The 58,430-nt window shown below is 38.8% G+C and overlaps 2 protein-coding genes across 3 annotated transcripts; both read left to right on the forward strand.

The window, feature by feature from the left end:
* Positions 1–3,052: 3,052 nt before the first annotated feature.
* arhgef5 (Rho guanine nucleotide exchange factor (GEF) 5) lies at positions 3,053–29,511 on the forward strand. Of its 2 annotated transcripts, none has more exons than XM_057833320.1 (15): positions 3,053–3,644; positions 4,091–7,495; positions 8,262–8,304; positions 8,418–8,467; positions 10,628–10,998; positions 14,036–14,196; positions 16,403–16,555; positions 16,636–16,765; positions 16,875–16,949; positions 18,826–18,915; positions 19,003–19,145; positions 20,844–20,987; positions 21,062–21,132; positions 28,792–28,896; positions 28,974–29,511. In XM_057833320.1, the coding sequence occupies exons 2-15, from the start codon at positions 4,111–4,113 to the stop codon at positions 29,114–29,116; spliced, it is 5,064 nt and encodes a 1,687-aa protein (XP_057689303.1). In that variant the 5' UTR covers positions 3,053–3,644; positions 4,091–4,110; the 3' UTR covers positions 29,117–29,511. The 2 variants fall into 2 exon arrangements, with proteins under 2 accessions (XP_057689303.1, XP_057689304.1); XM_057833321.1 differs by having other exon boundaries at positions 4,091–6,823.
* A 3,845-nt stretch (positions 29,512–33,356) lies between these two features.
* On the forward strand, positions 33,357–47,946 carry zgc:92606 (uncharacterized protein LOC100000242 homolog). Its single transcript, XM_057834829.1, has 5 exons — positions 33,357–33,556; positions 37,783–37,872; positions 37,955–38,033; positions 38,682–38,800; positions 47,521–47,946. Exons 2-5 carry the CDS (start codon positions 37,783–37,785, stop codon positions 47,584–47,586), a joined length of 354 nt encoding a protein of 117 aa, XP_057690812.1. The 5' UTR covers positions 33,357–33,556; the 3' UTR covers positions 47,587–47,946.
* Positions 47,947–58,430: the final 10,484 nt, after the last annotated feature.

Below are 58,430 nucleotides of genomic sequence, written 5' to 3' on the forward strand. Positions count from 1 at the left end.
TAATGTTAATGCCATCTTGTGGATTTATTGTTACAATAAACAAATACAGTACTTATGTACAGTATGTTGAACGTATATATCCGCCTTGTCTTATCTTTCCATTCCAACAATAATTTACAGAAAAATATGGCATATTTTAGAGATGGTTTGAATTGCGATTAATTACGATTAATTAATTTTTAACTCGATTAAAAATTTGAATAGTTTGACAGCCCTAGTTTTAACCAATGACATGTTTATATTGCTAGAGTCATATTCTGGAAGCCTGGCAGCGTAACCATGTGACGTCACCGCCCTGCGACGTCAACAACACTGGCGACCTGCTAGTTAAACTAATTTTACAAATTGTATAAAAACAAAAACATCAAGAGGGGTTTCAATATCAAATTTTTTAAACTCATAATAAGAACTACAAGCCTCACCATCCGTGGATCCCTATAAATTAAGTATAACTTTAAATCGTAATGTAACTTCCAGTTTTTATTTAAAAAAAAAAAAATAAAAGTACAATATTCTTAACAACAATACCTTAAAGAGCATACGACAGGAGAAAAAAAGTCTTAAATAGCATTATTATGTGAATTAGAATCATATTTTGAGACGATTTGACTATACTGTATACAACAATTTAGCAAAGCGCAGATGACGAGAAATTAGTCTTTTAATCTGCCGGTTAGCCATGCCTACCATTATAGGGCTCTAGCGTCCCCAACAGGTGGATGACGTTAGCGGGAGACTGGGCTCATCGGTTTTACTATTCAACCCATTGAGGGGGAATTATTCAGAACGAGATAAACGCGACGAAGAGAGCCGCAAAATGTCATTGTTTCAGTCTCTCTACTCCAATATTTTTACAGGATATTCTTTTTATCCAAGTATTTTTTTCCCCACTAACTAAATAAATGGCTTGAGAAGGACCAGTCAGACCGTCGAGGGGGAACTATTCACAACAAGGAAAATGCGACGAAGAGAGCTGCAAAATGTCATTGTTTCTGTCTCTTTACTTCATTATTTTTACAGGATATTCTTTTTATCCAAGTATTTTCCCCAATTGCTAAATAAATGGCATGGTCATGACAAATAACAGTCTTGTGCTAAATGGAATATGAAATAATAAAAATGCATTTATTCAGGACGACATGGCAAAATTACCCCATAATGGTCAAAACTGTCGACTTCACCTTTACTGTCGCACCTCCCGAACGATAATTTATGACACCTAACTCGGACATATGTCATTTCCCTTCCCCGGCTTCAGAGAATGTAAACAAACCAAGAGGCGTGACAGCTAGCCGACATGCTAACCCGAACCGAGTGATGTTTCAAAGTCTTCAAAGCGGAAAATCACACATAACTCGCCCCGATTATTTGACATAACGACTGGGTTGTCGATTGTCTTGGCGGATCGGCAAACCGCCCGGCGGAGAGAAATTTACAGCTCGTTCCCCAGAGGAGGGCGGCTGCAGTTGTTGTGCAGCTAACGTGCAGCTAATGTGCAGCTTTTTACATGCCTATCAATGTTCAAACGTAAGTAGTCCTTTATTTAAAGAAAGTTTGTAGTGTTTACTTTGTAATCGCTGTATTCATATTTGATATAATACAAAACAAGATGTTTACTCACTTCCTCGTAAGTCAAATGGTCCCACAGTAGTAGGGCTTGTTTTGGCCAATATCCACAGTGAATGGGAGCCTTTTGAAACTCCAAAAAGGCGCACACGCCTCTCCCTCATACAGCAAGATTTTTCTGCAGCCGTTTGGCTGCCGTGATGCGAAAAATAAACGTATTTATCCGAAAAATCAGCTGAATCCTTCGTCCTCATACACAACAGTACGGCTGCATAGTGAAGAGGACGCCTTCATCCGTACACGTCACAGCGCCCTCCTCCTCAATGCAAGACCGAAGCCGGAAGTCACTCATTTTCATGGCGCGGGATTAAAAAAACTAAATAAATATAGTGAATGCTTCCACACACATCCAAGCGGTCCATATCATTCAGGAGTATAAAATACCGCGTGTATTATGAAATGAACATGCTTTTTCGTGTCACATGCACTTTAACAACTGTCAACCAAAAAGGCACAACCACAAGCTCATTTAGCTCTTTCTGTGGGTTGAACTAATTTCTTTACTCAAACGAACACATTTACCTTTAATCAAGTCAGCATCCAACTGCAAAAATACCTTATATGACAAGCTTAAGATGATTATCAGATATCCAGTTTACCTTTTATCTGTCCTAGTGTAGACGTAGCCAAAGTGGTGGTGATTTGAGTCTGTCTTGAAGGTAATTTTATTCATGGCCATTGAATGTGAGTGAATAGGACAAATGACCTAATCGGGTGGTAGAACGTGGAACCACTCAAAAAGAAAAAGGTTAATTTGCATTAAATCACCATGTGACCCTATTCACTTCTACAGAAATGGAATGCATTTCGTTGGAGGAAAAAGACTTCTGAAAATGTCTGTTTCCTAATGCAAGGCCAAAGTTGTACAATTTATGATCATAAAGAAACAAGTAAATATAGCCTTGTACCCTCACTCTTGCTTTCTTGCTAATCAGTTTCAATCTATCACGATGGGATTCATTGCCAAGAATGTGCAACATTACCCAGGAATTTGCTTCCGCGGACAGTAAAATTGTGAAATTAGAAACAGACAAGGGTCAAAATGACAATAATGATTATAACAACAATAGGAAACCCAGTTTCCAGTAAAAGGTGCTTTATGATTTGTGTGTTTAGTATTTGTATCCAATTAAATTGTAACTGAAATGAGAGCCCAATGAAACTATAAGTCAATTTTAATCACAAACAACAGTTAAGGTTTTATTACTAACATGGACACCCATGTAGTGCTCCATCATCTGTGGTTTCCTAATCTTTTTCTTTCTTATTTTGTTTTAATAATGTCAAAATATGTGTTTTGCATTCTTATCCTCCTCCCTAATACCACTCACGGGAATGCGAGTTATTTTTCAAGGCCTCCTGAGTGAGACTTTGCTCTCTTTCTCCCCTCCCCCGCTCCATTATCAACTTACCTGGCTGTGAGTGTATGCGCGAGTTGTGCAGCCACACCCAGCTACTCTGAATCCACCAACCAGCTGCTCGAAGAGCCAGAAACACCAACGAGGTGTATTTCCTGTGTTTGGTGAAAGAAGAATGGGGCAGGACAGCACAGCTAGCGACTTGTGTACTTTTGTTCCTGGGAGTTTCATGCCGAGGCTGAGGGGAGGGAAGAGAAGCCAAAGTAGTGGACAAGACCTTACAGAAATTTTGTTTGATTTATGAGAGAGCAGATCAGTGAGAGCGACTTATTGAGGACAACAAGGCACAGGGGTGTTGAAGGAGGAGGGGAGAAGATAAGTGTCAATCTGTTGAGACTTGTTTGGGAATTTGAAGAAGGAAAGAGGTGGGGAGAGACAAGAGGAGGCAGCGAGAAAGTGGAGGAGAGTTCAGGCGTAAACATTAGGCTTTTAGACCAGTGTTGGATAGGTAGTTTCATTTTGTAACACATTTGAGATTTATTAAGTCATCCAGGACAATGTGAAAGTAGAGAATGCATATTTTTGTGTTGTGCAATCCCCATGCTTGATAGCTGAGCAGGACCGGGGGGAGACCAGCTCTCCCCAGAACTTCACATTCAGGTGAGTGGATTCTCTCTTCTCGTGATTTCCACATAAACACCACTGTGGCTGTTTTTTTGGTGCCTGTACAGTCCGGATTTTATTCTGTCAAGACGTACATGCTAAATGTCGTGCCTATGTGTAACAGGCCTTTGCTTTCTCAAAGGCCTCCTTCGGTATGCTGTGCTTTGCAGGTTTACACTGCATTCTTAGCTAACTGTAGGAGGGTGTCACCTTTTCTACCCTCGCTTCATTTTTGCTCTGTAAACTGGAGGCAGACTGCATTAATCTACATTGTGGCATTAAGCTTTGCAACAGTGAGGCATGAAACTGGTTGAAACCGGCAGACTGCTCTTAAGTTGTTGCTGTAAAACGTGTTGAAATGTCTTTGTTTTGACTTCATTATATAAGATGTTATGAAGATGTGACCCTTGATTTTGTAACCAAACTGTGTGAAATGTGTTTAGGTTCTCCAAATTATGGTACTATGGGGACCAAAAGGCCAACCTGCACCGTGTTGGAATCTTTCTCAAATACGAAAACACGTGACTGCAACCTTAAGCCAGGCGGACGACTCTCCAGGGATCCCAGCCCAATGCTGGCCATGACTGCCCAGTCAGAGCGGGAAAGCACCCGAGAGGAAGAGAGACGGCAGGATTGGGAAAGAGAAAAAATGAAAGACAAGTCCAGGTTCAGAGATACAGACCCCCGTGGGCGATACCATGAGCGAGATCGAGGCCCCGCTCCCAGGATGAGGGAGGCTGGCCGAGATAAGAGGCAAGACAATGAGAGGAGAAATGGAAGGCCGCTGTCGACTGTTGAGAGGGAGTTTGGGAAGGAGATGGAATGGGACTTGAAGAAGGGAGACACATTTCCTAGGATGAGGAGAAGCCGTGAACGGGACGAAGAACGCGAACAGAGGCGGCCAAGAGACAAGCCGAGAAGGACTGAGACTGATGCGTGGGACCGAGAGAGAGAATATGCCCGGCTGAGAGAGCGGGAAAGAGATGAAAAGAGAAACTATGAAAAATCCAGACAAAGACATCAGGAGTCCAACCCTGCTCTCCGAGACCTTGGAAGAGACCTGCAACCGGGGGGATCACGAGAAAGGAGAGAAAGGGACGTCGCGAGGAGGAGAGAAATCGGAAGTAGAGAGGCAAGGATGCCCTCACCGCACAGTCGAAGAGACAGAGGCTTGCATCCAGACAGTCAGGATTGGGAGAGGACCCACAGGAAAGCTGGAGCGAGGGGCACGAGGAGCGAGGGAGACAGTGACGACAGAGAAACAAGGCAGCAAAGGGCAAGGGAAAGAGAGCGGGATGAGTTGACATATCAACACAGCAGAAGTGAGGGGGACAGCAAGAGCGGCAGAGCAAGAGACCCAGACAGGGACCGACACAGACGCAGAGGCACAGACCAAGTGGGGAGGGAGGAGGAGCGGTACCGAGGGCGATACAAGGAGGTCGATGAGAGAGCGGCATGGGAGGGGGGAGGACAGTCCAGTGAACGGAGAGAGAAGGAGTACTACAGAGCGCATGGGCTGAGGAAGGAAAGGCAAAGACAGGAAAGAGAGGCTGACCCTAGGTGGGATGACACAACTCTCAAGGAGGCGGCTCCGAGGGCGCCACCGAAAGCTCAGAGTAGCGGTGAGTGGAGCAGCGACATGGACAATGACACGCGACGCAGGCAAGGCAGAAACGGCTATGAAGAGGGTCAGTCGGGCAGGGAAAGTGAGCGGGATGACAGAAAGAGTCCTCAGAGAGTAAAGAGAGCGGAGCAAAGAAGAAGTGAGCTAGACAGAAGAGAGATGGCAGCCACTTTGCCGGAGCAGAGACGGATGTGGTTAGAACCGCAGAGGGGTAGGAATAGCAAAGAGTCGTCTCAGGAGGACAACTTTGTAGACAGAGAGAGGCCCGCGAAGTGGAAAGAGGGGAAGGGAGGTGAAGAGGAGAGAGAATCACAAAGAGAGCATGCTGAAAGTTGGAGACACAAGTACAGTGAGCAGCGGGAAGGGATAAATGTAGACAGAGAAGAAGAGGACACGGAGGAGTTAGACCGCTTCTCTGGAAGCGATGGGGAGATTGGGGAAAACTGGCAGAGGGATGTCAAAGGAGAGAGTAATAGCGAAGAGAGCGAAGGGGGAAGTGAGACTGGGTGGAGGCCAGACAGAGACCGAATGCTCTCGGGAGAAGACGGATTTGTGACCGTGTCAAGCGGCGGTGACGACGAGGACGAGCGAGAGGAGTTTCTGGATTGTCAGGACTATTGGGAAGGTGGGGATACAGATGACACCTCCTCTTCTCCTTTCCACGAGCGACCAGAGAGGGAGGAATATGCTAATGAAGAGGAACTAACAGAGAGGGAAAAAAAGCCCAAATACGTCTTTTGCGTTATCGGGCAAACGTTACCACAACCGGAGTCTGACAGGATGTCACCGTCACTTGCTGAGCAGGAGGAGGACGAGCAAAAATTAAACCTCCTTTCAGAAAGTCTTCATCATAGCAGTAATGATGTCAGCCGGCAACCTTCAGATGACCTGCGTCTGTCACCGGGAAGGACTGACGAGCACCTGATGAACAGCCACCTAGAGCCTGACAGCAACAGGTGCAGAAAAGACGGCCAACAATCATCTTCTTCACAGGATGATCCGAAAATGAGAGCAAGGAAAGCGGAGCACCCGTACGCTGAAATTGGGCCCTTTAAAAGGGACTCTGAAACTGAAAAACTCCTCATGATGTGGAGGGAGAGGAATAAAGAAATTGCCGACAGGGAAGAAATGTCTCCTCTCCCAAGGAATCCTTATGCTGATGTCTCGCCTCAGATGACCTTTGATCAAATTCTGCCTGCATTACAAGGGCTTAACGTTGAAGCAATGAGCCCAGAACAGAAGGAGGCCATACGGATCCGAATGAGCGGTGCTTGGAGCATGTCTGAGGAGACTAAGCGGCATTCCCAAGCCCCGCACCTTAAATGGGCCAAAAACGTGGTACGGGAAATCCTGGGACACTCTGGGGAAGACATAACAGAGGACCCCAGCTCAGGAGAACAAGCGCACGCTCAGTCTGAGGAAAGCCAACTGGACGAGCTTGAGCAGGAGTCTGCGGAAATGTCTTTCCGTAACTTGAGCGAGGACGAACTGCACTCTGAACCGGAGTTGGAGCTCGAAGAGGAAGAGTCGTTGGAGGTGGAGGGACTGAGAGGTACGAGGCAGGGCCGGCAAGACATGCATGCTGACCAGCTCTCAGCCATGCATGCTGACACATTCGCATACACTCATGCTGACACATCGTTAGACATAGAAGGGAAAGAGCATCAAAACCCGGCTGTGCGTAAAGAGTCTGAACCTCAGCCTGATCACCATTTTGATAAGTTAACTGTAGACGTGAAAATGACTGAGGAGGTAGACGATGAGGTAAAGAATTCTGAAACTGATAAAGAGGCTAGCAGACAGAGGGAAATGGAGATGTATTTGTGCGTGAGCAACACTTTGTACAAGCCTAGCAGCTGCCCCATTCTCAATTGTAAATCTCAATCAGATTTCCTCGTGCCCTCCACAGAGGGCGATGATGATGAGGATGAGGAGGAACTTGAATGGGAGGATGAGGAGACAGTTTTTCCAGAGTGTCAGGGTTTACCAAACGTAGTGTCAGAACCTGATGAGAGTAGCACAGATGGAGCAGACCCGGCAGCAAGGAAACTAGGAGGCGCCCCTCTGACGAGTACCAGCAGTTTCCGGGATATGGGTCCCGGGGCTCGTATGAGGAGACGGGGAATCCGTAAAACCACTGAAAGAAGAAACGAGGCACTTGTAGAGGTGGAAGAGGAGGAAGGTGTTGCGGGGGATCGCAGAACTCGAATATTCACTACAACAGGTAACCAGAAATAGGCAATCCCTGATTTTGATGATTTTGATTTGCATTATACAGGGTGTCCCAAAAACATAGACATCATTTAGTAGTCTAAAACCTAACCATTCAAGACCAGTCTTGTTCTTGAGACTACATTTTTAAGGTCTCGATCTCATCTCGGGGAGTTCTGGTCTTAGACAAGTCTTGGTATCAGCTTTCGAGCAGATTGCTGCTCAAAAAATTATCTAGAGCATAAAGCCAATTTAATTTTGTTTGACAAAGACATCAAGATATTCAGCCATATTTCAAATGATTTTTTTGGGACATTTTGTCTTTTGCTTGATTGAACTTTGAACTCATCTGATTTAACAGTAATCAACATTCAAAACTCTCAAATTTCCTCTTTCGTGCATCATCCTGTAATCTTATCAAGACCCCAAAACCCACATGTAAGGGTAGAATCTCACAATTCGACTAAATCAGATCACTTATCTTTACTGTCAGTCTTACTTGTCTGCGCAGTGCATGCGTCACAGGTAACATTGTAGTTGGGTGGTGGGTGGAGACAACCGGAGGTGGAAACAGTAAAGAAAACCAAAAGCTGAGAAGCTCAGTGGAGTTGTAAACAGAGCAGCTTGGATCAATCACTATCACCATAGCGCTTCTTTCTAACTTGATTGCTCAACTATTTCAATATATATTTTTTTACTACTTTACAGTTTGCAGTCTGGTGCTTTTATGGGTATGTTGGTGTATAATATTTTGTCAACTCAACATTTTCTTGTTCCAGATGAGGATGATCGCAGTAAAAGCTGGGGAGAGGTGGAGCTAAGGTGAGTCCTAAAGTCACATTTGTGAGACTGACACGAAACGCTAAAGAATCATTTGAAATGATATGGTTTTTCTTCTCATTATATAACAAACAACTGCTGTTGTATTTCTTCAGAAACGTTTTGGACACAATTGGAAGACGAAAAAGGAACTCCAAGTTTTTCAGTGAGTACCTCACCATTCTCTTTGTTTTTCTTTGCCAAAACGAACTAAAACTAATTCAACATGAGTTAGGACATGCTCAGCAATCCAATTGTTTTAAAATATATTTCTCATGACATTATATGTTGTGATGCAGACTAGTTTCATGGGCTGAAAATGGACATCCTTTGCAAGAATGTATAAATAGAACTCCTCAGTGTGAAAACATTCCGCACTTGTTTTTGCTGTAATTTCCTAATAAATCTTTAACGGGCGTTTTAGTTTGGTGGGCGGCTCTGCGACGTTCCTTCAGATGTATACTGTGGCCTTATGAGCAGACGGGAAAAGAGTGACGCACCGGCTCATTTCCCTTCAGTGTGCGTGATTCATCTGTGCAGAAAACCTGGCTTACTCCCACCTCTAACTTCGCACACACTGTTAGACCAAAAACACTTAAAAAGAATCCTCAATGTTTTTCTTTTCTAGCATGTTCAATCCTTTTTAGGGCAAGTGACTATTTTTGGTAATTAAAAAAGAACTTAACCTCAGAAAGACCTGACACCCACATATGTGGAATCCCAAATTGAGTCATGTAGGTCACAATATTATGATTCGGAATATACAAGTGTGGCCTACATCACCCAAAATGTGCCGGGTCTCCATTATAATTATATAATCATTTAAAAAATATTATTATTAAACGGTATTGTATTTATAATAATATAATTTGTATATTTGTTTAAGAATAAATATATTAATACATTAATAACATGTTAACACAAAGAAAATTACATTTAAAATTAATAAAATATATTACATATACATGAATACATACAGGATATGTAACTGAAATAACACTCTAAAGTTTCATTTAAATGTCAAGAAATTTCTGTGAATGCTCATGTTTTTTTATTTTCAATATACAGTACATCATGTAAATAAAAAATAGGGAAAAGGTAAATAAATAGATCACAAATACTTTTTCAATATTTGTTTTTTTCTAATATATTTTCTATATAAAACCTGTTTAATAAATAAAAATAAGAGAATAATTACTGTTTCTTCCTTTTTTGTTTTTATTCAAATTATGTTATTATTAGGGCTGCAGCTATCGATTATTTTAGTAGTCGATTAATCTATCAACTAGTTAGTTCGAATAATCGAGAAATCGGATTAGGAACATTTAATGGATTGCAGAATAAATTTTAGGAGATTTAAAACATAAGCTTGCTAAGATTGCACTTTCAAAGGAGCATTAAATGCAAATACAAAATAAAATTTCCGAGTGTTTCTTCAAACTGCAGAATCGCACTTTTATTTAAAAATAAATTAAAATACCTGGGCTCAGCTTCAAACAGTATAAAAAACAAATAAATAAATGACTTATAATACTGACTTATAAATAACTTGCATAGAAAAAACCCGCTAGCTTAAATGCTATAAAATGCTAACTTAATTTTTTTTACAATGCTCTCAACAAATCGTTCAAACACATATTCCTGCAAAAAACTGCTAAATATACCTATAAACTAAATTCCGAATGCATAAAAAACATATTAGCCCGAACAAAAACCTACCTTATGTTGGTCTTAACAGGGAGAAGCTGGATTCAGCTTGTTAAATGAGTTATGTCATATTCGCTGTTACCACTAGAGGGCAGTGTATCCACCCATATTAAGAAGACTAAACGCAAACATTACAACGCCACTCTGATTAAACGAATACGCAAAGCAGCAAAACTTGATTCGAAGCTTTTTTCTAATCGAATTACTCAAGTTAATTGATTAATTGTTGCAGCACTAGTTCTTTTTATTTTGTTTCACAAAATATGTGAACTTAAAATCACCCACTTAAAATGGATTTGACATGTAGTGCCGTCAATGGCACCCAATGAGTTCAATGACTTCCCTATAAAGTCTTAACAAACAAACAACATACAGTAAAAAAAAGCCTGAGTACTTATGACTCATGCAGATGTTGTCAAAAGTGTGTGTTGAGATTTTATATACGTGTGTGTCTGCGAGCTACAGGCAGGTTTGCGCAAGCATTAATATCTACAAACTTGCGGGAAAAGCAGCTGCAGCTTGTGACTTTGCATTCCAGCAAGCATGTGTAAATGCGATTGAGAGACAGATAGTTCAGTTTTTTTTTTCTCACATCCTCTTATTGGCCCCTCCAAAACAGATCGCGCCCAACTCTACCAGCAGTACAGCGAGGCAGCCCAGAACTTTGAAATCCTGCGGCAATCTCGATCCGACGTCCTCTCGGTTTGCGAGGACAGTTCGGCGTCTCCTGCTCCGTCGCCGCCACCGGCCCGGCGACCTCTCCCACCGCTGCCCGCGGTCCCGCATCCGCACTCGCTATCCCACACAGGCTCCATCACCAGCGTGAGAAGCTTGCCTCTACCGGAGCCCCCGAGGAGCGAGGGCAGGCCCTCGTCCCCGCGCCTCTCCATCACACTTACGGAGTCAGCCACGCTTTGGCGAGAACTTCCTGGCGTCAGAAGCAGCAGCGAACTGGAGGACATCACGGAGGATGAGAGGCGCCTTCAAGAGGTAAAAAAAAGTCCATTGTACTCGTTTTGTACTGAAACGATGGTTAACTACAGGAGCACTCAGAGAGGGCAGACCTCTACCTAAGCAGCCAAATTCAAAACCTTGCCATATTTGGGCACTCCCTTTAACTCACTGGTTGCCATTGAAAGCAATAGACGTCCACTCCATTTTGACTAGGGTCAAATTTGATTGGATGTCTATCACCGTCAATGGCAGTGAAACATGATCATTCAATTTCAGCCATCCCAGTTGAAATTAATTTCCTGTCTATGACTATTAATGGCAGCAAATGATTTAAGTATGAGACAAGTTCTCGCAACATTCCTTGTCTTGACCTCTGTGACCTTTGACCTCATTATTTAAAAATTGAATCACCTCTTCAAGTCTCATATAACAAATACTAGGGGTGCACGATATCCATTTTTTGAAACCGATACTGATAGCTTCCTGGTCCTCAAGGCCGATACCGATACGATAACCGATAATATATATATATATAAGTTTTCAATGTATATTCACCTGAGTTTTTGAACACCTGTAGGTCAAAAATACTAGTGGTTGATTCAGCTTAAGATTTGCCTTTGACCGAACCAGAATTTTCATGATGACATGACCATTATTATAATGAACAAAACAAAGAAAGTAACAAAACTTTGCATACTGGAAAAACAGGAGTGGAAACAAACGCACAAATCCCAATCCGACACCGTGCCAAAATTATTATTAATAGGGCCGATAATATATTATGTTATCGGATTTATTGGGATGATGTCATAATTCCTATTATCGGACCGATAATTATCGGATCGATAATTATCGTGCACCTCTAACAAATACATCCCGAAAGGTCGATAATAATCGCTTAATCCGTTCTTGAGTTAGCTTGAACTCAAATATAAAGACAGACAGACATATCTACTGTATGTTTAGCTGTAATACTTCAAGTGCTGTGTAGAAAATTGCTCCAACACAAACTATCTCGAGCTGTTAGAAAAAATGCATCTGATTTTAATATTTTCAGATGAGTAATTATTTATTTTTCAATCGCCATGCTTGCTGTACTCAAGATTTGAGCAATATTTAAAAACAATAAAATAAAAATTTGCGCTGTAGCTATCGAATGTTTTAGTAGTCGATTAATCGGTAAACTAGTTAGTTCGAATAATCGAGTGATCGGATAAGGAACATACAAAATTTAAATACCTGAGCTGAGCATGAAACGGTGTAAAAAAATAGATGAGGATCAAAGTACAACAAAAGAACAGTTGGCTAACTTACATAGCAAAAGTCCGCTAGCTTAAATGCTATAAAATGCTTTTTTTTTTTTCAATTCTCTTAACAAATGGTTCAAACACATATTCCCACAAAAACTGCTAACTATATCTATAAACTAAATCACAAATGCATTTAAAAAACATTAGCTCAAACAAAAACTTAGCTTATCTTGGTCTTAACAGGGAGCAGGTGGATTCAGCCATGTGAAACGAGTTATGTCATATTCACTGTTGCCACTAGGGGCATTATATCCACCCAAATCAATAAAACTCAATGCACACACTTTCAAAACAAACCATTACAACGCCACTTTAATTACACGAATACTCGAAGCTGCAAAATTTAATTTTAATCTCTTTTCTAATCGAATTACTCAAATTAATCGACTAATCGTTGCAGCACTAATAAAAATTCATTTACCGTTCAGTGTTCTGTCACTGCTGTAGCGCCTTTAAGCTAATGCTCATGGCTTTACTTTCACTTTTCAAGTTCCGGTTGAAACAATAAAATTACTCCGGAAATACCTTCAAGTTTGTACGTCAACTCGTTACACATGGGCGATTTTAAGATCGTGATTAAAGATCAGAAACCTTTTTAGCTCAAACTCCCTGATCAGTCGTTTTTGATCGACCATATGCATATTCAGATTATACTGATCAGTTTGACAAATTTTATACAGTAGAGTCCAGTGTTGATGTTTTCAAGCTGTCCATTAAACTCCAAGTGGAGTAAACTGTTGTTCTAAACACACTAAAGGAATTTACATGTTGTGTGCACTAAAATACAAGATCTATTTTTGCACGCGCGCTAGCTTAATGCTAATATACAGTACAAAGGTAGACATCATTGCGTGCAAACATCAAGTTAAAAAAACACAACAATATAATAACCAAGTTTAAAACAATGGTGGAAAGAATCAAGATGGACAATATGAAAAAAAATTGTTAGCCATTTTTTTGGCCAATTTGCCCAGCTTTAGTCTCGACTTTAATTTGCAACTAAAAACTGAAATGTTAGCATTATATGGTCTGTCAGTTTCTGTTCTTCCCGGTAAAAGATGATTTTAATACACCATTTCAATAGTTAAGCTATATAAATTGTGAACATTTAAAATTGCTTTTTAAATATCATTTAACATGATTCAATCATTTCATTAGTGTGAAAAAAAAATCATGAAAGTGGGACTTTTAGGTCAGCAAGGCGTTCTTTGCTGCTCTCAACAATCACTACCAGTGGAAAACAGATGTTTACATACACTATATAAATAGTCAAACTTAAATTCCCCGTTTCTGGTCTACTGAGAATACTAAAATACTGAGAAAAGGACTTTTCTTTACTTTAATAACTCTCCACCAACTTTACCTCAAGGCATCAATAACAAATATGAAACCAAAAGGCAAAAAATGCGTGTTAGTAGATTCTCCTACCTAGGCTGTTTGGCGGTTTATTTCACATCAGCATTCACTGATTTGTGTTAATCGGGGTGTAACCAAAATGAATCACTCACGATTACTTCACAACTGTGGCTGCTAAAAATTATTAGAGAAATACTGGAATTTCCCCATTCTTCTCCTGGCAGAAGGAGCGATTGCGTATGCATTTATCTGTCTTTACCAGTTAGCTTTTCTACAGAATTGGCGGCTCTACTTCCACTTTATTCAAAAAGACGTCACAGAGCGCAAAAAGGCATCACTCAGCCCATCACTCATCGTCGCCTGTATTCCTGTCATAAAGTGCCATGTTCCTCTTCTTGTGTTTATAGGTGCGATTTGAAGTGGTGACCTCTGAAGCGTCATACTGCCGCAGTCTGGACATTGTCGTTGAGCATTTCGTCAAATCCAAACAGCTGGGGGCGCTATTAACCACCCAGGATCGGAATTGGCTCTTTTCCAGGCTGGCGGATGTCCGCGCTATCAGCCACAGGTCAGAAATTAAGTAGAAATGGCATGTGTGGGCAAAGTATGGCCTACAGGCTACACTCCATTGTTTAACCTGGTTTTCCAAACATTAACATAATTTTTAAAGAGTTCTTTAAGAGTTGTTGCATTAGGCCATGGATGCCTATTGTCGCGAATTATTGACATTCCAGATCAAAACAGCCTACATGCTTTTTTTTACACCTTTTGTCGCTAATTTGCACCGAACATAAAATTACATTAATTTTATTATTATTTACTTTTAATTGATTCGTTTATTTTGGTATTGTTTATTTATTATTATTACTAATTTTATTTTAATATAAAATGGATAAACACATATACATTAAAAAAAACTTTTAAAATATTTGGTTTACTTTAAATGATCAAATATTAGCTCAATAAAAAAATATACAAATACATTTTATTTGATTAACTTATTAGCAGGGTTGTCCGATAATGACATTTTTAACCGATATCCCGATACTGTCCAACCCCAAAAATCCGATATTGATATCAAACTAATATCGGTATATACGGTCGTGGACTTAAAATTTTGTGGCTAATTGTATTGTGATACCCCACTCAATGCTTTAATAATGATAAATGTAACAACTTCAAGGTTTTTCAAACAAACATTAAAAATAAGAAAATAACTTTAAATGAAGTTACGGGCAAAATTGCCTATGTTGAACCACTATATTTAGTTTATAATTAATTATTTTTCAGTCATTTATTGTTCATTTAATTTTTGCTCAGTAACTGCAAAATTGTCTGCTCACATAACAAATCTCAAGCATTTTAGACCATATCTACACCTAGCAGGGTTTTTTTCTAAACCGAGGATCCTGCCCTAATACGGTGGGAAAACATAATTACGTACACCAGCCATTTTTAGAAAAAAAAAAAGCTTCCACAGCCAACCGCATCCATTTGTATTGAAGTAAATTCATAACAATGCCCGAAAAATAATTGTCCATAATACCCCCATCCTTCGCATGTGTTCTTCATTATGAAGCACTGCAAGAGTTTGTAAATAAATGGAATCAAAAAGCACCTGTCTAATAATCACATCAAAACCCACTGCGAAAGTATCCATGTTTACTCCAAACGTAAACGTTGGTCTCATGTGTGATGCAGGAACAAAGTTTGTCACAGTCAGAGACGTTTCCAAAGTTAAATCTTTGGTTATCATTGTCCACATGATGACACTACAAATGCAGAATTCGCACATCTTCACTTTCGACAAAGTTTTTCAGAACCTTCGTTTTCAATGCTCAAAATGTGCATGTGGATGATAGGCCACACCGTAGAAAAAGTTCTTTTTGCCAAATACTCTGCTACGTGTAGATATGGCCTCAGGTTGGAGACATCTAATGCTCAATAAGCATAACTGCTCTGCTTAGTTGTGACCAGCCTTTGTACAAAGGCAGAAGGCTTTTACATTCACTTTGAAGGCAACATGCATATTAACCCAAAACCATAAATGAAAAACCGATGTTGAAATTATCCGAAATCATTTTAAAATGCTTTTATTGGCCGATATTATCCACTAGCCGATACTGGACAATTGTACTTATTAGTCAATTAATTGTTATTACTGTACTGTTTGACAAATTGCAAATAGACATTTAATTTTTTTTATTGCTTATGATAGATATATTTACAAAATGTAAGTTCTAACACATTTAACATTTTTGTACTAATTTTATATAATTATTGCTATAATCCTAATTTGGGATGTCCCGATTGCATATTTTTGCACCCGAGTCCGACTCCAAGTCACCTGATTTTGAGAATTTGCCGATACCGAGTCCCGATTCAATACGGGATAAAATTTGTTTATTTAAAAAAAACATTTTAAGTTCCAAACATGTGACAGTACTGTAGTGTTTACACTTCTTCCTCTTCTGCTTTTTCCGGGAATGTTGCGGAGTATAAAACATATGGTTTTGTTTCTTTTGGTAATGCTATTGTAATTTTAGATTATTTTGTTACTTTTTAGCCTTTAAAAAAAAAAAAAAAATTCTTTTGAATTAAAAACACGATCTTTTTCACCCGATTCCGATCCTCTGTAAAATTGCCTGATCGGCCCGATGTCTGATCACATGATCTGATCAAGGACATCCTTAATTCGTAATTGGATTTACCGTCAACACAGAACAATTTTGAACTTGGGCACAATTAACCACGTTGGATGTTTTATTCCTTAGTTTCTTGTCAAAGCTTGAGGAACGTCTCGAGTCGGACATCATGCACTTCACCGTGTGTGACATCATCGCTCGCCACTGCCAACGCTTCAAGATGGTTTACGTACCCTACCTCACCAACCAGTCCTATCAGGATGCCACCTATCAGAGACTCATGTGAGATATTAATCTTTCTGTCATCAGACTGCCAAATAGTACATGCAGTGCTCAAAATCTTTCTTGTGTTTTCCTTTCAGGAACGAGAATCAAGGCTTCAGGCGCATTGTGGAGAAGTTGGAGAGGAGTCCTGTATGTCAAAGACTTCCGCTACGTTCCTTCCTCGTCCTTCCGTTCCAAAGAATTACACGAATTAAGCTGCTGGTCCAGGTGGGTTTTTGTCGATTTTGTCCTGCTGGCTTTGTCTTTTCATGTTCATGTTCTGATGTTTTTGTAGACACATTTATTGTGACTCATGACTCTTAATTGTCCTTTCCAGAACATTGTGAAGAGAACAACTGCAGGCACGGCAGAAGCCGCGCAGGCAATTAAAGCGTTGAGACTCTTGGAGAAGGTAAATTCCTTATCTGTCGAAGTTTATAGACTGATCTTACTGCAGTAGTTCCAGAACAGTGGTTCATAACCTGGTTTCAATCGAACCACAGGGGTTCGGTGAGTTAGTCTAAGGGGTTCATTGAAGGTTAAGACATGCAGGGCTCTATCTACGGGTAACGTGCATTGCTTTTACTTAAAAATACAACATTTGTGCATAATTTAAGCCATGAAAATAGTATATGTATGTACAGTGCCCTCCATAATTATTGGGACCCCTGGTTAAGATGTGTTTTTTAGCTTCTAAAAAAAAAAAAAAAAAAAAACGCATGCTGAAAAGCACCTAATACCCACTGTGAAGTATGGGGGTGGGTCAGTGATACTGTGGGGCTGTTTCGCTTCCAAAAGCCCTGGGAACCTTGTTAGGGTGCATGGCATCATGAATGCTTTGAAATACCAGGACATTTTAAATCAAAATCTGTTACCCTCTGCCCGAAAGCTGAAGATGGGTCGTCACTGGGTCTTTCAGCAATACAATGACCCAAAACATATGGCCAAATCTACACAGAAATGGTTCACCAGACACAAAATCAAGCTTGTGAAACATTATAGGAGAAGATTAGGTGCTGTTTTGTTGGCAAAAGGGGGTTGTACAAAGTATTAACACCAGGGGTGCTAATAATTCTGACACACATTATTTGATGTCAAATAATTATTTCTTTATGTGGGATTTTTTCCCCACTGAATAAATGCACTTGTATTGAAGGTTAAATATTTCTCTTTTTTTCCATTGGGGTCCCATATTATTTGAATTAAAAAAATAATATTAGAAGCTAAAAAACAATCTTAACCAGGGGTGCCAATAATTATGGAGGGCACTGTATAGTATGGCTTGCTAGCCTAGATATATATCGATTTTGTTTTTGAAAAAAATGATTTTTCTAATTCCAAGGGTTCGGTTAATGCCCGTGTGAAACACATGGGGTTAGGTACCTTTAGCAAGGTTAGAAGAATCGAATCAAGGTGTCGAATCCATTGCTGTTGCGGACCACATTGTGGTTCTAGTTTCTGCCCGGAAATAACACATTGGCTGCCATTGAAAGCGATAGACATCTGCTAGTGTCAAACTAGTTTCAATTCATTATAGAAAGATGAAAAGATCCGCATGATTGGACGTCTACCGTCGTCAATGGCACTGGACTAACTAACGGCTAATGGATGAGCAAATGAATCGACTATCTTGTCGATAAATTGTTTCAAGATATTGTTGACCTAAAAATAGTCCAAATCCTCTTCCTTGAGCCTCTTAATAGCCATTACGCTACAGATTTTATTTTAGTTTATTTCCTACTTGGATTAAAAAAAAGGGGAAAAAATAGATATTCCCTTTTTAATGCATTTTTGTACATTTTTTTTATTTTTTAATTAAAAAAAGGAAAATACAGTTTTAAAATTTCCTTTTATTTTTTTCATTAAAAAAAGGGTAAGAACATAAATACGCATACACACAAACATATATATAGTTTAATTTTTTTGTCCTGATAAAAAGAAAAAAATATATAATTATGTTCATTTTATTTTATTATTTTTATGTGTATTTATTGTGTGTATTTATGTTAGTTTTTGTTTTGTTTTTTGTTTTACCACAAAAGAAAAAAGAAAAATATATATGCTTTTATATTTCTGTAGTTCTTGATCATTGAAGACTACAGGCATTTTATTGAAATTTTATTTTAGCGAGAAACATGGTGTCGAATCAAACGATTTGCTTTCACGGGCAACAAACAATGATGTTGTGGGCTGGATCTGGCCCATGGGCCGCAAGTTTGACACATGCGTTCTACAATTTTAGACGCAATTTGCTTTCATTGATAGACTGTTCTTCTTGTGCTCCTCAGCTAATCCAAGAGAGTAATGACAGCATCTCCCAAATGAAAAACATCGAGTCGTTGGTGTCTCTCAGTGCCAAGGTGGACTTTGAGTGCAGGGTATGTAAGGGAGCATTTTTTGCATTTTTTTTCCAAGAAAAAAATTAGTCCGAATACTATACGATGGTCTCATCTTGCTGGTTGCAGACTCTTCCTCTTATCAGTCAATCTCGGAGGTTGGTACGGGAGGGACCAGTCACCGAACTGATGGATTTCTCCCTCAAGGACACGGAGAGGAATATCTACATGCACTTATTCAATGACTACCTGCTGCTTTCACAACAAAAAGAGTGAGTCGGCATTTATTTTAACTGGGTTCTTGAGTCATTCGTGACATGATTTTTTTTTACAACATCCTGTGCTCGCCGCAACTGCTTTATCTTTTCGATCGTATTGAAGAGGATTATTATTTGTTAATGTTATCTGGAGTATTTCAACAAATCTCTTTAATGTTACGCAATCAAGCCAAGCCCTTTAAACATCATAAGAGTCCTAAAAGTCAATACATCTTGGAAACAGTTACACATTCAAGAAATCCCTAATTACCCGGGAATTCAAAATTTTCCAACTGTTAACAAGTTAAAAATGAACAACAACCGCCCGGCGCTATCTACTGGCTAATTCGAAACCTACGTCCACAATGGCGTACCGCACGCATGCTATTTTTAGACCGTGACGTCGCATCGTAAAGCGGAAGTAAAGCAGGAGTGGGACATTATAGACCCGCCCTCGCATAGAAACCGTTTTAATTGCGCTACGTTTCTCCGGTAATCGTTCAAAAACGAACATGCCGATCACACATCGCTTTTTTGGAACTTGTAGAAACGGCTCTATACATTACGACATATGAAGGATGTTTTCTTAATACGTTTCCCGAAGCCAAAAACTCGGAGGAAAAAATGTGAAGATTGAATCAAATTTTTAACGCCAGCTAGGCAGTAAACATTTATGCAATAAAAACATTTTGTTGGGTTGGCATTGTCTTTCAGAGGACAAAGACGTAAGCCATTTTGATATTTTTAACTTATTTTTTAGCGTGACGTTGTGCCGTGCTGCTTCTGTCTGACAATGAATGACCTGAAAAGAATTAAAATCGTATCTGACTGCCACTTTTACGTTTTTTTGTTGTAAAAAAACAACAACTTTAGTAAGGGGGAAGTGTAAATAAAATATAGAATTAAGATTTGTTATGAATGAAAATATTAAAAGTGTTCGTTGGCTGTCACTGAGTAGCATTTGCAATCGCTCCACAAAACAATATAAATTACCCCCAAGAACGGTCAGAGATGTAGGACAACCAGAGGATATAATATATAAGAAAGGCAGGGCTGGTGGTAAAGGATAGCTTGTTGAAACAGGAGAATGTCATTGCCAGTCGCGTAAGAAAAAGGTGTCGATAAAAAAGCTAAGGCTATGCTTCGGTCGGATTGCTTTTTTTTCGTCTTTTTCAGCCCTCGACGCTCTAGCCATCTCTTTAACTGAACATTTTTATGTTATTCCACATCTTTACCAGTGAATTTGGCACCAGGGACATCATTTTTGAAAATAATTGGTAGGTTTAGCTCTGTAAACCTCTCCTTCGTACACGATTTCTATTAATTTCCTGTCGGGGACAAACGGTGGTGTGTCCCCCCTTAGCAACAGTAGCTAACGTCATGAATATTAATGAACGGAAGTGACGAGTTGCTTGCGGTACGCCATTAAAGGAAGAGCAGTCATTTAAACTGTGAGGACCCCTAGCCCCAACCCTAACCCTTTGTGTTTGGTAGTATTCAGAGAGGTCTACTACTAATTTTTACCCAACCTTGGCCAGAAGTTATTCAGAATTGTGTATTTACAGTACCACAAAAATGAGAACTGTAAACTGTAACCAGATCAAAGTCAAAAACATTTAACGAGCATAACTTTTAGAAGGTATATTTTTTCCAGGGAACAATTCCTTTAATTCCTCAGCATTTTTGTCTAATCATGTACCGCGCTTTTTTCAGAGGGGGCAAATTTACTGTGATCGACCACGCTCCCGTGGCGGAGCTGCGTGCGGAGAACTGCCGCGTCAAACTTCATTCCCTGCAGAAGAACCTCTTCAGGCTGCACATGTCTCACAAATCGCTGCTGCTAAGGACCGACACACAGTAAGACACGACATATTGCATTTTAAAAACGGCTTTGAGAATGCGCGCTCATTTTTCTGCCTGTGTTTCTTAAGGAGTGATAAGCTACGCTGGATATCCGCACTTTCCCGCCCTCACCCTGAAGTCGATTTTTCATCCGCGCAAGGTGAATGCTTAATGCTTACTCTGGGTTATTATGGTGCTAAATTAACCCCTAGATGCACAAGTTCCTGGACCCTTACACTCTTCCATAAGTGGGTCAAAAATGACCCATATTACAACCAATGTGTTCTAATGCCATTTTGGTAAAGAATAATCACTTGTATATTGATTACTACGATATTTAGGGCCACACAAGAATGATTTCATGCTGAAATATCTTTATGATTCAATTAACATTTTTTGGCGAAAAAAAAAAAACAGAACAGCAATAGACTTCATCTTTCCTTGTATTTTATCATCAATGATGAAGAGCTCCCATGCATCTTTTTGGTGAAACAGCAGTGCTCAGCCCTTGTGGTGGCACTGACCAATTTCTGAGGATATTGTGGATCTGTGTTCTGCCCTGGGTGGGTGGTATTTCTCTCTAGTAAAAGACCTACCAACTCATTCTGTTGGCCATGATTTGGAAACTTTCTTCTTCAGATGACACATAAGTGGAATCTTATGAGTCGGATTGATCCTGTTCAGTTGGATTTCCAGGTGGACAACTGCCCCTGCCAACTGGACAATAGTCTGGGTCCTCATCATCAGAAATTTCGGACACTTGAGTCCAACCCCATCATTCTCTCTCTCCATCATCCAACATCTGTAGGACCATTTCACCTGTAAATCTAGCACAAATCCGATTTTTTTCGTGTTTTTCCGACTCGACTGAACGGAAAAATCGCATTAAAGTGGACCATTTTCAAATTCGATCCAGGTCACTTTCGTATGTGGTTAAAATCCCATCCGGGCCACATTTTTTTCCAGAATGTGGCTGCGGTCCAAACTGTCAAGTCCCCCAAATTGGAATTCATGCAGCAATTAACATCAGCAAAGGGCGAGAAAGACAGGGTGCTACGGTAGCGGTGCAGCTGTGCATTAGTGTTAGCTCCTAGCTTGAACGTGTCTTTTTGAGAAGAAGCGGGCTTGACAACAGTCATAAAAAAAATAATATGGGTTGAGAATAAGCCTGACAATGCTCGGTTTTCTCTCTGCTCCAATGCTTCTGCGCATGCGGGCCAGTTTGCTCAGCGCATCTCGGACTGCGAATTAGAGTGCATGTGTGATACTTGAACAGGCTCAAAGGACAAAGGCAGTCTGAACGGGTACGCCAATAAAACAGACATGACAAAAAAATCGTAATTGTGCATTAGGACCTGCGGTATGAACCTAGACTTGGTTAGCTAGCTAGTTATGAAGTAGGTTAATTTGTTCATGAATAATAATGAAGAGTCATGAAAGACACACACACAAAATACTATATGGACATAACACTTACAGTACACGTATCAACTCTAGCTGTGTAAAATAATCTTCTTATGGGATGTCACTTTTACATACCTAGTCTGCGTGGTCCACAGTAAATGTATTCCTGGCAGCCAAAGTTGATAAGAATGAAAGATTCCCATTGGATTCCATAGAAAATGCATGTGGGTCATTTTTGACCCACTTGTGGAAGCTTAGGGTAGTAATACAAAAATGACAATTTCTTCAAATTCATAAAAAGTTCATCAAAAATTTGAATGGCATTATATCAAAAACATGTTTTTTGAGGAATACCTGGAATATGAATTGATAACAGTTTTTCATTCCGAAGATATTTCAAGAAAACAACCTCACCGGGTCATTTTTGACCCACTCATGCATCTAGGGGTTAAGGCCAAAATTATTGTAATCTCACAAAAAGAAATGATTGAAAAAAAAAACTGAACTGAATGTTTTAAGTTTTTTTCTTGAATTATTCAAAAGCTAAAAAAAAAAAAAAAAAAAAAAAAAGTTTGATTTTTCAGTTTCAGTTTTTCAGTTACAAAGTTGATATTTTCAGGTTAAAATATCAACTTTATGGTTTCGGTTATCTAATTTTCACCTTCAGATTTTTTTTCACTTTCAGATCTTATTTTTCAGTTTCAATTTTTTTTCCAAGTTCAAATATTTTTTTCATTTTCAGATCTTTCATTCGCTTTTAGGTCTTTATTTTCAGTTTCAAAACTGTTGGTCGTGTTCTGGCGTGGGGGCGTGGCCTCAACGATAGAAGTGTTGGCTTGTGAGAAACAGCCTATCAAAGCAACCCCAAATGATGCTACCTTCAGGAAACTTGGGTACTTTGATGGATTATGACGCTACACTCTCTCCGCTTTATTTTCTTGATACTTGTAGTTGAAGTAATGTTAAGGGGGGGGTCTTTTGTTAGTCATTCTGGATGACTTTTGGCTAGTTTTGATGAATAAAAATTTGAAAATATGCCAGGTCGTTGACTTTTACCTAAAGAAACGACGGGTCCGAAATCCAAAGTAAAACATGAACGCAGAGTGGCATCTTTTTGCTAGTTTGTGCTGCTATCATTTTTGAGATATTGATATATTAATTTCGTCGAGTAATGGCATCACTCGCAGCCGCTCATTTACTGCAAAATGGACCTGAAGTGGTTGTTTGTGCTAGTTGTAGGGACACCTCTTTGTTATTGAGAGAGTTGGTACGCTCCATCAGCTGCGGGGAGTTAGGACACGGAAGTAATGCAATAAATGTGGAGTGAGTGTGGCGTCATAATTCACGTACCCACGTTTCCTGAAGGCAACTGAAACTGAAGAAAAAAAAAGATCTGAAAGTGAAAAAAAAATTAAATGTAAAAAAAAAACTGAAACTGAAAAAATAAGATCTGAAAGTGAAAAAAAAAATCTGAAAGTGATAATTAGAAAGCCGAAACCAAAAAGTTCAGATTTGAATCTGAAAATATCAACTTTATGACTGAAAAACAAAAAACAAAACATCTTTTTTTCTCCTTTTGCAAGATTCAAGGAAAATATATATATTTTTTAAGTGTTTCTTTTTTTTCAAGATTACAATACTTTTGGCCTTGATTTAGCACCATAGTTATTTTGTCAACTAGTTATTTAGAATTTTTGTCTCACAATGCTAAGGTTCGGCTCCTGATTATGGTTTGGTAAATATATATTTAAATATATTTGTCTTTCCTTTTGTTACATTAGTTTCATCTGGAGGTAATTGTGAAAAAAAAAAATAGAATAAACTATAGATTTCACCATCAGTTGACAAGACAGTTCCCACAAACATTGCACCACGCCTTCCCGTTGGGGGCCGACCCACGCAGAGTAGTTGGCTTTCACTGTGATAAACTCAAACACACGCTGCGTTCGAACGCCGGATTTAGGTGGAAAAAGGACGAAGGTTTTACTGCATACAAGCAGGCAGGAGTGTCTCAAGAGTGATTTGGTCGAGGATTCAAGGTTATTATTATATAAAATAGCCCCAAGCATGCACTTTAAAACGTTGTGAAAAAAATGCATGGCAAAAATTAGCGTAACTTTAGCTTGAAATATTTACGTAAAATGAATGATAAGTGCCTGTGTTTTTGCTTTTAACCAAGGACATAGACTGTTCAATGTCCTTATCTATAGAAATTCAGGGACGTACACATTTATTTACAAGAATTTTCAACTTAAAAAGCTCTTTATTTTGTGATGGCCGCCACGTTGGATATCCACAATAGCGTAATAATTGCCTGTTTTTTTTTTTTTTTTGCCTTTAACCAATAATCTAGACTGTTCTATGTTTATACAGTGCCCTCCATAATTATTGGCACCCCTGGTTAAGATGTGTTTTTTTTAGCTTCTAATATATTTATATATTTTTAATTCAAATAATATGGGACCTTAATGGAAAAAAAGAGAAAAATCCAACCTTCAATACAAGTGCATTTATTCAGTAGGGAAAAAATCCCACATAAAGAAATAATTATTTGACATCAAATAATGTGTGTCACAATTATTAGCACCCCTGGTGTTAATACCCTTTCGCCAACAAAACAAGGTCTGGGGACTGAGATGGCCATGGGAGGAGCTTGATTTTGTGTCTGGTGAACCATTTCTGTGTAGATTTGGCCATATGTTTAGGGTCATTGTCTTGCTGAAAGACCCAGTGACGACCCATCTTCAGCTTTCGGGCAGAGGGCAACAGATTTTGATTCAAAATGTCCTGGTATTTCAAAGCATTCATGATGCTATGCACCCTAACAAGGTTCCCAGGGCCTTTGGAAGCGAAACAGCCCCACAGCATCACTGACCCACCCCCATACTTCACAGGGGGTATGAGGTGCTTTTCAGCATGCGCATCTTTCGTGGCACGCCAGACCCACTTAGAGTGTTTGTTGCCAAAAAGCTCAATCTTGGTCTCATCTGACAAAAAAGTGTTTCAATTCAAATGTGTGAAATGTTAATGAAAATTGTTAAACTGTCAGAACCGTGTTTTATCTTTTTATTTCTAAATGAGAAATATAACGTATGTATATCATGTAAAATTGGTAAATATGGCAAAAATCATTCAGAGGCTCTTGTATTGAATCGAATCGTGGCAGAGTTTGTCATATCAAAAAAAAAAAAAACTCTCAATGTGAAACATTAAAACTGTTCAGAATCCGGGCACTTAGACTTCCATTCTCTGTGTCAAACAGCTGAACAGGACAGGTTTGAAAAAAAAAAAAAAAAAAAATTACAGTATTGCGATCATATCATCATGAAATCGGTGATTCATAGCCCTGGTTCAGGGGTGTAACGATACATCGATATGCATCGATACGTCAGTCGGTCAAGTAGCAATCCAATCTATTCGATCAAGAGGAAATCTGTCGATCACAGTTGCCACATTTTGGATATCCTGTTTTGTTAAAAAGAATGCTTTTCATTCAAATGTCTGATATTTTCCAGCAACAAAATTGTTAAAAATCTCAAAATTTCTTCATGGGAACTATAACATACAGTAACGTGTGTTTGTATGTTATATTAGTATAATGGGAGGCCTTTGATTTAAAGCAGGGGTCTCCAAACCGGTCCTCGAGGGCCGCTGTGGGTCCTGGTTTTTATTTATACCGATCAAGCACAGACCTTTTAACCAATGTGGTTTCTACTTAAACAAGCAGCACCTGACTGCAATCAACTGATTACACTTATAAAACACCAGATTGGTGAAAAGGTGTGGTCTTGTTTTGTTGGAGTGAAATCCTGCACCCACTGCGGCCCTATGTGGAATAGTTTGGAGACCACTGATTTAAAGGGATCCACGAATAGAAAGGCTTGTAGTTCTTAAAAGATAAACATTATTATGAGTTAAAATAATTTGATATTGAAAGCCCTCTTGATGTTTGATGATGTCTTGATGTCTTCGTTTTTATACAATTTGTAAAATTAGTTTAACTAGTAGGTCGCCATTGTTGTTGACGTCACTGGGCAGTGACGTCACATGGTTACGCTGCCAGGCTTCCAGAGTATGACTCTAGCGACATAAACATGTCATCTGTCCAACTCTTTCAATTTGAACCGAAGAGGGGCATCATTGAGCATGACAGCACTGTCGATATTTCACAAAACGGGCAGCAAAAGCAAAATGAACAGGAAAGACGGGATGAGCAGAGACAAGAGAAGGAAAAAAAACTGTGTTCTGCCAAAATGTGCTACACTGGCGAAATGTCCTACAAGAAGCGAATTTGACACCCAAAGTACCACCGTGCCCTTTCAGCTTGTTTTGTTTAGATGCATACAGACAGAGCATACTAAAGATCCTTAAAAAATACTTAAACATATTAATATTAAGGCTGTCAAAATTATCGCGTTAACGGGCGTTAATTAATTTTTTAAATTAATCACGTTAAAATATTATACGCAATTAACGCAGATACCCCGCTCAGAGAGATTTAAATGACAGTACACAGTGAAACGCTCACTTGTTGTGTTATATGGAGTTTTGCCGCCCTCTGCTGGCGCTTGGGTGCAACTGATTTTATAGGCTTCAGCATCCATGAGCATTGTGTAAGTAATTATTGACATCAACAATGGCGGGCTACTAGTTTATTTTTTTATTGAAAATTTTACAAATTTTATTAAAACGAAAACATTAAGAGGGGTTTTATTATAACATTTCTCTAACTTGTACTAACATTTTTCTTTTAAGCAGTACAAGTCTTTCTATCCATGGATCGCTTTAGCAGAATGTTAATAATGTTAATGCCATCTTGTTGATTTATTGTTATAATAAACAAATAGTCCTTATGTACTGTATGCTGAATGTATATATCCATCTTGTGTCTTATCTTTCCATTCCAACAATAATTTACAGAAAAATATGGCATATTTTATAGATGGTTTGAATTGCGATTAATTACGATTAATTAATTTTTAAGCTGTAATTAACTCGATTAAAAATTTTAATCGTTTGACAGCCCTAATTAATATCAAATAAGGGTGGTTTAAATACACTACATGACTAGTGTGGTCAACAGATCAATCTGCTTTAAAGTTACCACAAAATAACAATGCTTAAAAGTATGACAGGGAAACATGCAAAAAGTACTTTGAGACAATGAAAGTGTAATAAAAGACTCAATAAAAATACAAATACCGAATTTTCGGACTATAAGTCGCAGTTTTTTTTTCATAGTTTGGCTGGGGGTGCGACTTATACTCTGGAGCGACATATGTATGAAATTATTAACACATTATTACATCATTTCACATGTTATTATGGTGGTTTGGAGTGACAAGGATGGTTTGGTAAACTTTTTAGTCTGTTCTTTATACTATAGTTATCTGAATAACATAATAGCTATGTTACGTTGACATACCGGCCACGTTCGCATTTTGTTGTTCATGCATCATGTAACATAATGTATACTTAATCAGCATGTTGTTCTCTATTGTATTTTTATTTTAAATTGCCTTTAAAAATGACGTATCTGTTCTATGTGTTGGATTTTATCAAGTAAATTTCCCCCCAAAATGCGACTTATACTTTGGTGCGACTTATATGTTTTTTTTTCCTCTTCATTGCGCATTTTTGGGCTGGTCCGACTTATACTCAGGTACAACTTATAGTCCGAAAAATGCGGAAGTAAGTACTCGCCGCTTTTAACAGATGTGGGCATGTGTTGGACATCTCGCCGGGTAGAAGGAATTGGAGTAACCCGGTAGTGTTCGTCTAGTGACAGTGACAAGCTTCGTCATCACCTCGAGCCTCCATTGCACGCATAAAACATGGCGCCCCCTGTAGGTCAAAACGTACTAAATATTTTAGATTTTTAAATCAATGGCAATATTTTATGTTTCTCTAATAACAAATTTTAGTAAAAGAGAACAATTGTGGCTTATTAGAGTCAATAGGTCTTTAAGTCCGAGGTTCCCTTTAACTCAAAATTGAAGTGTGGCGGACTGTAAACATCATCAAATATCGTAACCTGTCGCCTGTAAATTGGCTATTTCCACCTCTACTGATTACTTGTATGTACTGTAGTGTGGTATTTGTGTGTTGGATGTGTGCCTTGAAAGAGTGGCCAAGTATGTGATGTTCATGAGCTCAAGGCAGACTGCATAAAATCTAGCCTCCAGCAGTTCCTTATGAGTGTCGTCATTTTGCATTTAATTGTTTCTGAGGCCACTGAAGTACATTTTTTGCTCCGTTATTTTCTAAATTTACTCAAGCAGCAACATTTCTAAAGCACTTGTAACTTGATGTACTACTGCATTGGGATTTTAAACTGGCGTCTCTTCAGGAAGTCATGGGTATAAGAGCCAAACCATGCCTTTTATATTTAACTCCTGTTTCTGTCTCATTTTAGATTTCCCACAGATGCAATGTATCAGAGCGGTTGTGGCCCAGCAGCCTGATGAGTTATCATTAGAAAAAGCTGATATCATACTGGTGCACCAGCAAAGCAGCGACCGTAAGAGCATCTTCATTTTTTCCTGATTTGAATGTTTACAGACTAATCTAATTATATTTTTTGGGGGGGTTCCAAAGATTGGGTAGAGGGCACCAGACTGTCCGATCGGCATCGCGGATGGGTACCGGAATCGCATTTGGAATTGATCGGCAACGCCAGGGTCCGGCAGCGCAATCTTTCGGATGCTCTCAAACTCACGACAGCAACAGCTGCAGTATGAGCAGGAACAAAAGCCCAAGACTGAAATGAAAAGATTCTCAGGCACCCGCCTGCTTCACATTTCCCATCAACATCTGTCGCTCCAAAGTGGATTTCTGCCTTTTAAGGACAGTCTGAGACTTTAGACTAACTACAGGAGATGAGGCCTGGACCCGTGGATGCCTTGAAAAGCATTTTCCTCATCACAATCAGCTTATGCACACATATTCTCGGAGAGATGTTTTAAGGAAAATAATACATTTGCATATCAACTAGAAAGGGAAAAATGAGATAAAAATGCATGTATTAGCTGGAGCCTTGACAGTGTGTAATGTAAAAAATGTGCAACTTTGCAAATGTACAGAACATTTTAGTGAATATGTTTCAATAAATTCAGATTTCAATCACGTATAAAAATTCTGCAAGGGTGACTTGAATTTTTTTCCCTTTTGAGTTTAATTAGAAATTTATACCGGAGCCTCATTGGAGTATCACTTGAGTTCCAGACAAAAATGGAACAAATGCAAGAATTTCAGTTGTAAAGCCAAACCTGCGGCTTGAGGGCCAGATTCTTCCCGCCACATCATTTTGTGTAGCCAGTGAAAGTTGACCATGTGCATTTGGGTCATGTTTTCATTAAAATAACATTTCTGTAGTCCCGAATAAAAGATCGAGGAATAAAAAGAATTTGGAATAAATGAATGAACATATTTTATAGAAAAAACAGAATGCGGCTGGATGCGATTGGGCGCGCTCGGGTGGAGTGTCCCGGTGCCGGGACTAGCGGTGGGGCGGCGTAGGGTCGCTTGCCAACGGGCTTACACTCACAAAGGATTCACACGATTACTGGGTTCTAGATCACAGAGCTGATTTGTGTACACTCTACCCCTCCCAATCACTTAGCTCAGACTTCCCCACTCCCCTCCCCTTCTTTCCCGGGTCAACAGGCCCCCCACATGGTGTCAACCGGAAATAACATCTAGCCGACGATAGCACCAACATATTAATAGTGTAGGCGTTCAATGTATTTTTTGTTGTTGTTTGTGTTTCTTTTCTTTTTTCTTCTTCTTGTGTTTCTTATCTTCTGTCCCCCCATAACCCCGTCCTGTTCACTGTTTTGTCATAATAAACCTGATATGTAGAATGATCATAATGGGAGTAGGGAGTAAGTTATTCCTCAATGTGAAACATTAAAACTGTTCAGACCACCCGAACACTTAGACTTCCATTCTCCGTGTCAAACAGCTGAACAGGACAGGTTAAAAATAAATAAATAAATAAATAGTTTAAAAAAATATTATTAATATTAATCAACAGCAAACATTGAAAGTTTAATTTTTCCCTTTGCTTTTTTACTTTAAAAAAAAATGAATATGAATAAAAATGAATTTGTGATAACTCAAAATAGGAATAAAAATATTTTAATCAAAATCAAAGCTCTCTCCCTGTCTCCCTATCCCTGCATTTTCATGTGTCTGGTGCTCAAAAAATACTGAAGCTAAAATCTTGCACGTGAAACGACTTGTGGTCTTTGATATTGTTATTACGAGGATGATTGTAATTATGATGATGTTTAATATTATTTACTACAACTACTGTACTGCTGTGGTTGCTATCTGGTGCTAGCCTGTTGCTAATCAGTACGTGTAGGATGGCACAATTATGAACGCATAAATGCAAGTGTTACGTTACGTAAATTTTTTGTTCATTTGTTTACAGGTGGAAAACACTGTTAGGCAAGGGAAGACCACTCGATGTGCTTCACAACACTTACTTTACGTCAATGGACATGGATATCGAGACTACGTGCGTTCTACTTTGATGATGGAAGGCTCGACTTATGCTCCACTTTTGTTAATATTTTTCTAATAATTGTGATTTATTGACCTGTTTTGCATATGCACCAATCGTTTTAAATAAAACAAAACAAAAAATGGAATCATGTTGTCCAAACGTTTTATTGCTATTAATATCTTCAATAAAAAAGAATGACTTACTATTTGGTATTTCCTCGTAAAAACAAAATTCGTGTCAGCCCTTCTGCATTCGGCAACTGCAATATTAGAGTATTTGTATTTCACCTAATTTTGGTCACTCAAGAGGCCAGCGTATCAATCTACACCACATGTTAACACAGGCTGCACAGGTTGTTATGATTTTATCAACGAGTGATCAACGAAGTGATAAGAACAAACATACAATCTTTAGGTACATCCTTAGCTGGTTTCGATTTAAGGTGTATGGCGATGTACAGTGGGGCAAATAAGTATTTAGTCACCCACTAATTGTGCAAGTTCTCCCACTTGAAAATATTAAAGAGGCCTGTAATTGTCAACATGGTTAAACCTCAACCATGAGAGACAGAATGTGGAAAAATACCCCAGAAAATCCCATTGTTTGATTTTTAAAGAATTTATTTGCAAATCATGGTGGAAAATAAATATTTGATCAATACCCAAAGTTCATCTCAACACTTTGTTATGTACCCTTTGTTGGCAATAACGATGGCCAAATGTATTCTGTAACCTTTCACAAGCTTTTCACACACTGTTGCTGGTATTTTGGCCCATTCCTCCATGCAGATCTCCTCTAGAGCAGTGATGTTTTGGGGCTGTCGTTGGGCAACATGGACTTTCAACTCCCTCCACAGATTTCTATGGGGTTGAGATCTGGAGATCGGCTAGGCCACTCCAGGACCTTGAAATGCTTCTTACAAAGCCACTGTTATTTTATTGTGGCTTTCTCAAAAACAATGCATTTTTACATTTAGGCACTCCTGCAATCGTCACACTTTTTCTCTTACAAACTGCCCCTGGCCCCTCATCAGAGAAGGGAAGACTTATGTGGCCCTCACAGAAAAAAGTTTGGGGACCCCTGTTTTACACCAAGTGTTTTACCTATTACAGATTCAGTCTTCCCAGCCTGGTGCAATTCTACAATTTTGTCTCTGGTGTCCTTCGACAGCTCTTTGGTCTTGGCCATAGTGGAGTTTGGAGTGTGACTGACTGAAGTTGTGGACAGGTGTCTTTTATACTAATAATGAGTTAAAACAGGTGCCATTAATACAGGTAACGAATGGAGCCTCATTAGACCTCGTTAGAAGAAGTTAGACCTCTTTGACAGCCAAAAATCTTGCTTGTTTGTAGGTGACCAAATACTTATTTTCCATTCTAATTTGGAAATTCTTTAAAAATCAAACAATGGATTTTCTGTTCTGTCTCATGGTTTAGGTTTACCCATGTTGGCAATTACAGGCCTCTCTAATCTTTTCAAGTAGGAGAACTTGCACAATTGGTGGTTGACTAAATACTTATTTGCCCCACTGTAGATCCACACTGGCGCTTTGAAGCTGGACGCTGTTCAAAACTTTCCACTTCCAACCATATATATAGGCGTTTCCAGGAGTTCACGCACAGCACAGAAAGTTTCGGAGTCTCATCTACGTCGTGCTGAATCAATTTTTGGAGATTCCGTAGGTTCCTCTGGTTTGATTTTGCAGTTTTAACTTTGTGAACACAATGCTTACTTCAACCGCACTTCATGTTGATCTGTCTAAATCCGAAGTTCGGAGAAGAAATGATCACAGATGGCGGCGACCATGTTTCACTAAGAAAATTTGTCTGCAGTTACCGTTTTTTCTCTTTTTTTTAATTATTAAAAAGACAGCAAACATACATCAAAAAGAGAATGTTTGAATTTTCCCCCTTGTATTTTTACTTTGAAAAAAAAAAAGAATAAAATGAATTCATGAGCATTCAAAAAAGGAATTAAAATATTTTAATTAAAAACAAAGCTCCCTCCCTGAAATAAATTAAAAAATAATGGTGTGGCTCGTGTCGATTATTTGTTGAACAGCCCTGTACTGTCAATATCGATTTGAATATAAACAAAAGACTGTTAACTGCACCACTGCAAACTATAGCCAACTATAGTATTTGACATTTTTGTATTTTTAGTAATTTCACTTCTCAATTTCAATATTTCAAGCTCCAAAGTTGAACTTGTCTTGATCATACCTTACAGTAAAGTGTTCATGCAAGTTTCTTCACGTAAATCACGTAGGCAGTGGGTGTGTCTCAAATTGTATTGACAGCCCCTATTGGTGGATTTTTTCTTTTCACTCTGTAAAAACTGGGCAGTCAGTTGGTAAAAAGCCGAGACGGTTCACCAATGAAGGCACCCCAGTTTCTCGCTTATGGAATTCTGATTCGTTCTGCGTGGCTGTCAATCAGCGTGGGCGTCTGTGATTGGTCAGAAATATTGCGGGCCGACTGTGGAATATTTGTTGTTGTTTTCGTGGAGCGGAAGACAGTCGACATTTTTAAATTCTCAGGCTCTCAATTTTTCGATTAGAAGGTTATATTTATCTCTAATATAGTTAATTCAGTGATACAAGAGTGAAGAGGAGACTTTGGGACTTGCGCTGTAATTGGGTCAACCCCCGTTTTCGCAGTATTTGACGGTATGTAAATCCTAAACCAAACGACGACTCTGTATTGAACAAGTTCCTTAAAAGCAATGTTTAAATCGGAGGCCACAATGTAGGCAGATAGTACCAAACATGTCAGTCTCGTCTAATTAATGCTTAGTTCGTGGTCAGGTTGAACACAGCTGTTTTGGCTTGACGTGGCCTAGGTGTTGCGCAATGATCGTCGTTGTTGTGTTCAAATTCCGAAACAACATGAGGGAAAGACGAGAGAAGTGACGATAAAAAAGGGTTTCGAAATTACATTTTCACACTGTCGTTGTTTACCAGCCGCAATGGTTGAAAATCCGCGATATGGAGGTTAAAAATGTTTCCGTACTTTCATTTTGACCACGCTTTAAAATAATTTATCAAGGCAAATTCACGTAAATCTCATAATAAACACTAGTTAACATTTTAAATCTGTATGAGCACATAACTAATATAATGAAAACTGGAGGATGTGACCTTAAAAGGTGGAGCATTGTGGCACGTTGACGAGTATGCATGTGACTTGAGTGTCTTGAACTCTAAACCTTCAACATTCAACTTTTTGCAGTTTCAAGACTGTAAAATTACACAGACTCAAAGAAATTAGCACCTTTAAAATTCTCTCTGCTATCTTATCCACAATAAATTATTGGAGAAATTCGGTGGGATAGAATTACGTACTAGGAAAATGTTATTTCAGTGTTCAAAAACTCACCTTTGCAACTCGTCTTTGCAGTTTCACCAACATATCATTTTGAATTGGAAACTGCTATACGATTATAACCAAAGGTGGGTAGAGTAGAATTTACTCAAGTAAGAGTAGCGTTACTTCAAAATAATAGTACTCAAGTAAAAGTAGTCGTCCAAAAAGTGTGCTTAAGTACAAGTAAAAAAGTATTTGGTAAAAACTATACTCAAGTAATGAGTAACATTGTGAGTAATTGCTTATATTTTTATTGGATTTTTTCCCCAGAGCATAAGTTATCTATATGGACTATTATTATAATGATATTGTACAATAACCCGTTACATAACCACATTAGGCCAAAGAAATACAAAAAAAAAAAAAAAAATTCTGATGAGAGAGAAAAAAACCCATAAATGAAGCATTATTCGTCCAAAGAGCATGACTTGCCTCTGGTGGATAGAATAGTTCCGAGTTTGAGTAGTGAAGACTTCCTTCATAATTACTATTTTGAAATTAAAAGCATCATATCTCCGGTTTTCCGTGGTCAATCGGTTCTGAATAAAAACTGGGCGAGAGGTTAAACTCTGCGCTTTCGAGTCATGTTGAGGGCAGCGCTCTATATCAAATACTCCATTTTTTTGTGCTTTAAAGACACCACATGATTGAACAGGCTGGCGTGAAGATAGAACGGCAAGCTTACGTCTGATTGGTCTCCTGGAGTCATGTGGGTATTGTTGCAACGTCTTATTGGTGAAATCGGTAGATACACTAGGCACGTCTCTACTCTTGGCATAGCTGGTGAAAAAAAAATATATAAAAACGACTCTTGCGTAGCCCAAAGTTGCGGAGTAAGAGTAGAGTTTTTTCTTCACAAATCATCTCAAGTAAAAGTAAAAAGTATAGCTTGGTAAAACTACTCTTAGAAGTACATTTTTCACAAAAAATTACTCAAGTAAATGTAACGGAGTACATGTAGCGCGTTACTACCCACCTCTGACTATAACTGTACTCGACATAATATGTGTACACCAATTTGGAACAATAGGTATATCACTATTAAATACAAATCTAGTTGACAGTCAGGGACACTTCCTTTTTAAAAAAAAAAAAAAAAAAAAAAAATTTAATTAATTTATTTTTTTTACAAATGTAATTTAAATAATAATCACAAAATGTTTGTGTCAGTAATTTACAGTAAGCCTACCCCAAATCATTTATTGGTTTGATTTGAGGCATTCATCCACTTTGAGTTGGAAATCCTAACTAGAACAAAGCCAAGATTCCAAACAAGGTACTAAGAAAATTATTTCTCAATATTTCATATGAACTCCTGTCCTATAAAAATTACAATCCTTTCCTAAAGACACTATTTACCAGCTAAGAACTAAATATTTGAAATTTCCTATCATTCCTAAGGCCAAAGAAGTACACTTTAAAGTTATGAATTTGGTGTTGAAACAAGTATGTGTTTTTTCATCTTGAAGTAGAAACAACTGTACATCTGTTTAAAAAAATATATATATATGTGGTCACAAATATTATGGATTAATATACATGATTGGCTTCATCTGAACATTTTCAAATTAAGAGAATTTTCTGTATAAGAGACCTGTAGACCTGTGCCGATTAACGGTTTCAAGGTGTACTGTGGTATGAAAATGTCATGGTTTCAAAACCGCCAAAATTTTCTGTCATAAAGTCCCTAAGGTATTAGCTATTTTTTATGTCCCAAAAATGCATGGAGAAATCCCTCGCTTGCAGCTGCAAGGCTCCCCCCACCGGTTGTTGCTCAGTGTCAGTGAGTCAGCTGTGCTACACGATGAATGGAGGAGGTGAAACTCCTGAACTTTTTCCCCCATCAAAGAAAATGAAATCGCATGTTTGGGAATACTTCGGCTACAAAAAAGTTACAGACGACCACGGCTTAGAGGAGGAGGGCCAACCGTTATGTAAAACAGGAGGGTGGCTGTCGAGGAGGCAGTACCTCCAATATGATTTCGCATTTATACAAAATGAAAGGTTAGTAAACACTGTCATGAATGCTCCCCACCAGCTACGAGAGTTAACTCCAGCCTGTTTAGTGTGTCTAGTGGTGGTAAAACATTTTTTTCTCTCTGGCAACTGTCTGTGTTGAGAAAGAGAGTGTGTATAGTGTAAACATTAGAGATGCACAATAATATCGGTAACCGATAATTATCGGCCGATAATGGCAATTATGACGTCACACAGATAATCCAGATAAAACAAAATTTAACCGATAATGCAGTCCGATAATTATATACTTGATTTAGCCTCCAAATGTGCGCAATCAACAGTTTTGTCCAGATTCAGATTCAGAGATTTGTCATTGATGCCAAAAGCGTACCATTACAAAATGTCATTGCCATTGTTTAGATGTTAGAATTTACTACTTGTTCACATTTGATGTAGAAAAAAATAGCACTAAATTACATTTTTGCACAGTAAAATTTGATCTTTGTATACTTTAAAATTTTACATACATATATGAATAGAATTATCGGCGTGACATTATCGGTTATCGGGTGGAAGGGGCGGGAAATGATCGGTTATCGATATCGGTTGAAAAACATATTATCGTGCATCACTAGTAAACATGATACGAGTCATACACACCTGCTTTTTTCAATTCAATTCAAAAAAGCAATTATTTTTGTTCTGATGGTAATAATGTTGAGCTCTGGGTTTGGGCTCACCTAAAGGACTGCATTTATTTTAATTTTATTTAGAATATTTTGTTTAAAATATATTTTAACTTAACATTATACTTGTGTTCCAGTTTGCTAGTTTTTTGAAAAATAACAATCCTGTTCAATGTAAAAAAGTTTATTTATTTATTTATTTTTTATTTTTTTTTAACCCAGATAGCTGTAACAAATTTTAGAGCTGCAATACTGTGATACCTTGAAACCGTGATATTTTGGTTTAAAGTTAAGAATATGTTTCTATCGGTCTTGTTTTGATAGATGAAAAAAAGAGACTTTAGTTCACAATATACTTGTTTATTGTGTACTGGATCCTGTTTGAATTTGACTGTGATAAAGCCATAATTGTTGAGTACGTATGTCACAAAATTAGACTATTGGTGATACATGACAATCCACATTTGGTGCAAAATTAATTTAGTTCACACATGATATAACAATTCATTGTTGCTTTTATCGTGTTTTTTCCCATGAAAATATTTACTGTATTTCAAAGTTTATAAATAGCACTTGATGAACTAGTTTGCACATTGGTGTAAAAATAAACGGTCATGTGGTTCTCGCTTACCACAGTACTTACTGGTTTTCGTTTGTTTTATATTGTGAGCAGATGCAAAATTGGGAAAATTTGATATAAATATGTGTACATGGGGCTTTTTTTTCTTTCCAAGACTAAAATGTAGAGGCAGGCCCTAAATGTCATGTGATTAGTCACTTGATGAATGAATGTGCTACTTAGTGATTTAATCTTTTCTCCCTTTTCCGTTCAATAAATAAGACGTTTGTCAGCTCTAAGGTGGTTTTGGTGTGGTTGCTTCCAGATGGCGAGTCAGTACCAGCGCTCAGTACCGCTGGAGGTGAGGAGAGCGGAGGGCGAGCGCGTCCGGGCAAAACATCCTGACAAGATTCCGGTCAGTTTGATGGCAAACTCTTATTTAATTTAGTGGATGACAGGAAACTATTTAACTGAATTGTGTTTTTTGTATTGAACAGATCATTGTGGAGAGAGCCCATAGGTCACGAGCTCCTGATTTGGATAAGAAGAAGTACTTGGTGCCCTCAGATTTAACAGGTTAGTTAAGATGCCTGCGTGCTGTGGTTGAAAGTAAGGCCTTTCCAGCATTTAAATCAGGAGTCCTGTAAAAATTCTTTAATATTTGATGATAGTTGCCACACGAGGGCAGCAAAGCACTATTTGTTCTAAGACGAGTAATTCACGTCAGCAAAATTCCTTTGCAAACAAAATTGGAACTCCTTCAGGGACAGGGGTCACCACAGTGAATAGCTTTCAAAAGATGACACTTTAACGCTTTTTATGACTACTTTTGGTCATTTAAAAAACTTAAATATTAGCAATGATTATAATGTATGAATTTTCAAATTATTAATCGTTATTGTTTTTATATCATCTTTATATAATTATAAATTCTTTAAATGCTAATAAAAGACAAATGGATTAAATTAAAACGAGTAAAACAGAAATACACTGTTACGGCCCCGAGTATCACTGAGCCGATGAGTTAAATGGGTGCATTTTAAGGGTGAGAAGAAAAAAAATGTCAGTATAATTTTATTTTCCCAAACATTTTAAAGTGAGAGTTATGTTATCAAAATAACCTTTTTTTTCATATGTTAAAAAACATTTTTATATATAAAGTAACTTGCTGACCCATATGCAATGGTTTCATCTGATGTCGCTCCATTGTTTACTGCTGTACAGTGGGCCAGTTGTGTTTCCTCATCCGTCAACGAGTGTCATTGAGACCAGAGGAGGCGCTTTTCTTCTTCGTCAACAACTCCCTGCCCCCTTCTAGTTCCCCACTTTCTGCCGTCTATGAGGTACGACTGTCTCTCTGCACCATGAAAACGAGTACAACGGTGTCAGTGAAGGTCCTTGTGTTATTTTTGGGCAACATAAATACATAAGACACTGTTGTGTTAGTTTATATGCTAGTGGGGTTTGGTATTACCGGACCCGGCTGCAGAAAGAAATTACAGGGGGGGGCATTACATGTTTTGGGGGGGGGCACACTTCTTCAACGTAAATTTAGCCTGAACAGTGGCGTTTTTACCCGTTATATTTTCTGATGATGGTGTCAGTCAGTGAAACTGCAGGAGGTGGCAGCGCTATCCCTTCATGTTGACTTTCGGCCGTGTCTTTGTCATGGCTTGAGTTCGTCTTTAGTTTCTTGAAAAAAACACGGTTGCCCATTCCAATTTGAATTAGCAACGGAGGAGCCGTCCAATCGCCATTTCTGTAAGCGAAGCAATCCCTATCCAATCGCAGTACCCAGTGGCCGGCTACTCGGCCTGGCCCCCTTGTCTGTGATTGGCTAGAAATTGGCTTCATTCGCTGCTCTGCTCAGATTGGTTGAATTGAATGACGACAGATCAAGATAGGATGAATAGAGCAGTGTTTTTCAAACTTTTTCAATTCAATTCAATTCAATTCAATTTGTATAGCCCTCAATCACAACAGAGGTCTCAAAGGGCTTTACAGAGGCAATATGATACACAATTAGAAATGAAGCAACAAAGATGAATAGATACAGTTCAAGTCCTGGGTATCCCCTATCCTTAAGACCCTCCATGCCGGCAAGGAAAAACTCCAAAAACTCCAGAGTCAATTGGGAGAAAAATGAGAAACCTTGGGGAGTACCACAGTCAGGAGAGATCCACTCCCAGGACGGATAGACAGGAACCCCAGAACGGCTAATGGGAATTACCAAGCGAAATTGTAGTCCGTAAAAATACAGTGGAGTAAAGGAGCAAGAAGAGGTCCCTCTGGTCAGATGAGACGGGGATAGCAGCGAGGACGTCAATCCAGCCAGGGGTCCGGACAGTCAGGAGGCTGCAGCTGAAAAATAGCCCCTCCCCAGAGGGGAGGGGGGAAAGGGGACACCGGGTGACTAGTGATGAAGAGACTAGACAACTAGATATTAACATTGGAAATTAGAAATAAAGTAAGACAAGTGGTAGGTAGAGTAAGAAAAGGAGATAGAACTCAGCGGCTGTACTGCCCCCAGCATTATAGCTTCTAGTGCAGCTTAAACTAAACTGTGAGTCTACTCCGACTTCAACTAGCCTAACCATAAGCTTTGTCGAATAGGAACGTTTTTAATCTAATCTTAAATGTGCAGACTGTCTCGGCTTTTTTAATACTAGCTGGAAGCTGATTCCATAAAACAGGGGCTTGGTGGCTAAAGGCTCTAGCTCCGACAGTACTTTTATAAACCCTGGGAACTACCAGTAGACCTGCATTCTGAGATCGGAGTGTTCTGTTGGGGCGGTATGGAACGAGAGCATCGGTGAGATAAGATGGCCCCAACCCATTAATGGTCTTAAATGCCCTGGAGCACAGGGGTGATGTGCTCTCTTCTATTGGTTCCTGTTAAAAGTCTTGCTGCTGCGTTTTGGACTAGCTGAAGACCTTTTAGAGAGTTTTTAGGACAAGCTGCAAGTAGGGAGTTACAGTAATCCAATCTCGATGTAACGAACGCGTGAATTAATTTTTCTGCATCGCTTTTAGATGAAATATTTCTAATTTTGGCAATGTTGCGCAGGTGAAAGAAAGCCGTTCTACAGGTTTGTTTAATGTGTGCTTTAAACGATAAGTCAGGGTCAAATAAAACTCCTAGGTATTTAACTGTGGCGCTGGAGGCTACACTTACATTGTCCAGAGTGACTATCTGGGCAGATAAAGAGTCTCTAGCACTTTTCGGGCCTATTATAAGGACTTCTGTCTTTTCAGGGTTAAGTAGAAGATAGTTAGTGCTCATCCAGGTATTTATATCTCGGACGCAGGCGCTTAGTTTTTCTACTTGCCTGACCTGCTCAGGTTTAATTGATAAATACAGTTGTGTGTCGTCAGCGTAACAGTTAAAGTTAATGCTATGTTTTCTGATGATATTACCTAGAGGACTTTTCTGAGTCACGGGACGTTTTTACATTGGAAAAAATCTCGCGGCACACCACTCCAATGTTCCAAAATTACTCTCTGTACAGTATATTTGATTATAAAATAATTTGTCAGTATTTATACTTACCCAGTGTGAAACTTGAGCCTTTTAAGATGAACACAAATCCTAAAAACTGGCAGAAATCTTCTTCAACAGCTCTCAGTCTCTCTCTGTTTTTATTTTTAAATTTGTTTTAAGCAGTTAGGCTTGAAAAACTCAGAATTATCAGACAGGGGGACTTGAGCAATGTCTTTAAGCACATCAGGGCTGGTCATCTCGCTGACAATGGCTTTGCAGGCAGGTAGTATTAACGTCTCTGCCACGGTTTGGGACTTTTTGGATTTAGCAACAAAGTAACTGGCTTTAAGGTCTTTCTTATTTACCTTGTTAGTGTTTCTCAAAAAAAGTTGCCCATTTCTCTGTGTTTTCACGAAGGCGAACAAAATAGTCCATCGACCTGTTCTGAAGCGACGGGCGTTCATTTGGAGATGATGTTTAAGCTTGTATGGCGCCATGGCGCTAGATAGCTGCTGGTGTCGCGTTCAAGAACTGCACCGATTTCTAGCTATCACCCACCTTGCTCTCCTCGATAATGTGTTGGAATAAAACACAGGGGGAGGATTGACGGTCGTCACATATGGATAAAATGGAAAGGACACTTTTCTGTATATTGACACTTGACGAGTCAAATAATGAACAGTAGACGTGCTGGGGTCCACATTGTTGCGGAGAGCAAGGTGGCTGATGGCTAGAAATCCGAGCAGTTCTTTAACGCAACACGAGGAATGCCTCGCTCATCTGCACAGAACCGAAAACTTTTTGCCTACTTCCTACTGCAACTTTGCCCGATAATGTTAAAAAAAAGCGACATTGGATAATTTCTCGCGGCACACCTGACGATCTCTCACGGCGGCGGCACAATCGGTTGAAAAACACTGGAATAGAAGGTTCGTCCTCTCCGTGAGTGTGTTTTTGTGGAAGATTAAAAAAATAAATAAAAATTACACAGTACAGTCGAATCGAGCTAGGGCGGGCACAGCAGTCTCTCAGGACGGGCCCAGTCCCCTAATGCCCGCCTATGTCGCCGGGTCTGGGTATTACAACCTTAAGAATTCTAATATTAGCTGCCCAAACGAATATTTTGCTCTTAGTCTGCAGACTTTTTTAAACGATTAGTCAAGTAGTCCCTTTTTTTTTTTTTTTAAACTAATCTTGCAATTAAATTTTTGCTGATGAGTATTAGTTCACAAAAACATTTTGGAACACTTAAATTCTTTTATTAAAGTACAAATACACCAATAACAATAATAAATCACAAATAAACAATGAGGTCAAATGCTGATGGCATTAACTAGTGCAAAAGAATTGAATGTAAACAGATTCAGAACACTATGACTTCACTTTTCCAACAGGATTCAAAACAATTTTCTCTTTTTGTGGTATGTCTATATTGTTCTCATTAATAAAGTGAGTTCCAGCACAGTAGATTGATGTCACGTATCACTGGAGTGAAGTATGTGGAAAAAAAAAAAACAAATGATGCACGTTGATACAATGCTACGAGGGAGCGTTAGTGCCAAATAAATTACTTTTAAAAAAGACCACGAAATAGAAGTCGTACTATTGATACAAGAAAAAAAGTCATTATTACGTAGGGGTAATGTAGCTGTGAGCTGCTACGCACTTTACATCCATGTACCTCAGCCGAGAGCTACGATGAAGCATTAGTATAAATTCTTCTATTGATTATTATTTGATGTAGATGAAGAAAAAGAAGGATTACCTTATTTGGAAAACATTCTAAAGCACAAGATGCTTTCAATATTGTTGATTTTAAAGGGTATGTAGTGCCCTGGGAAAATTTTAATATTCCATCACTTATCCATAAACGCATGCCTTTTGTATTCATATCATGCCACTTCGTGTAAATACACACAAGAAAATGAGAGAAATTTGGCTCGATTGTCAAGCTAAAACGACCGGCGCCCGAGATCTGGCAGATTGTGTGCGTGACGTCACGACAAGTGAAGACAGTGCCACCGGCCACTAGGGGGGCAGCGCCTGTCTGCATCAATATAATTCCTTCTAGTGAGGGGAGAATTAGGGGTGTTTTGAGCTGTTTATGCTGATGCATTGTGTTCGTCCTGCACATATTCCAGGTTCCCTCATGAAGAAACACCCCTCGTTGTCAATAAAAGAGAATTCAGAATTGACAGTGAGGGGTGTTTCTTCAACAAGACAAAGGCTCAGTGCTTTAATACTGAATGGCGGCGATGATGGCAGACAATTTCGTTTCTAGTTTCAGCGACGAATCCGACGTAGAAGGACGTAACGAATGTTCATCTAATGGTGACGAGGAGAGTTACGAAGCTTTAATCGGTGTTTTAGGTTACCAATTTGAGCCCAAACGAACGCCAATGCAGCATAATGAAACTGTCATTGAGGGGAGTAATGACACTGATGAAACATTGGCAGCAGATCGTGTGGGAAACACCAATGATTTGTTTTGCATTTCTTTTTGTGAAGCTGATACACCGTGACTGTAAAATAAAGGAATGCATAGCATAATTATCATTTATTGCGCTATCATAGCTTTTCGCTCTGCCAACAGACACAAATATGAATGGGATCAGAGGATTTGTTCTATATATTTTACGAACGATAATTTATACATGTGTCCAGTCCTGTATCCAATGCGTGACATTTTTTTAATTATAAAAGAGTACTCATTCTGGCCATTTCGAGCTTGGCTGCTCCCCTCCTTTGCTTAGCTTTAGCCTCCTTGGCCAGTCATCGTCCTCTTTCTTGATATCTCGGGACATTTAGGTGGCTGGTGTACGGTGGGCACCGCATCTGCTTTGAGCAGCAATCTTGCAGCAAAACCCGATTTCACTTGCCCATAGTTCGAGAAGCTTTCAGGTGGAAAATAACAGAAAACCGTGCCGGAGGCTGTGTCTAGAAAATTAGCCCTCTTCGCACGGACGAACTTTACCCATTGTCTGTGTAGTCCAGCTTTTTTTTTTCGCGTTCAGGAACTCATGGATACTATATTCCGATAAATAACTATTTGTACACCACATAGCACAGCCGTTTTGAACCATTTTTGTTATGTTTTCGTCAAACAAACCCCAACGCTACTCTCTCGTCGTTAAAAAACAATGGCACCTGGCTCCGCCTCGACTGTCAATCACTTGTCGTGACGTCTCCGCCCCATTCGGCTGTTTCCGGAACACTTCCGGAAATGTTCGTCATTTTCGATCTATTATCGATAATTGCTCATTAATGTGATTGATTTTTTTGTTAACTTTATCAATATTTGTTATCTTGGCACATAACGGTTCTATTGATGTCTCACACCCCCTTTGCCACTACATACTCTTTAACGGAGGCAGCAACGCACTACGCAAAGTACATAGCTGCTTCTTCAGCTACATTCGCTCGACATTAGCCCCTAATACTCCATCGTACGACGCCCATAAAGCCAACTTCAATAAAAATTTCGTTATATAGACTTCCGGTCTTTAATTATATCTGAGTAACACTGACAGCGCTTCAGGTGTTACTTCATGCTGCCGTGGTATGCAAGCTCGGCATTGCAGACATCATACGACATTTATTTCGTTAAAATAACTCTGCTCTGCTTTTTGGTCTCTGTGCTGCTTTCCCCACTTGCATCCTGAGTGCCTGTTATTCTAAACTTTCCAAGCCTATATACCCTAATTTTCGCACTATAAAGGGCACCTAACTATAAGCCGCAGCCCACCAAATTTTGCCCGAAAAAGGCATTTGTTCAAAGATAAGTGCAGTTCTTAATAACTCTACAGCTGTCATTGACGGCAAGAAATGTCCCATCTACTGTATGTTGAGTGGGAGGGCTCGATCTCTGCCAGCCTCTCCCGCTATTAATGTGTCCTTTTACCATATTTTTACTAACTACCACAACTCATATTCTGGCGAATACTATACATACTGTATACTGGGTTGGCAGTGAATGAGTTAAGTTGTGGAAGTTGATCGAGCTATCTGGTGTTTACAAAGTATCTAATAAACATAGTTGTTGTTTCCAAATGAAGCAATCGTGTACTTTTTGCGGCTAATTGAAGTTGACAAACCCCGTGACACTGAGCACTTTTATTTTTGTCTATCGCGTCACACTTTACTCCGGATTCTACCCAAGATTTATAAGAAGGTCAACTACAGTGGGGCAAATAAGTATTTAGTCAACCACTAATTGTGCAAGTTCTCCCACTTGAAAATATGAGAGAGAGGCCTGTAATTGTCAGCATGGTTAAACCTCAACCATGAGAGACCCCAGAAAATCACATTGTTTGATTTTTAAAGAATTTATTTGCAAATCATGGTGGAAAATTTGGTCAATACCAAAAGTTCATCTCAATACTTTGTTATGTACACTTTGTTGGCTATAACGGAGGCTAAATGTTTTCTGTAACTCTTCACGAGCTTTTCACACACTGTTGCTGGTATTTTGGCCCATTCCTCCATGCAGATCTCCTCTAGAGCAGTGATGTTTTGGGGCTGTCGTTGGGCAACACGGACTTTCAGCTCCCTCCGCAGATTTACTATGGGGTTGAGACCTGGTGACTGGCTAGGCCACTCCAGGACCTTGAAATGCTTCTTACAAAGCCACTCCTTTGTTGCCCTGGCTGTGTTTGGGATCATTGTCATGCTGAAAGATCCAGCACGTCTCATCTTCAATGCCTTTGTTGATGGAAGGAGATTTTCACTCAAAATCTCTAGATACATGGCCCCATTCATTCTTTCCTTTACACAGATCAGTCGTCCTGGTCCCTTTGCAGAAAAACAGCCCCAAGGCATGATGTTTCCACCCCCATGCTTCACAGTGGGTATGGTGCAATTCAGTATTCTTTTTCCTCCAAACAAGAGAACCTGTGTTTCTACCAAAAAGTTCCATTTTGGTTTCATCTGACCATAATGCATTCTCCCAGTCCTCTTCTGGATCATCCAAATGCTCTCTAGCGAACTGCAGACGGGCCTGGATGTGTACTTTTTTCAGCAGGGGGACATGTCTGGCAGTGCAGGATTTGAGTCCCTGGCGGCGCATTGTGTAACCTTTGTTACGTGGTCCCAGCTCTCTGGTGGTCATTCACTAGGTCCCCACGTGTGGTTCTGGGATTTTTGCTCCCCGTTCTTGTTATCATTTTGACGCCACGGGATGAGGAGGGAGTTGAAAGTCCGTGTTGCCCAACGACAGCCCCAAAACATCACTGCTCTAGAGAAGATCTGCATGGAGGAATGGGCCAAAATACCAGCAACAGTGTGTGAAAAGCTTGTGAAGAGTTACAGAAAACGTTTGACCTCCGTTATTGCCAACAAAGGGTACATAACAATAGAGCTGGGAATCTTTGGGCACCTAACGATTAGATTACGATTACGATTCAGAGGCTCCAATTATTGATGCACCCCCCTCCTTTTTTTTAAATTTTTTTAATAAAGTTTTGTACATTAGTTCCAAAATTGTTCAAAAATACTCTCAGGCTAAACCAAGCTACTATTTCAGTATCAAGTTAACATATAGCAGTAAACAAATATACAAAAATAACATTAAATAAAAAAACTCCAGTCCCCATTCTGTATCAGCAGCTTTAAACTACATTCAATTAATTTAATGTTGTGAATCAACCGTTAAAGTTGTTAAAATTGCTCCCGTTATTCCATAATTTCCCTTTTGTCTACTTCTGACATGTGAAAGTTTTAAAACTATTTTAAAGATAGATTCAAGTCAATATTTTACCGGTTTAGGAGTATTTTAGATGAAAAGTTAATTAGGTTTGCTTGGAAGGTTCGCTACAACAGCATTGCAGGGAAGTTTACTGCTTTAAGATGGCGGCCGTTTACTAACGCCCGCATCTAGCTTTTTGCAGATGTGCTGCTACCGCTACCGAGTCTATAATCCATCTAGTCCTATATAAATGATATCTACCGTAACATTACAGCTTAGCTGTACTTGTAGCAGCTTTTCGGCAGCAGTCAGGTATGTTGTTGTGTTTTTTTATCTCGTTGTATGAGTTGAGCTGGAGCCATGAGTTGAGCGTTGGCATTACCCGAGGGGCCAGTTAATGAGAAGCATAATGTTTAGCTACTCCCGCTCCGTTCCGTCCCGAAGACCGCGCGGCGCGCTGAGTGTGTTGTACTTCCGCTTTACTTGGCATATTTCAATAATCGGAATTTGGATGTTTGTGAATCGTTCTCGAATCTTCCACGGCCGAATCGCGAATAATCTAAGTATCGGAAATTTTGCACACCTCTACATAACAACGTATTGAGATGAACTTTTGGTACTGACCAAATACTTATTTTCCACCATGATTTGCAAATAAATTCTTTAAAAATCAAACAATGTGATTTTCAGCTTTTTGTTCCCCCACATTCTTTCGCTCATGGTTGAGGTTTACCCATGTTGACAGTTACAGGCCTCTCTAATATTTTCAAGTGGGAGAACTTGCACAATTAGTGGTTGACTAAATACTTATTTGCCCCACTATATACTGGGTTAGCAGTGAATGAGTTAAGTTGTGGAAATTAATCGGGACTGAGTAAAATGTACCTGCTCCATTCCAGGAGCACCATGATGAGGACCTTTTCCTCTACATGACGTACAGCAACGAAAGCGTCTACGGCGCCTGAAGAGAGCACGCTTGACCCGGATGACGAAAACAAGAAAGAGGGGAGACGGCAGACAACATTAATATTCTCTGTATTATTGTACGAGTAACGGCAAGGCGGGGGTAAAAAAAAAAAAGGCTTAAGGTTGCAGTTTCATTTACTATTAAATGTTTACTTGTTTTGGGGACTGCTTACATGGCAAATGAAAAACGAAAAAAAGGAAGAAAAGAAATGGAGAAGGAAGTCGTCTTATGATCCTGGTCAGCGCTCCCCTCAACTTTTTGTTGTGTATTTAATGAACATAGGTTTTTTTTTTTTTTTTTTGTAAATGAAAGCAATCATGGAGTTTTTGTGGCCAATAAAGTTGACAAAAGCATGACACTGTGGACTTCTATTTTTGGTATGTAACCTATCGTATTGTCACACTTTACCCGGCACAGTAGATCTATGATATACCGTATTGGCCCGAATATAAGACGGCCCTGGTTATAAGACGACCCCTTGTTTTTCAAGACTCAAGTTTGAAAAAAAGACTTTTTGAACACCAAATTAATTTTTATATATTCATGATATTCCTATTCATATTCTATATTAATAGTATTAATAATAATAATAAACTAGTATAGTATATATAGTATATAAATAGACAGTTAATAGAGTAACAATTATTAATTAATTATTACTCATATTCCATTCCTATTCATATCAAATTCCTCATTCAGATCTTAATGTCTGAACATTTAAATATGTACACTAAAGTGCAATCACATTCGTAAATGAATGGCTTCTGGTTTTTGAAATGTAAATAAATCTAATGTGATAAAACAACAAAATTGCAATGGAATTGCCTGGGGAGTCAAATTCAGCATTCGCTTCAATGATAATATGGCGCCATCTAGATTCGTGAATGGGCATAATGTCTAGACCCCGAATTTAGGACGACCTACTCTTTTTCAGTCTTATTTCAATGCAAAAAAACACCCATCTTATATTCGGGCCAATACGGTACTAAAAATACCTGCCTATCAAACAAGTGCTATGATTAGCGATCACATAGTTGAAAGTAGGATACTGACTCGTCAATACAAATAATTCGTCCTAATGCTGGGTTCCCCGCTACACATCACTAACATTGAGTACTCACCATACCCAATCATACTATCATCTGACCTATCTTCCTTCTTCTGAACCTTCGGTTACTCGGTGTATCTTCCTCCCCACATGATGTATCCTTGGTAAAACTAGTCATATTTAGAAAGCAATGTTATTTGCATTAGAATTTTCTTGACTTTTTGTTTTTTTTTTTGCTGTTGCTGCACGTTTTCTCTTTTTCCTGCAAAGTTTGTTTCAGTGGTGTGAATATATTTCTACAAATATTTGCAATATCCTTAAACCTATGAATTATTTTGTTTGTAGCCCTAAACTCACTGCCATTGACACCAAAACTCTTTCAACTGGAAAGGCTCTCATTGAGTGAGTGATCATGTTTCTCTGTTATTGACAGCAATAGACGTCCAGTCTGTTTTGACTGGGATGGGCGGCAGTGATGGAAGCCAATGATTTCATTTCTAAAAATAGATTTTACAAAACCCAAATTTTTTTTCCCTTTAACTTAACCTTTAACTCCGATCCCCTGAAAATGATATGATCTCAGGACATCCCCTGTATTTAATTATGTTTTTGTATCACTATTGCGTGTTCATTTTTCCTCTCTCCCGTCCATTTTGAATTTGAAGGGTGAATGAACATTTAAAAGTTAACTGACAATTAATTGTAAATTTGTTGCATTAAAAAAATTAATTGCAAACTTTTCATTAAAAAAAAAAATTAACTCATGACTAAACACTAATTTGTCAAATGTTTTAATAGTTAAATCACAATCACTGTTTTCTGAGTGAATCTCAGATCCATGCGGGCTCCAGTAGGTCTCCTGCAATATATGCGGCGACAGTGGTGTAATTCCATGGAAGATTCATCTGAAAAATCCACCTTTTGCCACAAAACAGGGAAGTTATGTGGTGGCAAAATCATGGTCTGGGGTTACATCCAGTATGGGGGTGGGCGAGAGGTCTGCAGGGTGGAAGGCAACATAAATAGTCTGTAATATCAGCAAATCTTAGCTGCCAATTACATTCCTAACCATAAAAAGGGACAAATTCTGCAGCAGGATGGTGCTCCATCGCATATTTCAATCTCTACCTCAATATTCCTCAAGACAAAGAAGATCAAGATCCTCCACAACTGGCCAAGCCAGTCACCAGACATGGGTAGCATGAAAGTGGAAGCATGGAAGACGAAACCCAAGAATGTTGATGAACTCTGGGAGGCATTTAAGACTGCTTTCTTTGATGTTCTTTATGACTTCATCAATAAATTGTATGAATCCTTGCCGGACCGCATGGATGCAGTCCTTCAAGCCCATGAAGTCATACAAAATATTAAATTTGAATCTCACAGCCCCACTACTTAATTAGTTTATGTTATGTAACATATTTTTGTATTTGAAGTAGGGCTGTCAAACGATTAAAATTTTTAATCGAGTTAATTACAGCTTAAAAATTAATTAATCGTAATTAATCGCAATTAATCGCAATTCAAACCATCTATAAAATATGCCATATTTTTCTGTAAATTATATATATATTCTGTAAAATAAATTATTGGAATGGAAAGATAAGACACAAGATGGATATATACATTCAACATACGGTACATAAGGACTGTAGTGGGCATTTCACTCTACTGTCATTTAAATCTGTCTATGCTGTCCTCACTCCGAAGCGTCTACTTTTTCCAAAGCTAGACAGTTAGTGAACGACGCCTTAATAATTAGACTTCTTCCTTTTTCATCTGTTTTATTAATAAAATGGCCTCAAACCATTGTCCTCTTTAGACCGTCGTAAAACTACAAAATAAAAGTACACAAGCATTGCATTAGCAACAACGTTAGCTTAGCACGCTATACAGGTTCACTAAACATAAACAAAAAGCGTCTCATACAAAAAATATAACATTTCGCTTACTAACATAATATGTACATTCTTTACAACAACCATACTTACGGACAAATCTTGTCCAAGGATCATATAAGCTAGGGTGACCATATTTTGATTTCTAAAAAAGAGGACACTCAGCCCAGCCTCAGCTACTACTCAAGATACTTGAATTTTACTTGAATTTCACTAAAAGATGCCTATATCATTTTAATATATTTAAAGTGTGCCCCCTCACTCTGGATGGAAAAATGCAGTTTGAAAAAAAAAAAAAAATGACTTTAAATATATGTATATATATATACTGGACTGTCTCAGAAAATTAGAATACACAATATTCTAATTTTTTGAGACAGTCCTGTGTATATATACAGGACTGTCTCAGGAAATTAGAATACACAATATTCTAATTTCCTGACTGTCTCAGGAAATTAGAATATTGTGTATTCTAATTTCCTGAGACAATTTCCTGACTGTCTCAGGAAATTAGAATATTGTGTATTCTAATTTCCTGAGACAGTCCTGTATATATACACAGGACTGTCTCAAAAAATTAGAATATTGTGTATTCTAATTTTCTGAGACAGTCCAGTATATATATGTATATATATATATATTGCAGACCCATAGAAATGTAGTCCAGTCAATACACATACACACAGTAGGCTATGTGCCAACTAAACATTTTTATAAATTACTATCACGGCAATTGTCCTTGACAAATTGTTATTCCAATTCAATTGATGTTCTCATTCAATGTTCTAGATTGCACACAAAAAAACCCCGAAATAAACTGACAAACTATTCAATCAGCATGTTTCCAAACGTAGAAGTTCAAAACTACGTTTCCCATAATGCCTAGCGCGGTTTAGCTTACTGATAGCTAGCTGAGGCAAAAATCAAACTTTGCTATATAAGTTTACAATCATCGGCAGCGCGCCGATGCGACACCAAACGGGATTTTACCGTCAAAGCTCCGACAGAAGTCAACAGTTACCATTATATACGTATTTATCATTTTTAAAAAAAAACAAAAAACTTCAGGCATTGTGGCCAAATTGTCAACCCAGTAGATGGCGTCAATGCCTCATGATAGGGGTAAATTGCCAACAAAAACAAGAACTACTACTTCCCTCCATTCTCTCGTAGGAGCTATGTCAACTGCTGCCACCCAGCGGTCGGAGGGATTCTCTTCAAATTGGTCCCGTGAAAAATCATAAAAAACGGACATTTTTATGAATTTATAAAACCCGCCCGGACCACGAGGACACTACGAGAAAGTAGGACTTGTCCGGGAAAACGAGGACGTTTGGTCACCCTATATAAGCACAACATTATCAGCCCGAGATGTCGTGCAGCCATAATGAACTGGCAAGAAAGCAATAAACCATGTCGCTAAGCGACCACAAGAGTTCGCTGTTGGACAGGACAAAAAGCCTTGCTGTAAAACTTACCAAAAGGCAGAATACTTTCTGAGCGGGACATGTGCGTTAATTGCGTCAAATATTTTAACGTGATTAATTTAAAAAATTAATTACCGCCCGTTAACGCGATAATTTTGACAGCCCTAATTTGAAGTACATTTTTTGTTCAATTTTCACACTACTTTCTGTAGGCGACAAAGTTTGTCTTGCCAAAATTTGACCTTTAGGTCTTTATTAAATGATCAATTTTTTTCCAGTGAAAAAAAAAATTTTTTGTACATTCAACATCATTTGGGTGGATCTTAGCTTTCACATGAGGCATTTCTGAAACCAATTGAATAATTAAAAGTCAGGTTATTAATTCATTTCAATAATTCAATAAACTTTACTTACCCCTTTGGGAGAGTTCCCTCAGGGAACTTGGTTTCCAGCGCCCATATCAACACAGTAACAAAGATAAGTGTAAAGTGCAGGATAGTAAAAAGTGCTAGAGTAATAAGGATTTAAAAACATAAAATTAAATATAAAAGTTAAAAAGTGAAATAAATACAATATGTTACCACTACAGTACAATAATAATAACACCTGGCAGACACTAGCAGGAGAACCAAGTAACAGAGGTGCTAAAGTGCTAATATTGCATTACTGTCCCTCGCTCTACCGCCTAAAGTGGAGTTGTGGAGCTTAATAGCTCGTGGAACATAGGAGTCTTTCAGTCTGTTGGTTCTACACCTGGGGAGGAGCAGCCTATTGCTAAACGAGCTCCTCTGTGCACTGATGACAGCGTGTAGAGGGTGACTGGCATTGTCCATAATAGCCAAGAGTTTTCTCATGGTTCTCCTCTCTACCACTGTCACCAGAGAGTCCAGGGTCATCCCGACCACAGAGCCCGCACGCCTGATCAATTTATCCAACCTGTTGGAGTCCCTCTTGGCTATGCTGCCCCCACAGCACACCACGGCGAAAAACAAGGCACTGGCTACCATGCTCTGATAACATTTGCAGCAATTTCTTACAAATGTTAAAAGATTGCAGTCTCCTTAAAAAGTACAGTCTGCTCTGGCCCCCTTGTACAAGTCTTGTCTTTATTATTTATTTATGATAACTCTAGCAGGTTTAATTATTTTAATTTCTAGAGCTGCTGCATATAATTGATATTTTTTGTTTGTAAGATGTTTACGTTGAAAGTTTGCACTTAAACTTACTTACCTCTTGTGTTAAAAACATCAGGAAATACAGTAATAGAATTACTGCACTTTATTGTTGTCTGTCACTGGAGTTTTATTATCAATCCCATCCAACAAAATGACGGTCATATAGTAAGCCTTATTTATTTATTTTATTTTTTTCATAAAAAAATAAAACATAACATTGGTATGAAATTTTGTTGTTTAATTTTGCTATATTAGAAATGTGGTCTTTTTATATGTTTAAAATACTGTACAAACACACACAACAAATATTTACTATCGTATCGTTTTCACTGTATCGAACTAGGCCTGAACGATATTGGAAAAAACTATTGCTGCGATTTTTTGGGGGTTTGCGATATTATATTGTGATATTAAAAAAAAAAAGAAATTTTTTTTAAAAGAAATTTTCACTAGATGACTTGAATATATATATATATATATATATATATATATATATATATATATATATATATTAGGGATGTCAAAATTATCGCGTTAACGCGCGGTAATTAATTTATTAAATTAATCACGTTAAAATATTTGACGCAATTAATGCACATGTCCCGCTCAGAAAGTATTCTGCCTTTTGGTAAGTTTTACAGCAAGGCTTTTTATGCTGTCCAACAGCGAACTCTTGTGGTCGCTTTGCGACATGGTTTATTTTCTTGCCAGTTCATTATGGCTGCACGACGTCTCGGGCTGATAATGTTGTGCTTATATGATCTTTGGACAAGATTTGTCAGTAAGTATGGTTGTTGTAAAGAATGTACATATTATGTTAGTAAGCGAAATGGTATATTTTTTGTATGAGACGCTTTTTGTTTATGTTTAGTGAACCTGTATAGCGTGCTAAACTAACGTTGTTGCTAATGCAATGCTTGTGTACTTTTTGTAGTTTTACGACGGTCTAAAGAGGACAATGGTTTGAGGCCATTTTATTAATAAATCAGATGAAAAAGGAAGAAGTCTAATTATTAAGGCGTCGTTCACTAGCTGTCTAGCTTTGGAAAAAGTAGACGCTTCGGAGTGAGGACAGCATAGACAGATTTAAATGACAGTAGAGTGAAATGCCCACTACAGTCTTTATGTACCGTATGTTGAATGTATATATCCATCTTGTGTCTTATCTTTCCATTCCAACAATTTATTTTACAGAATATATATATAATTTACAGAAAAATATGGCATATTTTATAGATGGTTTGAATTGCGATTAATTGCGATTGATTACGATTAATTAATTTTCAAGCTGTAATTAACTCGATTAAAAATTTTAATCGTTTGACAGCCCTATTATATATATATCTATATCTATCTATCTATCTATCTATCTATCTATCTATCTATCTATCTATCTATCTATCTATCTATCTATCTATCTATCTATCTATATATATATATATATATATATATATATATATATAAATGGTTTTAAGCACTTCACATGTAATAATTATGATCAGTTTTAAACATAACTGTCCAACCAAATCATTTTTGAACATGAATAAAGTACTGTAGTAGAAAAATGCTTGGGTTTATTAAATACTTCTGTTTATCTACCTTAGCTGTGACTCTTGGTGGACATATAGAAATTACAAACTCCTCATGATCACTTCTGGCATTTAATTTATATGTCTCAAACGTCTCCACACACACACGCACGCACGCACGCACGCACGCACACACACACACACACACACATTCATTCCAAAGCGGCTTGATTGCAGAAACTGTTTAACAAGTTAAACGATGATGGACAGCTGCTGCGCTGTGATGTCCGCTTCTTTGGCAAGATCAAAGATACCGGCATCGTTAACTTTATTAAGCAAGTGCTGCAGTGACTGTGAGGTTCAAAGAGCTGGGAAAGGGAGGGTGTGAGGCCTTGCGCAGAGCAGAAAGGGCGTATGTGGATTAAAAAAATTAAAAACTATCGCACGTCCTTGCGATGGGACTATCGCGCACGCATACATCGCGATGGCGATGTTTAAACGATATACAGTGGGGAGAACAAGTATTTGATACACTAACAATGGGAAAACCCATTGGCAGTGTATCAAATACTTGTTCTCCCCACTGTATCGCTCAGGCTTATATCGAACCGTATTGTTCTTAGACTGTATCAAATCGTATCGAATCGCTCGGCCTTAAAAATGTATCGTTTTTTAAAAAATCGAATCGTAACCTGTGTATCTAGATACATATCGAATCAGCTTAATGCCAGAGATTCCCAACCCAAATGTAAACACAGAGAGTGATCACGTGACTGAATTCCCTTGGCAGATAGTATGGCCGCAGACTAATAGCGAGCAGTTCCAAGTCCTGACAGGCTGTCAGGACTTGGAACTATCAAAAAAGTCATTTGCTGTCACCAACATGACCTACAGTAGGTTACACCAGCCGTTGTTAATGTACACGATGAGTCCCCCACCTTTGCTTTTTCCGCAAGCTTTCGCACCTCTGTCGCTCTCACCACAGTAAACTAGGAAATGTCATTGTTAGCGTCCGGTATCAGGTGAGTTAGCCATGACTCTGTGAATATGTACAAACTGCTTTCCCGATAAATCCGCTCACTTTTTAGTGCAGACAGTTCGTCGATCTTGTTTAGCAGTGAGTTTACATTCCCCATAATTATGGAAGGGATTGATGGTTTAAAACGCCTTTGGTTGCTTAGCAGCCTAGCTTTTAGCTTAGCACCGGCCTTACAGCCTCTGTATTTCCTCCATAATTCAGCCGATATCTGGTGTCGCACCCCAGCTCTTGCCTGAGTCTTTAAAACCAGTAATTCATCCCGAGAATAAACGAGACGATCGGCTCCCGGTAGTATTGGGAATTTAAAAATATCCATTTGATGGAGAAGAAAGAAGAAGAAAAAAAAACAACACTTCGTGTATTAGCAATTGTTTCTACAAAATGGATAAGCGACAAGACTTTTGTCAGAGACTGTAGTATTCCCTATATTGTTCGAGTAATCACGGGCTGGGAAAAAAGGCCGAATGCTGCAGCTTGTTTTATTGGTGCGGGTGGGGGGCATTTACATGGCAAATGAAAAATGGAAAACGTAAAAAAGGACAAAAGTGGAGAAACAAATGGTCATATAATCTTTGCCGTCCTGACCTCAGCTCTCTGGTGTTTACAAAGTATCTAATAAACATAGTTGTTGTTTCCAAATGAAGCAATCGTGTACTTTTTGCGGCTAATTAAAGTTGACAAACCCCGTGACACTGAGCACTTTTATTTTTGTCTATCGCGTCACACTTTACCCCGAATTCTACCCAAGATTTATAAGAAGATCAACTACAGTGGGGCAAATAAGTATTTAGTCAACCACTAATTGTGCAAGTTCTCCGACTTGAAAATATTAGAGAGGCCTGTAATTGTCAACATGGGTAAACCTCGACCATGAGAGACAGAATGTTGAAAAAAACCCCAGAAAATCACATTGTTGGATTTTTAAAGAATTTCTTTGCAAATCATGGTGGAAAATAAGTATTTGGTCAATACAGAAAGTTCATCTTAATACTTTAATATGTACCCTTTGTGGGCAATAACGGAGGCCAAACGTTTTCTGCAACTCTTCACAAGCTTTTCACACACTGTTGCTGGTATTTCGGCCCATTTCCTCCATGCAGATCTCCTCTAGAGCAGTGATGTGTTGGGGCTGTCGTTGGGCAACACAGACTTTCAACTCCCCCCTCACCCCGTGGCGTCAAAATGATAACAAGAACGGTGGGCAAAAATCCCAAAACCACACGGGGGGACCTATTGAATGACCTACAGAAAGCTGGGACGACAGTAACAAAGGCTACTATCAGTAACACAATGCATCGGCAGGGACTCAAATCCTGCACTGCCAGACGCGTCCCCCTGCTGAAGAAAGTACACGTCCAGGCCCATCTACGGTTCGCAAGAGAGCATTTGGATGATCCAGAAGAGGACTGGGAGAATGTGTTATGGTCAGACGAAACCAAAATATAACTTTTTGGTAGAAACACAGGTTCTCGTGTTTGGAGGAAAAAGAATACTGAATTGCACCATACCCACTGTGAAGCATGAGAGTGGAAACATCATACTTTGGAGCTGTTTTTCTGCAAAGGGACCAGGACGACTGATCTGTGTAAAGCAGGGGTGTCCAAACTTTTTGCAAAGGGGGCCAGATTTGGCGTGGTAAAAATGTGGGGGGCCGACCTTGGCTCACGTCCTTTTCACGTATAATATATAACAATATATTTAAGCAAAATTTAGCAAGCTATTCAGTGTGTCACATTTGCTTTATTATTTTTTTAATGAATAATTTCAACAATCTCGCAACTAGCCTTTGTGGCGTTCTCTTTCGACTCTCGGGCTCTTGCGAAATACTACTGCTGTGAAATTAAACTAGCTTCAAGTTGCTTCAATTTCTCACTGCGTTTCTTCCCTGTAATCTTGTCGCACATGTCAGTGTGTCTTGTTTGGTAATATCGCCTCACATTGAAATCTTTAAAAACAGCGACTGTCTCTTTGTAAATGAGGCAAGACACAGTTGTTGCGTATTTTAGTGAAGAAATAGTCCAATTTCCACCTAACCTTGAAACGTTGGGCATCAGTCAACTTTCTTTTTTTTGTTGATTGATTGTCGCCATTTTAGAAAATGGAAGTAATGGGTCACACGGGGTAATGTTGCTTACCCCTTAAATACCTGCAACATGAAGCAATTATCAGAGAATCCCAAAATTTGAAAAATAAGGTCCTAATGAAACCTATTTTTCAAATTTGTAAAAAGAAAAGTCAAAATGCATATGTGTAAGAAGCGCTCTAATATCTATAACCCATGCTAAATCATGTTTTTTCTCATGGAACCTGCAGATGCATGTGTTGACTTGCATCCATCATTTTTTTTTTCCCGAAAAGAAATGTCAAAATTCTAAATTAGTCTCAAAATCATGAAATTTTAGGTGTATCAAATGTGATACATTTGGCAATAAAGGGTTAAAGTGCTGCTGCCTTTTAATGGGTAAATGAGGAGCAGCATTTCGTGTGTAAGCTACTTCATATGCTGGTTGCAGTACTGCTGACCAATTTATTAAGTCTGTGTGCGGGCCAGACGTTATTGATTTTATGACAGAGGCTGGGGGCCGGATGAAATTTGACCACGGGCCGCATTTGGCCCCCGGGCCGGACTTTGGACATGTCTGGTGTAAAGGAAAGAATGAATGGGGCCATGTATCGAGAGATTTTGAGTGAAAATCTCCATCAGCAAGGGCATTGAAGATGAGACG

Source organism: Corythoichthys intestinalis, chromosome 4, assembly GCF_030265065.1.
Source record: "Corythoichthys intestinalis isolate RoL2023-P3 chromosome 4, ASM3026506v1, whole genome shotgun sequence".
Lineage (NCBI taxonomy): Eukaryota > Metazoa > Chordata > Actinopteri > Syngnathiformes > Syngnathidae > Corythoichthys > Corythoichthys intestinalis.

Excerpts from the sequence above, each read along its gene's own strand:
- arhgef5 (XM_057833320.1), top strand. The coding sequence starts at position 4,111 with ATGGGGACCAAAAGGCCAACCTGCACCGTGTTGGAATCTTTCTCAAAT. Across the intron at positions 10,999-14,035 it reads ATGAGAGGCGCCTTCAAGAG|GTGCGATTTGAAGTGGTGAC; the intron begins GTAAAAAAAAGT and ends TTGTGTTTATAG. Across the intron at positions 16,556-16,635 it reads GCCACCTATCAGAGACTCAT|GAACGAGAATCAAGGCTTCA; the intron begins GTGAGATATTAA and ends TTTTCCTTTCAG.
- zgc:92606 (XM_057834829.1), top strand. The coding sequence starts at position 37,783 with ATGGCGAGTCAGTACCAGCGCTCAGTACCGCTGGAGGTGAGGAGAGCG. Across the intron at positions 38,034-38,681 it reads GGTGCCCTCAGATTTAACAG|TGGGCCAGTTGTGTTTCCTC; the intron begins GTTAGTTAAGAT and ends ACTGCTGTACAG. Across the intron at positions 38,801-47,520 it reads CACTTTCTGCCGTCTATGAG|GAGCACCATGATGAGGACCT; the intron begins GTACGACTGTCT and ends GCTCCATTCCAG.